This window comes from Xenopus laevis, chromosome 4S (genome assembly GCF_017654675.1).
Source record: "Xenopus laevis strain J_2021 chromosome 4S, Xenopus_laevis_v10.1, whole genome shotgun sequence".
Lineage (NCBI taxonomy): Eukaryota > Metazoa > Chordata > Amphibia > Anura > Pipidae > Xenopus > Xenopus laevis.
The window spans coordinates 61,749,706-61,810,653 of NC_054378.1; the positions used below are offsets into that span (position 1 = coordinate 61,749,706).

A 60,948-nucleotide genomic window follows, 5' to 3' on the forward strand; every position below is an offset into this window, starting at 1 on the left:
TAATGACTTAGGGGAGGGTATTGTAAGTAATGTATCAGTGCAGATGACACAAAACTATGCAGTCCAATTAAATCCATCAAGGAAACATGCAGAGGTTCCATCTAAATATTCAGAAAGTTATATTACAGCCTTGAAGTTGTGGAATTCCCTCCCTTAATCAGTTGTACTGGCTGATAGATTAGCTTTAAGAATAGGTTGGATGGCTTTTTAGGAAGTGAGGGAATACAGGGTTATAGAAGATAGCTCATAGAACAAGTTGATCCAGGGACTGGTTTGATTGCATCCAGGAGTCAGGAAGGACATTTTACTCCCTCTGAGGCAAATTGGACAGGCTTCTGAAGGTTTTTTTTGTCTTCCTCTGGATCAACTACTTTGTATGTAAAGCATGCTGATAATAACTTATATTGTCATTCTCCAGAACATGTACTTGAATGTGATCCCTTAAGAAGTCTTAAAATAACTTGCCCACAAAATATGGCAGACACACAGGCTTCATACTGAAATCACATTTTTTTAAATTACTAGAATTATATCAGTTTAACTTCAGTCTGTTGGTACCATATCTGATGAAATCTGAAAAAATCTGAAAAAGGGGCCTGGCTACAGCTTAACTAAGTTCTCTAAGTAGCCTAGGGTTTATTACACCAAAGCCCTTGTTCACCTTAATTTTACTGAAACATTAAGGATCATATTCTCAGCAATGGACAACTTGCTTGAGCTGAGTCATGAGCAACTTTATTGCATTACGGTGGCCACAAGCAGATTTAAGATGCTGATTTGGGTCCTTGAGACCGATTCTGCAGTTTATCTGCCTGTGTATGGGGCTTTCCAAAGGGACTCCCCAAAAATCGTCCAGACATCGATAGGGCAGGTTTTATTTTACCTGTGATGCTAGCCGAACTAGCTGATGCGGTCCTTGTCCCATCCGTGCACATTCCTATCATTGTAATCTGATTGTTACCTTGGGCTGATGCTCCTTCAGCAGAAAACTGCACTACCTTGGGGTGATCCTCTTCTTTCGCTTCTTCTTTCTTTGCTACGTTTAGGCTGATGTATGCACAGTAGAAAGAAAAAAAAAAACATTGCAAAGAAAGAAGAAGCAGGAAGAGGATTGATTTGTGGTGCATGCTGAGAATAACTCTGGCCCAGTGCAGTTTTCTGCTTATAGGGGCACCACAATAGCTCTTTATATTTCTAAATCTCTGATAAAGATTCATATGATGTTGGCATTTTACCTTTAATGCTGAAACAAAGTAAAGCCATATGTTACATGATTAGATTTAGAGTCTATTTGCTTTGACTTGTGCCATGGGATGTAAATAGGCTACCATTATTTATATAGCAAAAGCAGTTCTTTTCAGAGATGATACATCATTCACCTTGGTCATGAATAGCTTTCAGATTATATCCTTATGAAAGTTGCTTAGTGATTAATGATATCCTTAAACTTAACATTATTCACTATATATTTTACAATATGGGGTACATTATTGTAAGAAAATGCAACAATAGTTGCGAGTCCCTCCAAAAACAGTCGTAGTAAATAAATAGTGCCAATACACTCACGATACTTGTATAACTTGTGTGCTTCAGGCTCTGCGTGTCTCCTGATCACGTGACTCAACAGGATGCATTCAATAGTAGGAGGGCTCCTGAAACATCTGGTTATATTCCGCACATTAAATCCTTGGAGGTACTTTAAGTACACCACCCGCATTGGCATCGCGTCTTCATTATTTTTGTCCTCCAAAAACAGTCAAGATTGTTAATAATACAAAAATATAGGACATATAAAAAACAGCCTAACGCGTCTCGTGCCTGTTGGGGCCTATGAGTAAGTGGCCCAACAGGCACAAAACACGTTAGGCCATTTTTTACCATGTCCTAATAAATATTTTTGTATTTTTAACAATCTTGAATGTTTTTGGAGGGACTCTTTTCTTGGATATGCACCTGTGGACTGGGGTGAACCGTGAGTATATCCCTCTCACGGAAACAATTTTTGCTTGTTAGCATAACTTATTGCAACCTTTTTGACTGTGGTAGGACATACACTTTTTGCACCTGTTCTCTTTTTTGTACATTATTGTATCCTACTGTAAAATATATGGATATTATTAGTCACCATGGAGGTTCATGACTATATAAAAGAATAAGGCTGAGGGCTTTTATACAGTTCATGGATCAACTTAGGTCCCTATTGTTAACTATAAGAATATATACAGTAATAGGTTACCAGTGAGTTCCATATAAAGGCACCAGACCAAAGGCCTCATTGAGTCATGTGACAGAAATTGCATTACTAAGCATTGATAATAACTGATAACATCATGAGGATATCATTTACAGGATTATTTGGCAGTGCACAATCCCATACAAGAAGAAATATATTTTATAGGACCACTGGAATAGTTTTCAGGTTGTAATATCATTAAGTGGCACTGCCAGATTGTTTGTTGCAGATGCAATTTAATTAATTATATAGATGGCAGTTTTCCCTTTTAAAATCCTTGTGAAAATCCCTTCTTCGATATTTTAGTAATACTGGATATTTACTAAAGTTATTTTAATAAAATTTGAAATGTTTTTAAAGTGAAGTGTGCTACGTGTACAGTGTTGCCAGCCAGGGATCTTTTAATTTAATGGTATATTTTCTGCTCTGCACCCATAAAGCAGATACTTTTCTCACTACATCAGCAAATCGACAACCTTAGAATATGATCTCTTGTAGTTGAAGTAGTTCTCTTTTTCTAAAATATGCTTCTCTTCTGCACTTTGTTGAATGCCTCCAGCACTTTTATTTATGCAGTCAGCAGTACTGCACTACCTGAGAGAAAAGCTTTTTATTTCAGAGCAGGCTAGATGACCTATTTTCCCTTATCATGGCATTTTTATAAAACGCATGGTATTCTGAATAAAGCTCTTCTCAAATTCAGGAAATTCTGCAACTTAACCAAGGTTGTGAATAACTGTTCTGGATAAGCAATATGCTGTAGGTAAAAGACCTGAATATTTTTCTCCCAATTTATACTCTGCTATTGGTATGTAGGAGTTAAGCTCAGTTGTGCCTTTGAAACAACAGGAACAACAAAGACCATCCATACAAATGGCCTGTAGATGTCACTGGGGGTCATTTATAAACTTTGCGCAGGGCAGATTGGTTCGCAAAGTGAATATATTTGCCCTGCGCATGGTTATATTTATAAAGCTGAATAAGAGTGTTTCAAAATGCGAATGAACTTTTTAAATGTCACAATTCTGCGACTCAATTACGCCAGAACTTTAGTGGCGGATAAAATATTCGCAGAACAGTTTCGCAAACTGTGAATTTAAGTTACTGTCAACGCTTTTTTCGCGCACAACTACCTCGCACATTGGGTCTCTTGCAAACTCCCGTCTCATTTACGCACCATTTGCAAAAATTTATTCACACTGCGAATTTGCAAAAACCGGAAAGATGGGCAGAGCAGTGCAATATATTAGCGTTCAGGAAAAAACATGCACAATACAACCATTTGCGAAAAGTATGCGCTGCGCGAACTTTATAAATGGTCCCCACTGTGCTTATACTGTGCATACTTTCTATACAGTTTGTGGTGTTAGAGTTGCTTACTGTTGTGTAATGGCCTGAAATTGCATTTGTTTCTCATACAACATCAGTAATAACATTTCCGTCTACAGTCTACAGCAGAGAAGGTAATCCAAAGGAGTTAATATCAGACAACGGACCCCAGTTTGTCTCATTTGAGTTTGAATCCTTTCTGAGAGAGAGGAATATTGTGCATAGGAAATCTTCTGTGTATTATCCACAAACAAATGGAGAACTCGAGCGATTCAGCAGAAGTCTGAAAGAAGCACTATAGACAGCAAATCCAGATTCAGAAAACTACCGGTACCTGCATGGACCAAGGACTTTGTAATGTGAAGAATGTATAATATTGTTTTAAAATGCATACTGTTTAATTTTTGCTGTTTATTATAGTTGTCCAAATGCTTTCCTTGTGCTGAAGATTTATACTGTGCATACTTTCTATACAGCTTGTGGTGTTAGAGTTGCTTACTGTTGTGTAATGGCTGCATGAACCTGCTAATAAAGCACTGTTATACTCTACTCATCCTCGGCTACCCAAAACATAACAAAAACAGTAACTCATTTCAAGTAACTTTATTTTCAGCACAGATGATGTCAGACGAATACTTCCTGATGATCAGAACTGTAGCGGGACATTCCAAATTTGCCAAAGACCAAAAAGAGAAGAAGTATACCAGAAAGTTGCCTTGGAGCGAATCAGAGGCATGTCTAGGTATAATAGGGTGTGGCTGGGACAGATCATAGACATGGCTTAAACGGACCCTCTTTTTCAAATGCAAATGATGCTAAACATGCAAATGCTTATACATGTGAATACACCAGATCATACATGTCTGTCACTATATGAATATGGATACTGTTGATGGACAATTAAATGTATAGGTAGGGATATATGGACTCTAATTATTCAGACGATTAAGAGGGATGCTTTGGGCAGATGTGGCAGAGATAAATAGGTAATTTTCAATCTGGCAAAACTTGCAGAGTGCAGCATTCCCTGGGATGCAAGTGCTTGGTAAGTGAGCACGAAGGGGCATGCTCTTGTGCCACTTAGTGCTCTCACACTTGCACCCTGACATTAAATAAATTACCCTTGTGATCTACATGCTTTGATTTTTCCAGTGTTTCTCATACAGCGCTATGTCAGCAAGATGTCCTTGCTTAGAACCTCTTAGTCAAGCTCTGGAGACAGAGGGAGGACCCTGCTATTGAGAAAGAGGTAAAGCTTTGCTGGAATTGTTTCTTTAATCAACTGTGATGATTTAAGTTAAGTGTTTCCACTTGATGCCAATTTCTATATATTCCTATATCTTTTTAAAAGTAGCCCGAACAGAATATATTTGAAATAGTGTATGTATATTTTTATTTATAAAATACATATCAAAACAATACATCAGTAGAACAAACAGGTTCAATGCAATAATAAATACAAAGTACAGTTACATTCATGATGAAGTTCTGAGTATAACAAAGACCAGTAAAAGGAGGTCCCTCCGTTGTAGAATGTACAATATAAGTGGGTGATTAACTTCTTGACACAAATGGGAGGATATTAAGTGTACAGTCATTGACAGTGCATAATAAGAGTCAGATTTTGAGTTCTATTTCTGAGTTTATTTTTCAATAAACTGAGAGAAGATTTTCTCTTAAACAATTTAGGAATTGCAATCCAAATTACTCAGAACAGGAAGTCTGTAGTGGAAGGAGATTGTGGGTTAGTGGGCCAGTTAGTAGCAAATTGCAGTAGTCTAGGCAGGATAGGATGAGGGCATGGATAAGTGTCCTATATAAAATATATATACATATATTTATTGGTTTAAGAATAACAATCTAAATGGTAGAATAAATTATTTGCAACGTACATTATTTGCAATTTAGCAATAAAACAGTATAATAAAATAATTAGAGAATCCCTTAAAGGCAGGCAGAAGGGGCACTGGAAGGAGGGGATAGTTTGTGTTAGTACATATGGTGATCTGTTGTGGAAACAGTGTTTTTTAAAAAATCATCAAAGTCCTGAAGAAAGTGTCAGAAATTGAGTGATTCTTTTAGTGAGGGAGGTAAAAAGGTATTGAATACAGAAAATAGGAGCCATGGGTTGTATTTGGGTAGGGCAGATTTGCCATGGCATGGACAGGAGAGATTTATAATGAATAAAGTCTGCTTGTGTACAGGGTCGGACTGGCACATCTGGGGCCCGCCGTGTTCCGAAACCTTGGGGGCCTGTGCGCAAATGCACGAAATCCGGCACGTGCCATGTATGTGCAAATCCCGTCACGCAGTGCACATGTGTGAAATCCAGAAGGCATTGCGCATGTGCGAAATCTGGCCGTATGTTTTTCTGTAAGTTCCACCTGATTGGATAACGGGTCTGGGCTGGCAGGGGCCCATGAGGGGAGGGCCCACCAGGTTTTTTCCCGGGGTCTGCCGGCCCAGTCGGACCCTGCTTGTGTACAAGATTTTCTCCACACAGAGGCAGAGGTTTTGAACACAATTATGTTAAGCCTTTAAGGGTGCAAATGGAAGTGGAGAGAATTCGGTTATGTGGTTATATTCACTGACAAATATTGTCATTATTATCATGTATTTATTAAACACCAACATATTTCACAGCTTTGTACAATAAATGGGTTTATACATTAGACATACAAGTAAAAAAAATAACCAAGAGTTAAAGAGGGCCCTGGCCAATCTAAAAGTGCATTCTAAAAAAATAGGATCAAGTGAGTCCCTAAGGGAGGAGGGACTGGACCTGAGAGAGTGAGCTAAGGCTGGGAGGTCAATGACAGTAGTGGCAGATTGTAAAACAGAAAATGCAAATAACGGACATATGTACAGAGAGAGGGGGTGGAAGGTCTGATGGCCATGCACCTCAAAAGAATTGACTGAGAAAAGAATTGCTGGAGGGATAGGAATACTTTTGAACCAGCAGTGAGAAGTAGGGAGAATTCTTACTCCACCCCCACATCTAGTGGTTCAGAGTGCAGCCTTAAAGGAAAACTAAAGTTTAACTAAAGAAGTAGCTTGAAATGTTGTACATTATGTTTTGGGCTTCCGTACCAGCCCAAAGAAACTACAGCCCTTTAGCCTACAAATATTCCCCCAGTAGCTCACCATCTTCTTTTCTGCTGATTCACTGTACATGCTCTGTGCTGCTGTCCTTACTGAGCTTAGGGACCGATACAAAATACAGAGTACACACAGAATATAAATGTCACAATAAAGGGCTGATTAGTAATTAATACAGATAATAAATACATAGCAGCGCAGAAACCAGTGCAACTACAGTAGCTTCAGAAATTAATAACATCAGCTTATATTACAGGTCAGCCTCATTTTCCGCTTGATAATTTGTGACAACCGCCTAAGCTTAGCTTCTTATAAGTTGCTCAGAGCCCACTGAGTATGTGAGTATCACAGACACTTTTCAAGATGGCGACCCCCCGGTGATAAGTTTGAAGTCCTGAGTCCTGGTACAATACGTTCATCAAATAAAATATAGCATTTTAAGTCATATTCATTTTTAGGGTTTAGTTCTCCTTTAATGGAAGGGTCATTCTGGGAAAGCCAAGTTTCTATTAGTGCAATTATTTTGAGAATAACTATAAGGGTTTTTAGCATAACAGGTCATGGATTAAAGTTAATTTGTTAAAGAACAGATGTTAAGAAGGCTGCAAGATATTGAATTGAAAAAAATTGAATAAGGTTAGAAACAGCAGAGGGCTGAAAGGTTCTGAGCAAAGGGAAATAATAATGAGGAGGAAGACAAGCTTGTATGGAGTAAGGCCTGAGGTTTGAGGGGACATCCCCTACACTGAGTGACTGCAAATCTTGCATTGGCAGTAGTTGGAGTACAAAGGAAGGAGAGATGATGACTTATAGAATATAATAATGGCAGTTTATGGTAGGGTTATTTTCATGAGCAGTATATATTTTAAGATGTTAAAGTCTATTTATTCTGGTAGCAGGCCTTCTGTGGCTCTCTTTGTAGTTCTCGCTCTTGAACACATCTAGATTACTTTTAAATTAATAATTAACAATGCATCACTGCAAATGCTTACCCCCCAAGCACATGTTCTCCCCCTAAAAATATCTAAATATAAACACTGTTTTCCTGATTTAGCTCTAGGAGTATCCAGGGTATGAAATAAACATTCACCCTAAATATGCTCTTCAAGCTGGGAACCATCTTCTGGCATGGGTCAATCCTCCCCCCTTTGTATGACACTGTAATAAACATACGTTTCTGTATTCATACTGGAGGGAAGGTTTTAAAACTTTCTCAAATTTTCTCAAAAGATTTCATACCTCTGATCTTCACAGATTACTAGCGTCTGTCATATGGAGCTCAGAATTTAGCTCTCATCCTTTATATAAAGTAATTAGAATTTTCAGTAAAAAAATCATACATGCCCTTGTGGAAGTATGTAATAAAATTACTGCTGTGCTTAGTTCTTTTTAAAAATCCTTTCCAACCCCCTGGGCAGGAGACTTTAAAGAATCCAGGGACTGATGCTAAATTAGAATAGTAACTGATAGAGGTTTTAAATGCAAGAGCTGCACAATTTTGGGAGGAAACTTTGAAACAGCAACAAGAAATCCTCTGCCAAATGATTTTCATTATGACACACTGAACTTTATGATGTCTTTCTGTTGGTAAAGTATCACTTGGCTGTTGCTCTTATTACTATCCTTTTTTTCTGGTATGTTAAATAAAAATTGCATCATAAGTACTTGCTACTAGAATCTACACCCAGAAGAATCTATAGAGAACTATATCCTACAAAAAACATACAAATCAAAATCTTTGTTAAATCCATGGCTTGCTAGATCAGAGACCGTAATGATTTTCTTGAACATTTGAATGATTTACAGGTGGAGGACTAGGATGCTGGCCACATTTGATGTATCTTCTTTATATAAATCCATACCCCACGAGGATGGAATGGAGGCATGTGGCCGGTTATTAAGAAAAAGTGGTTTGTACACTGACTCTCAGATTATTTTCTTTGTAGGTATACTTGATCTTATTTTGCATAACAACTATTTTTGTTTCAAGGATACTTTTTACTTGCAGCTTCGTGGAACAGTGGTGGGCTCTTCGTTTGCAAACTACTTTATTTGGTGGCAGGAGGAGGAGCTAATAGGTTGTCTGGTATCATGCCAGAACCAATGTTTGGTCTGGTGGTGTTACATAGACAAAATTTTCACCATATGAAGGGATGGCAGTGTTCCTATCGTGGTTCCATTAAGAGATATGTTAGATACACCCTAGTATTTCATATACTTTGACTATAGAGAGGATTTTGTTAACTTTATTAGATGTTACATAGTTTAATCGGGTTGAAAAAACCAAGTTCAATCCCTCCAAATGAAAACCCAGCATCCATACACACACTCCTCCATACCCTCACATACATTATATATACACATATCTATACTAACTATAGAATTTAGTATCACAATAGCCTTTGATATTATGTTTGTCAAAGAAATCATCCAAACCACTCTTAAAAGCATTAACAGAATCAGCCATCACAACATCCCCCGTCAGTGCATTCCACAACCTCACTTTAAAGAACCCCCTACGTTGCTTCAAATGAAAGTACTTTTCTGCTAGTCTGAAGTGGTGACCTCTGGTACAATGATCCTCTTTATGGGTAAAAAGGTCCCCATTTGTCTAAAATGTCCTCTAATGTACTTGTAAAGTGTAATCATGTCCCCTCACAAGCGCCTTTTTTCCAGAGAAAGCAACCCCAACCTCGACAGTCTACCCTCATAAATTAAATCTTCCAACCCTCTAACCAGTTTAGTTGCATGTCTCTGCACTCTCGCCAGCTCATTTATATCCCTCTTAAGGACTGGAGCTCAAAATGTTAAAGTAATAAAAGACATAAGGGGTATACAAACTGAATTGTTTACTAAGCCTACTGATAGGAAGCAATTATTGGCTTATAACAGTTTTCATCCCACACATACCAGGGACTCTATCCCGATTAGTCAATTTGCTAGAGTGGGTAGGGTGGTAAGTAACCCAATCAAACAATATGAACAGATCAATGAGCTGTATTGGTCAAGGGGTTATCCTAGGCAAGTGTTGGACAGAGTGCTGTCACATGCCCAAATGACTACACAGAGGAGATGGGGCAAAGGTGCCCGTATTCCGTATGTGACACAATATAGTGCGGGTAGCCATCAGATGGCTACAGTGCTATGACAGCAGTGGGGATTACTTGAATCAGCTTATCCAAAGATAGGTGAGTTCAGACAGTGCACTCATATTATATAGGAGGGAGGGAATGTTAGGTAGTCAATTAGTGAGAACAGACAGTTGAAGTATACCAAGTAGGCAAAAGACACTATGGGGTGGTAAACCAAAGGAAATGTACTTTTGCGTCTCATTTAATCAATGTTGCAGTGTAAAGAAGAGGACACATTTGTGCAATCACAGACTAGACACGTTTTCTGAGGTTTGTGGTATATGTGATTATATATCCCTGTAGGCTTCTCTATGTGGGTGAGACCACTTTTCTGATTAGAACACATATATCACGTATATCACATGGTTACTTTTTACCTTGTTAACATGGTAAAAACTATTTTTTCCATTTTAGCCTACAATACACAAAATACTCAGCAGATGAAATGTTAAAATCTCACTGGTGTTGTAGGAAATGTGCATCCATCTTATTTCATGAACCAATTTGTGCCAATATAGACTTTAGGTCTAAGCTACAAATTGTTGAAATGCAGCAGCCTGGGACTAATTTGCACATTGCTAATACCATGCAATAATTGCTGAAATCTCTCAGTGAAAGGCAGCTAATTGAAAAAGTAATCTTCAGGAACATAATTGATAACAAGGTCACCCAGATGTAAATCCCACTACAACCACTATAAAAGACACTGTATTTGTAGTATATTTCATTTACAAAGCCTTCTTATAAAATATATCTATGCCATGAACAATATAAGTTAGTGGCTTTCTATTGAGCCAATTCTTTATATTTACTTTTAAGACTTGTGATGTATTAGGTATTTATGTTTGATAAGTAAAGCTTCTTCTGGTGTTAAATCAACTACATTTAGCATTTCCACTTAAATGCCTATCATAGCACCAGGAGAAATAGCGTTCTGCACCATGGGATCTGATTCATGGTTCATTGTTGCCATCATGAGGCTGCAAATAATAACGTGTATGCTTGTTTCCTCTCTTGACTGACATACTAAAGAAGTAAGCTGCTGCATATTAAAATCTACTGCATACTAAGCACTCCCATCTGATAAAATATATGTAAAGTAAAAGATACATCACAGTTACTATACATTAAATAAAATGGGCTTGTCTTATCTTATATGATTTTTAAAATACTGTATATGTATGTATGAACAACTTACAGGGGTATGGGATCCATTATCCAGAAACCTGTTATCTAGAAATCTCCAAATTACAGGAAGACCATCTCCAACAGACTCCATTTTGCCAAATAATCAAAATTTTTAAAGATGATTTCCTTTTTCTGTCTAATAAAAAAAAAAAACAGTACCTTGTACTTGATCCACACAGATATAGTTAGGGGCAAATAAGTGGCTAACTCTGGTGAAAATTCAGCGCTTTTCCGATTTACTAACGGGCGCTGGCATAATTACACTAGCGAAGGAGATAGACTCTGGCGCAACTTCTCACTCTAACTTTGCACTGTCTCTTTAAGAAGAAACTTCGACCCCCTAGTTCGCCATCTAAAACCTACCGAACTCAATGTTAGCCAATGGGGAAGGTCCCCATTGGCTTGCCTAAGTTTTTTTGGTCGAAGGATAATCCTTCGATCATTGGATTAAAATCCTTGGAATTGTTCGATCAAACGATTATTCCTTCGATCGAACGATCAAACTATTTGCGGTAAAATCCTTCGACTTCGATATTCGAAGTCAAAGGATTTTAATTCCCAGTCGAATATCGAGGGTTATTAACCCTCGATATTCGACCCTTGGTGAATCGGCCCCTAAGTGTGCACCACATTTTATTACAGTGTATAAACATTTCTTAGTCAGGCGAACTAGAAAATGAAAAGCACTTGGCACAGCAAATCTGCCCCAAGTACTCTCGCATTAGCTGAAGGAGTGGACACTGTACAGAAGGATGGAACAGCTGGAGCACCAAAACTTGCCAATCACTGCGCTGCACACATACTCCCGATTCCTCCCCATCAGGGCCAGAACTAGGGGTAGGCAGAGTAAGCGTTGCCTAGGGTGCAATCATGGGGGGGCGCACTTTTAAGGCGGAATTTTCTTTCTAAACCATGGTTTGCTTGGCCTTTAATAGTGTTTACGTTTTATAAACTGCTTGTTCCAACCCCCTCTTGTCCCCGAGGCATTGACTACGGAGTCTGCAGAGTTTGGACGCGTACAGTTTGGTCACATCCCCAGGGGCGATCCTGGCCCCTGGCAGCCATCTTGGCAGCTGTTGGCACAGGTACATATTTGGGGGCAAAATTGTGAATTGTTTTGGCTGCTGCTGGCACAGGAACAGATTTGGGGCAATAAGGTGGATCGGCTGCTGCTGGCTCAGGTACACAGATGCTTGGGGCAATATGATGAATTTATGGCTCTTGCTGGCACAGATACAAATTAGGGGCATAACGATGGATTTCTTTTGGCTGCAGCTGGCAAAGGTACAGATTGGGGGTAACATTATGATGGATGTACCTTGGCCCGGCCCTGCCCCCCATACATTAGGAACAAAGCATTTCAAACCAAACTCCCTTACGCACACCAGCGCTGTTCTGTTTAGTGAAAGTACAGAAAACCCCAGGGAAACTCACAGACTGTCGCGATCACACCGAGCCAGTAGCAGAGTGGGATGTGCAGGGGTGCTTCACCAATGAGGCAAACTGAGAATTTCGCCTCAGGCAGCAGCGCCCCACTAGGTACTAGGGGCAGCAAAAATGCTGCTCCTGGTACTTTAAGACCTGAATTTCGAGTTTTCAATACGGAAATTCAGCTCTTCTAATGCAGAGATCGCAATTATGCTCTCTGCACGAGCGTCCTGGCCCTCTCTGCCACCCCTCATGGACCCCCTCTGGCACAAAAAGGTGAGCACACAGGGGGGAGGGGGCAGGGGGGGCCACAGAAACTGCAAGCTGCCTCACACGGCAGAGGGGCCAGGATGTGACCAAACTGTACGCGTCCAAACTCTGCAGACTCTGTAATGATACAGTGGGGATTAACAGTGCCCTGCCTTTTTGCGCTTTACAGTGTGGGGATCGCTTCTTTGCTAGGCAAGACTGCAGGATTTACCTTTAGGATGCAGGCCATCTCCTTGTACTATACTTCCGACCACGCAGACTGAGCCCCTTCTCCTCAGCAAGTTATGGACTCCGATAAATGTATTGAGACTAGGGCACGAGTGAATGTTCAGATCCGTGCCCAGGTGACGCTCTCATTTCACTGTGTCCAGCCTAGGACTTCCGCCCTCCATCGGTCTGTACCACTGGCAGAGAACCAATCAGCGCCGCCCCCTGTCAAATGGTGCTGTCATTAAGAGTTCGGTATAGGGGTCAGAACATCTTTCTCGTTTTGTTTGTTTGGGGAGAGGGGATCCTTCTGGCATGCAACACGTAATTACCAGCTGCTGCTCCTTGAAGGTGACACATTGCTTAGCTATAGATGACAGGAATTTAAATGGGAAAAACATTAAACACCACTCTGACTACAGCTGTCTGAATCAAGTATGTGTAATCTTTTATGTTATAGTTTGTATTCATTTAACTCACATACAAATTTGAATGAATTTGTTGTTTTCTTATAGAAATAGTTCTGTGTTTCTTCTTTATCCCATTCTACTCACTGTTTCCATAGATTTAAAGGACACATTTTGTGTAAAAAATTAGAATGTACCAGTGCGTTATACTCATTTAGATATAGAAGAATTGTGCTTAAAAAAAGGAGTGTTCAGGCTTATTGATTGAATATTTCTGCAAATACCCTAATAATCCCTCCCTTCTCTTCCGCTTCCTGTCCCTGAATTGTCAGGCTGTGCAGGAGAGCCGGGGACTGTCAGTTTACTGCACGGCATAACAGAAACCAATCAGTAGCTAACAGGACCAGATAGGGAACTGAAGTCTGTCTGTGCTTGGGTGACTGCAGGGTTGTGATTGGCTGTCCACCTCCTACTGTGCTTCTGGCAGGGAATATTATTACACGCCCACTCGTCATTTGAAACACAGACAGGGACCAGTGAACATCTATAGGGAGCTCCAATAAAGGGGCTATTTTTAAAGATAATATTAATTTTTAAAATCATGTAAATGCAACACCATACAGTATATTACTTAAAATTACTTACAAAATTAGGGGTTTTTCATTTATCCTATATGTCTCCTTCAAAATTGTATCATTCTTTAGAACTTTCCTCTTCTGCCTGGTTCTCTTCTTTATTCCATTGTCTTCTGCTCTCTAGTTTTATTGTCATTTGTACAGTGTACACAGAACAATGAAATTCTTATTTGAATGCCTTCTTCACAGACTAGACAATTAACACTAATGGGGTTATTTACTAAACTCCAAATGTAGAAAATTTGAAAAATCTGTGTTTTTTTGTATAGAATTGAAATTTAAAAAAAAACCCAGTAATTCTTTGGAATTTATTATACCCCGAGGATGGAAAATGTCTGAATTCAGAAATCCAGCATCTCAGACCTGCCAAGGTTGCATATAAGTCAATGGGAGAAGTCCCAAAGATTTTTTGATCTGTGATGGGTTTTGTGCAATAATCCGAAGTTTTCGGGTTTTGGGGCAAAAATCTGAGCTTCCGGGGGGAAATTCAGAAAAATTCTTAAAATTCAGATTTTTTCGCACAAACAAAATTTTTGGCAAAGTGTATTGATAAATACGGAGAAAAAAACAGTACGAATTTGATCAGAATTTTGGAGTTTTTTTCAGATAATATTGAGATGAATTCAGACTTAAATGGGCCTCCAGGAAAAATCGTGTTTTTTTAAAATTCCAATTTTGTATTAAAAAAAACATGAATTTTTCGGATTTTCTGCATTTGGAGTTTAGTAAATAAACCCCTATGTGTAACATTGCAAAAATTAAAGAAAGCTACAATGAAGTTCTGTATACTCTAGCTATATAAAGTATGATAAAGTTACAAAAGGTCTATCTTCTTCTAAATAAAGTATTTTTTAAACTGCTCCTTCTCCATTATCTTCTAGTTTGATTGTCTTCCTCTCTCCTTATTCTCGTTTTATCTTCCTGTACTCTTCACCAGTCAGCCTGACATTCCCATTAGGACTGGCATTTAGGACCTTGTCTGAACTGTGTGTTGCAAAACCTTGAAAATACTAAATACAGGGATCTATAATACAGTGTGATTCCAAATATCAGAAGGGTGAATGCAATAGCTTCCATAAAGGCCTAAGGGGCAAATTTACTAAAGGGCGAAGTGACTAACGCGAGTGAAAATTCGCCAGCGTGATGTCATTTCGGTACCGCTCCGGCCATGAGGCAAGGTGAGAATCTTGCCTCAGGCGGCACGGAGCTGCCAGTTACCAAGGGCGGCAAAAAGTGGCCCTTGGTAACTTTAAGAGATGAATTCGTTTAAAACGGAAATTCGTCTCTTCTAGTGCAGCGAGCGCAATATCGATCACTGCACTAGCGTTGCGGCCCCTCCTCCACCAGCTCCGACACAGGAAGTTAGAAGAGCGGAGCAGGAGGAGGGGCGGCATTGGGGCTGCTGCCTCATGCGGCAGCAGCCCCTGAGACGTGCCTGGATTTACTTATGGTGTAACTTCGCTAGCGAAGGACATAGACTCTAGCGGTACTTCGCTCTCTAACGCCTGGCAAATTTGCGCTCTGGGGAATGGACGTAACTACACAAATTCACTAAGATGTGGATTTTAATGAACATTTCCACTTTCGGCAGACTTGCCTTCGCCACCTTAGACCAGGCGAAGTGCAATAGATTAGATCGGAGTTCCTAAAAAGATAGTTGCTAAGTCCCAAAAAAACACTAGCGTCTTTTCCTTTTTCAGGGTGATAGGCTGAAAAAAAGCGTAAATGTTTTTTTGGGTAACCGGCTACATTTCCTAACATATGGCACATAAACTATACACTGGGCTCATGTGTAGGGCAATATAACAACTTTATTTTATTTTATTAAGGTTTCCCGGGCTTGTGTAGTGTAATGTATTTGCTGCAACATATACGTCCATTGAACTTTAACTTCCCGTCGTATACAAATCAGGCAACGCTAGCGCAACTTCTCCAGCGCTCGGCGCAGTAACGCTAGTGCAACTTCGCCAGCAGTCGGCACCCTGGATGCAACTTTGGATTTTAGTGATGTTAAATCCCCACCTCTTAGAGCAGGGGCACACGGGCAGATTCGGGGAGATTTAGTCGCCTGGCGACTACTCGCCTCTTCTGCGGGGCGACAATCTCCCCCAACTGCCTTCCCCCTGTCTTCCACCTGGTAAAATGAAAAATCGCCTGCGCCAATGCACTCGTGGCACTTCGAATGCAGGTAAAATCTCCATTTGTTTGGTTTACAAACTCCCAGATCAAACCCGGCCAGGTTCACCTCCAACAGCCATCATTGGACAGGCAGAGTATTGTGTTTGGACGGCTGGATGCACTGGTACTGCTAGTGTTTTGTGACGCCTGTGAAAATAAAAAATTGTGAGAAATGTAACATATCAATCACAATGAATATAATTTGTTTTTACTTTTTATGGAAAGCTGTAGCCAAACAGTTTGAAGATTACTGGAATTTTCCAAAACTGTGTTGGAGCAATTGATGGAAAGCATGTGAGGGTCCAGCGTCCCTCCAGTTCCGGCTGCTATTATTTTAACTACAATGGGTATTTCAGCATTGTACTTTTGGCAATAGTTAATGCCAAAAACGAATATGGGGGAAAAATAGAAGAGTGTCAGATGGTGGAGCCATGGAAAAACTTTTTTTTATCAGCAGCTCAAAAATTTCCAATTACACCTACCATCAAATGCTGACTCTGTTTTTGTGGCCTTTATGTTTTTTTAAAGCCTTTCCTACAAAATTCCTAAAAAATTGGTCAACTGAAAGAAGAATCTTAATTTATCGACTTTCCCGAGCTAGAAGCTAATCTATTTCACAATTGCCATTCCGCTATAAATCTATCCCCAATAAAAATTTATATTGTTGTTTTGGCCTGCTATGTGCTACATAACTTTCTATGCCGCACAAGCAGTGCTTCTTACATGCCAGGAAATATGGTGGACAGAGAGGACATCGAACAAAACACTGTTGTATTAGCTGAATGGTGAAGTGAGCCAAATGGACTATTGGAACTGCAAGCTGCTACATCATAGAATGCTACTATTGAGGCCAAATTAAGCAGAGAGAAATATGTGGGTTACTTCAATGGCACTGGCGCAGCTAAGGTTTAAAAATGCTATCAGCTATGGTTTTAAATTCAGTCAGCTATGGTTTTAAAATGCTTCAACAGTAAATGTGCACCTAAATTGTGGCAGCATTCAGTAATAAACACATTTTTAACATTTGAAATGAAGTAAAAATAATCTTGAAAGTGGGGATGCCAAAACATTGTGGACCATGCCAAGGTGCGGAAAATAGCATAGGAGTCAGTAGATGCAAATCAGTTGTATGTGTAAATCCATCTCATAATGAAAATAAATCCATCTCATAATGAAAATAACAATTCTTCAGTGCAGTTGTTAATTTGTTGACCACCCACTCCTCCTAGGCATTCTCCTCCTAGACATTAAACAGTTAACCACCCACTCCTCCTAGACATTTTATACTCAGTTGGCATTTGTGACACTGCTCTTTCATGGTTTACATCTTATCTGTCTGACCCTTCCTTTAAAGTTGCCTTCTCTGACTCTACTTCTACTATGTTCCCTCCCTCTGTCGGAGTTCCTTAAGGCTCTGTTCTAGGCCCTCTGCTGTTCTTGCTCTAAACTTCTTTTCTAGGAAAACTTATTCAGTCCTTTGGACTTCAGTATCATCTTTATGCTGATGACATCCAATTCTACTTGTCTACTGCTGACTTCTCTCCTTCTGTCCTTTCCCAAGTTACAGACTGTCTCTCTGCTGTCTCCTTCTGAATGTCACAACCTGAAACTGAATCTTTCAAAAACAGAACTCATTATGTTTCCCAATACGACCATATCTCAGTTCAGCACTTATTAAGTTCATCTTCTGCCTTGATTACTGCAAACTACTCTTCGCAGGTATTCCAACAAGTCACCTTTCACAACTCCAATCTGTTCTAAATGCGGCTGCTATACTTATTCATCTATCTCACCGCTCAACATCAGCTGCTCCCATATGCATATCTTTTCACTGGCTCCCAATCTACTCTAAATTCAAACTACTCACACTTACATTTAAGGCCCTTAACTGTGAAGCCCCTCCCTATATTTCATCTCTAATCTCCAAATACACTCCTTCACGTAACCTTCACTCTGCTTCTGACCTTCGCCTAGCTTCTCCTCTCATCACCTGCCCACTCTCGTCTACAAGACTTCTCTCGGGCTTCCGATTTTCTCTGGAACTCTCTGCCTCAAACTATCAAACTTTCTCCTTCTTTCCAAACTTTCAAATGCTCCTTAAAGACCCACCTGTTTAAAGAAGCTTATTCAGTGCACCTTAATTAATCAATCATTGCTGTATCATAAATCAAAAAATGATTTCTAAAATCCTAATCTTTTGATCAGCCTGCTTCTGCTACATTGTTTTAAAGTTCAGAACCACCAGGTCAGAGAATAGAATGTGATTGACATATACTGCTTTCAATAAAATTTATATTAAGAAATAACTAGAAACATATTCAATGGCTTTAATGTTTTATTATTTTTATCTAATGAAAGAAAGTACAATTGTATTTTGGGGTTTAAAGCCCCTGACAGAAATAACAGGCATGTATATTGAAATGAATACATTACATTTTATCTGTGGTAGTGGTTCTGTCATGGATAAGTAAATCAGGATTCATTGTAGGAACCCAAGTCCATAAGACACTGCATATTATACAAAACAATAGAATGCTAGTGTCTCAATAACAAATTAGTGTCAACAATGATTTCTTGCTAAGCAGAAATATTCAACTAAACTGAAACAGATAACAGTGCAGTGCCTAATATTCCCTTCATGTGTATGTGCAAAAAAATCTGTTTCTCGTGCACCTGAAACAGATTTAGAGAGTGTATGGAGTAGTTTGTGTCCAAGAATTGACTTATGCATGACACTTTAATGGACCCAGTGTGCATTGCCTTCACCTCCTAGTTAATAATTTATTTTTGTGGGCACACGATAAAGCATAGAAAGATGATTGGTGGTACCATGGCTGTCCTAAATAAATACTCTTAGCCACATTCTCCAAAGTGAATCTGAACATAAAGGTAAACTTTCTTTCAGGGCCAAAATATCTCTGATTTATTTTAATTCATTAAGATTAAGATCCCCTTCACACAGCCATCAAACAGCTGGACTGAAGGCAGCCCATCATTAAGTGAATGAGCAGATATTAGAAAGAAAAGCATAATCTGAGCATAGATTGCATTGTATATAAGCAGCTGTTACTTAAAGCATTGACTTAATCATTATTAGGAAGTTACATTACAGAAGAGAAAAAAGCAGTTATTTTACATTGCAGCCGCCTCTGTCTCTCTTTCTCAAGTATGCTTCTGTCAAACGGCATACAGCAAGATGAAATTAATTCATCCAAAATCTTTTTTCGCTCTCTCTTGGATAGGTTTACATGAATATTAACTCTATGTGCATCATGGCTATGCTTCCCTTTTTCATTGGAAGACCACTCACCATTAATTTCTTTCCAATATTTGGATTTGGGAAAAACACGTGGAGCCCATTTGACTTCACTTTTCAAGCCAAGCGCATTTAGCTGAGCATGCAGACTGGGGTCGTTATCAGTATTACCATGAGCATATGAATCTTTATGTTTTGACTGTAACCCATTCATCTGTGTTCCTTCTTGCTCTTTGGTCACTTGAAGATGATACATGTTGCATGCAGTATATTTGTCAAGTGAATTATTTCTGAACTCTTTCTGTGCAGTAGAGTCTTTCCTTCCTGTGGGGTCCAAATTAAAAAATCCAGGTATAAGGTTCACTTGCTTTCCTTGAGTCTTACAGACGTCGAAGTCCAGTTTGTTTACAGACAGACCCAAGGCAACAGTAGGAGACTGATTGTTTTGCCCTCTAGCCATGCCGGGAATATTGTTATTTTCTATTTCCATGACATTTGCTTTGCTGGAATGCTGTTTCCTCTTGTTATCTGTGACTTTCCCATTGTTTTCCAAGCTGCTATAACACATATTATCAAGTTGCAAAACACAGTCAGTATGGTGTTTCCTCTCAATAAGATTGTTCTGATCACTTGAGTCACCAATGGTTTGATTAGTATAGTCAATCATGGTATTTATTGTTGTTCTGCTTTTAATTGGCTGTTTAACAGTCCTGTGTTCTTGTGTGTTAATGTGAATAGATACATCAGCTTTAAGACCAAATGTGTCCAAATCTTTAAACTTGTTTTGTTCTATCTGCCTTCTAAAGTGAGGCATGTGAGACGTGTTTGACTGAAGAACCATGGAATGTGTCTGCAATGCTTCTTTACAGTAGCCAGAGTTCAACTTTATATTGATTAAATCATGTTCTGCTTCCCTGATGCTTTTGTTGAGCATACTGAGTGAGCTAAAGTGTTTTTTTGCAATGCCTCCTTTATACAGCTCACATTTGATTTTCTCACGGCTGTTTTGCAACTGAGCTGTCTGCAAATTGTTACCAAGTAAAGAGAAATAAATTTTCTATGTGCTGTCTTTTTTACCTTAGTTACTTGCAAGTTTCTTGAATCCAAGCTTCAGGCATTCACACATGACAGCAATAAAGGTGTCCCTTTGTCCAGTGTCAAAAACAAAATAAAATCCTACAAGTTATAAACTCCATCAGGTCTCCTATGTGGCTGCTTCAAATATGTCTCTTCTTTAGTACACAACCTTTCCACTGTTTCCACCAACACAGAGCTTTAACCTTTTCTCTAAGATAGCTTCTCACTTTGTAATTAGGTTAACATGGCTGCAGGCAAGTGGTTTTCTTCTCATCTGAGCCATCATAATTAAGGAGAGTGGATGTCAGCTTGCTTTTCATTTGTGCACCAAACAAAACATTTCTATTTCATGATGTTACTTGACACTCACTGAGTACAAAGCAGTAACAGCACCAACAATTGTGTTATTAATACATTGGTAACCCCACTAGCACATTAAAGACAAGTTTATTTAGCCGGTGCATATGTCCCTAGGGTTTTAGCAAAGAATAAATAAGAACTCATGTTTCCAGGGTTGTTGCATAACTAGCAATTTATAGTTGGGTGTGTGGGCATTTTAATATTCTCTATTTACTGACGTGTAGATTCTCCCTACTGGCAGCATAGTGTTCTTTGATACAGTAATACTGCTATCCACATGAGATGCAACAAAAGGGCAAAATAATGTTTAAGTATTATTATTTACAGGACAGGAGGGGCATTACATACAGTGTGTAACCCCTTTCTCTCCTCACTGCTCAGTGACCAGTATGCATACAACATATTACACCATAATTACAAATAATTAGGCTAAACTCTTATTTGCTATCAGATTCCAATGCCTATTAATTAGGTAACAATGCACCCTATAGTTACCCTAATTAAAGGTATCACATTTTAAATGCACTGTCTTGAATTCTTCTTCATTATTAACACTTCCAATTATCTTGCAGACCCTAAACTCTTGCTTCTTAGCACTAGAAAGACAGAAATGAAATGGGGGAATAAAACAAAACATTTTATAAAATTTGTGAAGAGTGAATCTATGGAGCAGATTTACAGCCTCACTCACATGAGACTCATAAATGAACTTTAAGATCAAATCATTTGAATAATGAAAAGCAATACACATGAAATATGCAGTGTGGATAAGTCATAGTTAAGACACACATCAAGTTCGACCTTAATCTATAAATAAAACCTGCTAGAAACTGCTAGTTGCATAAAAAATATTGATACACAAGTATGGTATCCATTAGATAGAAACCAGTAATCCAGAAAATTCCAAATTACAGAAAGGGCATATACAAATAATTAGTGATTATTTGACCCATTTCACTTTGCCATAAATTTGCGTATAGGTGACAAAATGCATTGAATTCTATGGGCATCAAATTTTTTTTGCCTCGTGATGCAGTGTGTCAAATTAATTTTTTAATACATTTTTTAAATAAATATTTTTTTTCAACCATTGGAGTTTATGGGCATAGTAATTGCTGCAAACCACGGCGAAAAATTTTGCTCATCACTACAATAATAATAATCCAAATTTTTAATTGTTATTACCTTTTTCTCTGTATTAATAAAACAGTACCTTGTACTTGGTCCAAACTAAGGTATAAGTTATACTTATTAATCCTTATTGGTAGCAAAACCAGCCTATTGGGTTTATTTAATAATAGTATGAAGATTCTAATTACGGAAAGATCTGTTATATGGAAAAACTCCAGGTCCCAAGCATTCTGGATAACAGGTCCCATACCTGTAGTAGATAAGTATGATGTCTACTTAGACTCAATGGTATAGTGTATATTCTGTAAGTCTATACTTTTGAGCCCTTCTTTACACAAACAGGAATTCAGTCGTTGAACTAGTGTGGCTAATTATACTACACATTAGGACCAGGCTATTATTGTGTCAGATTTTCAATTTCTGTGTTTCAAGACTTTTGTTTCTAGCCTCAAAGAAGAGAAACATTGTCATAAGAAGTAATAATATATCCAGGCTGCACATATGGACGGAGCACACCAACTAAAGCTGGCAATTGCCTTTATCACATTATTGCAGAAGTTGAAACCACATTTAAATACCATACAGATCATGTGATACTAACATATGATCCATTTAACCCTATCCCAACCGCATGATCAATATAAGTCGCATGCGGCTTTACACATCAGTGTTATAATATGTGTGCATTGGCACAAAGGTGTAAAATTGCTATTAAGAGAATAAAGCTTTCTTGTACATTTTGATCTCGAGAAATTTTTCTGTTCACAGGAAAAATTACATTGATAAATGGGTCCCAGGAATTAGAGAAGCAGAACAGAAAGTGAGGTCATTAAATAACCAGGCACACACACTTAGACAAATACACACACCATTAAACATGCTGAACAACTACACCAGTGTAATCAATAAAAACATTTTTTTTCTTTCCTATCTGAAACCCACTACTAGCTAGTGCCCAGCTCATACATTTTTTTAAATAATTATTGGGTAAAACCCCTCATTGTCTTCTACCTTGAGAACTATTTTAGCAAAAATCATCCAAATAAAATTAAATACAAATAACCCATATTAAAGAGAAGCCCGTACAAAATTATGATTTATACCATACCAATATAAGCTCTTCATCAAGTTCTTCCTATACCTACTGTATGCCGATTTAATTGCAAAATGGAGCCATCTAGTGGCTGTAATGGTGTTATACAGTACCTTGTTAGCCATAGTTCAGAAAAATAAAAATAAAATTTTTCGTGTGCAGGCCCTAAATCAGCCTTAACCAGAAGGCAGTCTAACATTTTGTTGTTCTTAATTGAAATTACATAAATTGTTTTTTTTATTGTTATTTAAACTTAACAATCCCATAAACTAGAATTCAAAATGGGCCGCTGTGCATTTAATCTTACTGCTCAAAGTGCTACAAGAACTAACATTGATTTTGTCATCTGCCCATTGTTACACCGATTTATTTATTTTCTATTTATCTTGTAAATTATTTTACTTAGAGAGGGAAAAATATATTTATAAGCACATAATCTAGAGTTACATGGAGGTATATTCACTAGATTGCAAAAGTTTAAATTTTAATTCTGTATTCTGTATCTGCAATTTACAAAGACTTCAGGACAACAATTTTTGTCAAATTAACTTTGCAATATATGTATGTATGTATAATTTTATTTGTAAAGTGCTGGTAAGGAGCCGCAGCGCTGTACAATGAATAAAAGTACTATATAAATAAAAGTACATTATATTGAAGTACAAACAGAGAGGACAACAAACACAATAAATATACACAGTACACAGAGCTCATATAAAGACATAGAGCTCAAGTGGTATGTGTGAGAGACACAATGGGAAGGAGGTCCCTGCCCTGTAGAGCTTACAGTCTAATGGGTGGTTGGCTAACCTAGAGGCAGAAATTGGAGGTGAAAAAGTGCATTATCAAATAGGTACCAGGACTAAACAAATGTTTTAGTGCTCCAAAAGGTTGACTTTGAGAGAGCACACCGGAGGGATTCAGGGATGGAATTCCAGAGGTAAGGAGTAGCAAGATAGAAAGGTTTGAGGCAAAAGATGGCAGAGGATGTGGATGGTGTGAAAAGAAGGTGTCTCTGAGAGGAGAATACTACCAGGAAAATACAGTGAGACTAGAGAAGAAATGTAGTGAGGAGCATAGGAGTGAAGGGCTTTGAATGTTAGCAGAATGATTTTATATGCTTAACAGGCAGCCATGTAAGGTTTTTAGTTGGGGTTGAACAGGTTCCTTTTTTAGGAGAGTGAGCATGAGGATCCTGGTAGTGGAGTTTAAGATTAATTAGAGGGGAGAGATATGGGGGTCAGGAGGACCGTTTAGTAGGAGATTGCAATAGTCTAAATGGGATAGGATAAGGGCATGGATTCATTTTTGGCTGTTAGTTCTAAAAGAAAGGGGCTTATCTTGGCTATATTGTGGAGGAAGAAGCAACAGGTTTTGGCAGTAGTATTGATATGGTTAGAGAAGGAGAGAGACTGGTCAAAGATGGCCCGAAGCAGTGTGCTTAATGGGGTTAATTGTCATGTCATCAATAGTAATGGTGAAAAGAAAAGATGGGCTAGGTTTGGGTGGAAAGACCATGAGCTCAGTTTTGGCCAAGTTGAGCTTTAGGTGGCATTGGTTCATCTAGGAAGTGATCACTAGTTGGCAGTATGTGATCTGGGTCTGAACGTCAGCGGTTAGTGAAGGGGGATGTCTAATATATCTAGGTGTCATCAGTATACAGGAGATATCTAAGGCCAAATGAAGATATAAGGTCTCCTATAGAGAGAGTGTACAAAGACCAAGTACAGAACCCTGAGGCACCCCCACACTAAGATCAACCAGGGGAGAGGATTTGTAGCAAATATAACAGAGAAGGAGAGGTCAGAAAGGTAGGTAGAAAACCAGGATACAGCTCGATCTCCAATACCAATTGAGTGGAGCCTTATGCACTTTAAAACTAGATAGAACCAATGACCATTACAAAGCTTCAATACTGCACCAATTTATCAAAAAATCCATGATGATTTTTCATTAAAATTTATTTTGCCAGATCCAGGATGGTGTACTACCATTATAAAGACACAGCAGCCACATTACTAATATCCTACATATTTCATTAGTTTATAGGGTGAATTTACTTGTGTTATTTACCATTACAATTGCATACAGTAATTGTAATGCTTTTACTGGCTGATACATTTTAGTCATTTGAACAATACACTGCTGAAATGACATGATGTTTTTTCACCAGCTATATTGCAGCACACTATGCCCACAATAATACAATTACAATGTTTAGTAACTAAGTAGAGTCTGAGACAGTACTCCTAATGAACTGAACTTTGGCAGAAACGTTTGTCTAACTGCCAACATCTTAGTAAATATGCCCCTTTGTATCAGTTAAGTTTCTGTTTATATTTTACCAGTTTGATTTTTTTGCAGTCATGAGCTGTGCTCACTGCTTTAGTAAAGGCCACTTTTCAGTTATGTCATTGTCATGTGTCCATGGAGGATTTTTCTGAAGTTCCATTGTCATGGACAGTAATTCTATAGAGCATGCACACTGAGTACCAGTGGCTTATTCTCTCTGATATTCTTATTTTACAACATTCAGAAGGGGATTCTTATATTTTAAATGGTATATTTATTGATGACACCACTCCCATACACTGGATTTGAGTGATTAACTTATAAAAGTTACAATGGGGGTAATGTAATGAACATCTAAAGTTTGCAACTTGTCTTGTAGTCCATAGCAATGTTCATCTTTACATTTTGGTGCAAGCATGCAGCAGGGAAGGGGGGCTGTGGTGAAGGAGGTGGAAGCTAGAGCTTTCTTTGGTGAGGAGGGAAGGCTCAGGGATGTAACTACAGAGGAAGCAAATCATGCACCTAGGGTTGCCACCTGTCCGGTTTTGACCCGGACATAGGGTTGCCACTTGCCTGATAAAAATGATGATTGATCATAATGTTATTAATAGGGAAAAAAGATAAATATATAGGAAGGCCGGTATTTTTTTCTAGAAATGGTGGCAACCCTACCCAGACAACCCATTTTTTTGAAGGGCTGCCCGGGTCAAAACTGCCTGCCCGGGTTTCCAAATAAGGAAAACCTTAATCCTAAAATTGACGTGGTGCTCGACATTGGCATGTCATAGCCCCACCCCTGACACAGTGACACGCCCCTCACATCATTGACCAGCCCAGATTACATCACGGTCCGCCGCCATACGACGGCCCTGCCCTAGTGGCAACCCTACTTGCAACTGCAGGGGGCAGGCTTGTAGGGGCCCCATGAGGCCCTAGTTAATGAGCAATTTCAACATATATTTGTAAAAAAATGATAACCTCTGGATATGTTGGGAGCCCTAAAATTAATTTGTTGTGGGGGCCCAGTAACATCTAGTTACACCACTGGGAAGGCCCCGTGCACTCTGGCAATGTCACTGTTGTTATCTGTGGAAAAACTCTGAAGTTTTTATTTTATTTTAAATTAGCCCATAATGAGTTTGCCTAAAAAGCTGTAAGAATTCTGCACTTATTGGATAAATGGCAATAGCAACACTATTATGTTTGTGCGCCTACACCCCACCTGCTGATCTCAATGGCACATTTAGCTTCAAATGCCAATTTGAAAAGAATTTTTAACTGCGGTTATAAGTTTTGCAGCATGCTCGGAGTTGTAGTTACGAAACATCCTCATTCGCTCATTTAATAGAATTGGGCAACTTTGCAATTCGTAGTAACTCATGACAACCATAATGTTTATTTCACTGTTACACGTGCAGGTGCCTCAAAACTAATCGCTGAGTGGTTGCTATGCGTTACTGCCCTGAGGACTTGCTCCTATATATGCGCTTAAGCAAGAGCGTGTCACAGCAGGAACAGTCATTTTCACACATGCATTGCACTTGCTAATAAAACATACATTTCTTTCCAGGGCTACGTTTATAAGCACGTCACCATGCCAAACGTATTACTACACTATTATGCAGGCAAAGACTCGGCCAGCTAAATGTTCTCTATGCAGGCACTGCTCTAGGCAGCAAAATGAAGCACTCTACCAATCCGCTGGCCCGTAGTCTAGTGACGTCAGCGTACAGGTGGTTCCGCCCTGCCCTGACATGGTGAGGTTTTTATAGAAATCATTTTCTCCTAAAGAAAACAATCATTAGAAGCATAGACGTTCGTTGTGACTATGGAATGTTTGTGTTGCATTTTCTCCCTTTTAGCTGCACGCCTGTGTGGCCTCCTGCGTGTTCTTCTGTTGCGTTCCTCTCTATCAGCCCTTGCCATTGTTCCTGTTGCCTTTCTAATGAGCGCAGTTATTAATTATAATAGTCATTCGCTTTAACTGTATTCTTGTTAAATTCAGGAACCTCTATTCATGAATGGTACTTTCCATAGCTCTCCGACGTGTTGCATTGTGGGCTCTTGCCACTCGCCCCTGCACTGTGTGACGCTTTTTAATTGTCAAATTAGGAGAAAGATACCGTCAAGCAGTCACCAAAGTCTATGAACATTAATGAATCCATGGGCAGCACTTGATTAGGGAGCAAGCTTTATTTCTGTTTAATGGAACTCACTCACCTAAGTACATAGATAACTACATGGTGTGTGCATTTATTTTATCATCAATTGCAATAAAAAAGGAGGCTTGTGTTTGGGAAGAAACCCCAGCAGATCTGGCCTGTAGAACCAGGTACAATATGGAATCAGCTCCTGCATTTAAATGTACTCAAACTCGCATCTCAAATGTATCTCAGTATTTAAATGTGATGGCTCACCTTTAAGTTAACTTTTAGGGGCACGTTTACTAAGGGTCGAAGTGAATTTTCGAATTTAAAAACGTTGAATTTTGAACTCATTTTTGGGTACTTTGACCATCGAATAGGCCTAAATTTAACTTTGATTCAAAGTAAAAAAAGTTTGACACTTCGAAAATCGAAGTACTGTCTCTTTAAAAAAGTTCGACTTCGCCACCTTAAACCTTGCAGAATTGCTATGTTAGCCTATGGGGACCTCCTAGAACCTATAGCTAACATTTGGCTGCGATTTTAGAAGTCAGAATAAAATCGATCGATTAAATCGTTCGATTCAAGGGTTTCATCGTACAATCAAACAATTTTACTTCGACTGAATATGGCCAAATTCGATAAAAAAAAACCTTCAACTTCGAAATATCGAAGTAATGCCATTCGATGGTTGAATTTCAACGTTTTTTACACTTCGAAATTCGACCCTTGATAACTCTGCCCCCCGTGTGTTATAGAATGACCAATTCTAAGCATCTTTTTATTTGTCCCTAATTTTTACTTTTTAAATTACCATTTTCAAATGGGGGTCACTGACCCCACCTAAAAAACAAATGCTCTTTAAGGCTACAATGGTATTGTTATTTCTACTTTTTATTACTCATGTTTCTATTAAGGCTGCTTATTCAAATGAATGCATGGTTGCTAGGGTAATTTGGACCATAGCTACCAGACTGCTGCAATTGCAAACTGGAGAGCTGCTAAATAACTCAAAAAACCATAAAAAATAAAAAACCAATTGCAATTTCTCAGAATATAATTCGCTACATCATACTAAAAGTTAACTCTGAGGTGAACAACCCCTTAATGTTAATATATGTCATAATATACACTTTCTTTTAGAAACAATTTTTGCTCATTTCGTGCTTTACTTGCACCTATTGTTATTTTTGGGCTAGCCTGACAGTGTTTTGTAAATCCCATTAATATGCAAATCACTGTGTACTTGTATCCAGTAGAGATGACAATAAAACTTGACTTGATTTGAAGTTACATATACAGTTGAATGCAAAAAGCTTCAATGGAGTTTGGCAGGCAGTTTGGAGGCTACTGACTTCAGCGTTGTAAAAAATTTTAGCACCCCTCTGCCAAATTACATAATCAGTTAATTTTGGAAGTGAGCAGTAGTAAACAACTACTGCAGGAATGATCGCGTTTACATGACATGATATTTGCAAATGCACAGTTACATTTGGGGGCATATTTATCAAGAATCTAATTTGTAAGTTGTGTGAGGGTTTTTCTACCTCGGATAAACTCGGATTTCGAATGTTTGCGTGTTTATGGAAAAATCCGAATGTCAAAACCTTGCATGAAAAACGACCGGGGAAAAAACTCTTAACGATCGCGTTCATGTCCCAAAAAACCTGAACAAATCGAATTTATATTCCAAAAACTTGAAATGATCGAGTTTTCGGATAAAAAACGAATTTTTACATTCAAATTTCGAAAAAAAATAATTCTTATTAACTCACAGACATTCCAGTTTTCAAAAATATAACTCAAATGTGTGAGTTTGGGTGCAAAAAAATTTGAATCGAGGAAAATATCACATTCGATTTTTGATAAATCTGCCCCTTAATTGCAGAAACATTTAAACAGAGGAACAAAGAAAATAGTAATTGTCACATGTGCAAAAGGTTAGACCCTTCCACTTGTCCAGTGGTAAATATTGTTTTTGTATAGTCCCTGACCCTAATGACCTTAATAGTTATTAGGAGTTGTCACCTGTTGACAGTTGCAGAGCATAATGATGTATTGGATGTCCCAAACATTGTGCTGTTACTCAACAACCATAGGGCCCTCAACACAGCTTTGAAGCTAATTGATGCCTACAAAGAAAGGGAAGCTATTAAAAGATTGCAAACTGCTTCCAGCTCGCAATTTTTACTGTCTGCAATGTCATTAAAAAATGCCAGTGAAGTGGAACTGGGAAGTTCACAGAGAGAACTGCTCGAATGCTGGCCCAAAATGCAAATGTAAACCCTCATATTACTACAAAGGACCAGCAGGAGGATTTAGACTGACATGGGAGTGGTGTTGGACCATTCATGTTCAATTGTGCAGTTTTCTTATCGTCCTCCAGGCAGCACAAACACTTGGGAAATACTCCGATCCAATTCCTGGTAGGACAGAAAAAGGCACAGCCAATAAAAACATGCCTATAAGAGCCCCCCCTCCTGACTCCCAGCAGTGTTTTTTTCTGTCCTGTTCCAGTAGGAAGATCAACTGGACCGGTGGTCCGAAGATCCAGACTAGGATTAGGTCTGAGGGCCGTATGAGAAACCACCCGAGGGTGGGTCTCTCAGGGGGATTGGACGGGTCCCTTAGGCATACCTGACATAGTGAACGCAGCCCGTGTATCCCCTGTGTGGATAGAGTTGGCTCGCCTGTATCCGAAGGCTTGTCAGGTCCGCAGTTTCCTCACAAGCGTGCGGCGCTTCGTGGGTTGACGCGCATTGATGACGTCACCAGCAGCCGCTCGTAGACAGCAGCGCTCGTGGCAAATTCGGAGCCTGTGGAAAACCGGCTTGGCGAGTAAAGGAGCCCTTATAGGGTGTTTTTTTTTTTTTTTTTTTGGGGAATTAGCAATTAACAGCTATTTATACCCTAATGAGGAGCCTCTTCTGGCTGCCGTCTCCATTGATCCTGCATTCGGAGCTACCAGGCTGCAGGTTCTGATAAGGCTGCATAAGGTACTTGTTAGTAGCCTAGTCCAGCCAGGTCATGTAAAAATGCTTAAATATTGACAAATACTAAATTGTCATTATTATCCTTTATTCTAGATGTCTGACACACCTAGATTGGGGAAGAGGAGGAGAAAAGCAAAGCACAATGTGTGTGCTCAATGTAATCAGCCATTGCCAGAAAGTTGTAAGCACTCTAAATGTGAGACATGTTTAAACCCAGCTGCAAAGGATACTATTTCAAAACAGAAGTTTGTTGCGTGGTTTAAAAGTTTTCTTTCTGAAACAATGACTGAAATAAAATCCTCAACACCTACAACTTCTGTGGAGGCTCCTGAAGTCTGTCAGTCCTCTGATTCTGAGGTGGAATCTAGTAAAGTAGATGATTCAGATTCGTCCTCATCCTCATCTAAAACAGATAAAAAAGATGACCTTTTTCTTTTTCAGTTGAAAAGATCTCAAAACTGATAAAGGAAGTTAGGAAGGTAGTGGGTCAAAAAGAGACATCGACTCAATTAAGAAGCTGTTAGAGCAAGAATGGCAGTGTCCGGGGAAAAAAACTGATGTGCCCAAAAGATTTAAATTGATGTTCCCCTTTGACACAGAGGATATCGGGACTTGGGGAAACCCCCCTAAAGTAGATATTCCTGTCGCTAGATTAGCAAAAAGAACAACAATCCCTGTAGAAGAATCAGGGATAAAAGACCAGATGGATCGAAGGGCTGAATGTTCTCTTCGAAGAGCTTATGTGACTGGTTCCAGTACATGTAAACCAGCTATTGCAGCCGTTTCCGTGTCAAGGTCTTTAAAATACTGGCTTAATTCTCTAGAAGAAGAGATCGATGCGGGGACTTCAAGAGATGATATTCTTGATATGTTATATCCTATTAAGATGGCGTCTGACTTCTTGTGTGATATGGCAGTAGATGTGTTAAAACTGGGGGCAAGAACCATGGCTATGGCTACAGCTGGTAGAAGAGCCCTTTGGCTGAAAGCTTGGGCAGCGGATTCAGCTTCAAAAAACAGGCTTATATCCATGCCATTTGAGCCAGGTAGACTCTTTGGGAGTTCCTTGGATAAATTGTTGGAGAATTTAGTGGCAGGAAAAGGAAAAAACCTACCACAAGATAGACCTCAAAACCAAAGGAATAATTTTTTTCGTTCCTCTTCAAGAAGATCTCCTACTAGATCATCTTCTTTCAGAAGACCCTTCAGAGATGGAGACAGAGGAAGAAATTCTGGGTTCAGAAACAGATACTTTAAACCCAGAAGTGTACCAAAAGATTCCTTTCAGAAGAAAGATGATAATCAAAGGAAGGGGACAAACTTCTGACGCCAGAGGTCAAGAAGAAGTAGGCGGAAGACTGACCTATTTTCTTACGACATGGGAAAAGACCACATCGGACATGTGGGTTCGCTCAATAATAAGAAAAGGATATTACATAGCTTTCCAATCACCTCCAAAACCAAAATTTTGTGTCAATCACATAAAAAGAAATGTCACAAAACAAGAAGCGATAGAAAAAGCGATAACAGATTTCATTTCAATGAAGGTGTTGGAACCAGTGCCTCCTTCGGAGTTTCGAGAGGGCATTTACTCTCATGTATTTCTAGTACCAAAGCCAGGGGGAAAATTCAGACTAGTAATAGATCTGAAGTACCTAAATCAATTTATCAAGAAGGAAAAATTCAGGATGGAGACTATCAAGTCAGCGATCAATGTTCTTCAAGAAGAAGATGTCATGATCTCAATCGATCTAAAAGATGCGTATCTCCACATTCCGATTCATCCGTCCAGCAGGAAATTTCTTCGGATTGCAGTATATCTAAAGTCAGCACTACATCATCTGCAGTTCAAAGTACTTCCATTTGGGATTACTTCGGCCCCGAGGGTATTCACAAAGGTGGTGGTGGTACTGGCCGCAGCCCTCAGAAAACAAGGGATATATGTAATCCCTTATTTGGACGACTGGCTAGTAAAAGCAGCTTCCGAAAAGGAACTTCTTCTGCATCGAGATCTAACTTTAACAATGCTAAAAGAACATGGTTGGATTTTAAACATCGAAAAATCAAATTTGCAACCAAGTACCTTAACAAAGTTCTTAGGTTTTTTGATAGACACCATAGAAATGAAACTGTTTCTTCCTGCAGACAAAGTGAATTCCCTGTATGCGTCGATTCAGGAACTCAGACGTTCTCATATAGTCTCCTTCCGAAAAGCGATGAGAGTTCTGGGTCTGATGACAGCTGCCATAGTTGCAATTCCCTGGGCGAAAGCACATATTCGCCCCCTTCAACAAGAAATTCTTCGGAAATGGGATCACTCGATAGTTTCCCTGGACAAGAACTTCAAGGTCTCTGTCGACCTGAAGAAGGAACTGCTTTGGTGGTGCGACAGAAAGAGACTGTCCCAAGGGAAATCCTTCAGGAATCCGAAGTATCTGTCATTGACAACGGATGCATCAGCCTCAGGATGGGGTGCTCATTTAGAAGAGAAGATGATACAGAAGAGATGGTCACCATGGGAAAAGACCCGTTCGTCAAATTTCAGGGAGCTGAGGGCTGTCAAGTTAGCATTAGGGAAATTCAAAAAACAGATCAAGGACAAGCATGTCCTAATTCACTCAGACAATCAAGTGACTGTGTCATATATCAACAGACAAGGGGGGACCAGGATTCCCTTATTAATGAAAGAATGCCGGAAGATCATGAGCTGGGCAGAATGGAATCTACAATCCATCAAAGCGGTACATATAAAAGGAGTGGACAACTTGTTAGCGGATTCACTCAGCAGAGTAACCATGAGACAAGGAGAATGGGAGCTGAACAACAAAGTTTTTCAGCAGTTAGTGGAGAAATGGGGGTTGCCTCAAATAGACCTGATGGCATCGAGAAGGAACAGAAAACTTCATCAGTTTTGTTCATTAACAAAGGCGGACAACCCAACTTGTGTGGATGCAATGTCGATACCATGGTAGTTCAATCTAGCTTACATTTTTCCACCGCTACCTATGATACAGAGAGTCCTGCAGAAGATCAGACAAGATCAAGCATCAGTGATCATGATCGCTCCTTTTTGGCCCAGGAGGATTTGGTTTTCAGAGCTAATGTTCCTATCCAAGGGGGAATTCTGGAAAATTCCATGGAAGGAGGATCTTCTTTTTCAGAACAGAATAAAGCATCCGGATCCAGCCAGATGGAATTTAGCGGCATGGAGATTGAGAGGGAATTATTGAGTGATAAAGGTCTTTCCCAAGAGGTCGTAGATACCTTAATCCTTTCTAGAAAACCCTCTACAACAAGAGTCTATAGAAGGGTTTGGAAAGTATTTTCCTCATGGTGCTCAAAAAATAGTTTGGCAGCAAAAAGTTGTCCTATATCTGGAATTTTGCAGTTCCTTCAAGATGGTTTTTCAAAAGGGCTAAAACCCAATACATTAAAAGTACAAGTTTCAGCGCTTTCATATTTTTTGTCAAAAAATGTGGCGATAGATCCACTAGTCAAACGTTTTTTGAAGGCAGTCTCAAAGATTAGGCCAAGAATTCGCTCAGTGGTGCCCCCATGGGATCTGAATTTAGTTTTGTCTTTATTATCTGAAAGTCCATTTGAACCATTACAATCTGCATCGTTAAAACATCTGTCATGGAAAACGGCTTTTCTGGTGGCTATTACATCAGCAAGGAGGATAGGCGAGCTACAAGCATTAGCGGCAGATCCCCCATATACTACCTTTTTTCAAGACAAAGTAGTTCTAAGGACTCTACCATACTTTACTCCTAAAGTTGGTTCTTCAGCAAACATAAATGCTCAAATAATTTTGCCTGCCTTTGATCATCAGAAGGAAGATTCAAAACAGAAGAAGCTGGGTACTCTAGATGTACACAGATGTCTGTCAGAATATATCGACAAAACAAAACCATTCAGATCTTCAGACCATTTATTTGTGCTATTCTCACAAAAAAGAAAAGGAGAAAAAGCTGCAAAGTCCACCATTGCTTCATGGGTAAAGAATACGATATCTTTTGCATACTGTACAGCGGGAAAAGAGCCTCCTTCTCAGCTAAAGGCCCATTCTACGAGGGCTGTTTCCACGTCTTGGGCTGAGAAATCATCTGTAGATATAAATGAGATCTGCAGAGCAGCATCTTGGAGCAATGTCCATACGTTTGTCAAACATTATCGGTTAGACATCGCAGCCTCTCAGGATACAGCCTTTGGCAGCAGAGTGTTGGAAGCGGCTCTTCAGTTATAGTTTAATGTCCCTCCCATAGAAGCTTGCTAAATCCCAAGTGTTTGTGCTGCCTGGAGGACGATAAGAAAACTGAAAATTTGTCTTACCTGAAATTTTCTTTTTCTTGAGTCCGTAAGGCAGCACAATAATCCCTCCCTATTAAAGAGAAATATTGCATTAAACTGATTGTGTAGTTTTTTATTACTTCCATGTAGCTTGATAATTAACACTGCTGGGAGTCAGGAGGGGGGGGCTCTTATAGGCATGTTTTTATTGGCTGTGCCTTTTTCTGTCCGACCAGGAATTGGATCGGAGTATTTCCCAAGTGTTTGTGCTGCCTTACGGACTCAAGAAAAAGAAAATTTCAGGTAAGACAAATTTTCAGTATTTGTTGCACATATATAATTTGTATGGAAGAGAGGAAGACTCACAACCTTCTCAACACGAGTTATGTAAAACGGCGTATGGAGGGGCCAGAGGCCTTTTGGAAACAAGTGCTATAATCTAATGAAGTAAACATTTAACTTATTGACATAACATTTTTATTTAAATAAAAAGGAATACAATTTCATGACAAAAACACCTTTCCAACTGTTAAACATGGGGTTTGTGGTTCTGTGGCAGCCAATGATACTGGAAACACAGATATGTAGAGGAAAGAATACAAGTAAATAAAACAAGGGCATGAGTTGTAATAAAACACTGAAATCCTGAACACGATCATGCAACATAGAGGAGCACAGATGAGAAAACACAGACTGTTTCTTACATTTTCCCATTGCTTTCAGTTACCTCTCAGTAGCCTTTGCCTTGCTTATTAGTTTTCATGTATTTTTCTATTTTTTATATGTATTTCTTCCGTTACAGTTTCTTTATTAAAACAATTACTCTAAAGACAAATGAACATGCAGGTACTGCATTTTGTCTAAACTATTGTTTCGTTATGTCGTGATTATTTTGACTTTTGTCACAGTGTATCTTTAAATACCATAACAAATACCTCTACTTACTTTAGATATGTAAACAATGCTTCTATGTTTTATTTTTTAAAGGGAACACCACAGAAGGATGTTACTATCAAATCGGATGCACCAAAAACGGTTCTTGTTGAAAAGCACGCACAGTACATTGAGTCTTATGGAGCTAAAAAGGATGATTATGTATGTATCACATTCCCATACAAAATAAAAATGTGAGGTGTCCAATGACTATTCTTTTTTTCTCTTGTTCTGTTCATTGTTACAACAGCTGTGTCTCTTTTATAGACTCTTATATAATATTTTACCTACAGGTTTTTATGAGAAACGGCTGCATCTTTAAATGCACTATGCTTAAATATTGCCCTTGCTTTTCTCAGCAATGAAAGCTTTATTATAAACTGCAGAGATTGTTGATCAGGAGCATGTCCGCTGACAGCCAATACTAGCCTGCATCCTATTTACATGCTTCTTGCCATCTTCTTAGATAGGATGTGATGCTACCATCTATGGAGTAAAAAAATGATGATACACCTAGTGCAGATTTGTGGGTACTTGTATATTTGAGCTATTCTGAACTCTCCTGTTAGCTGTAGGCTTTCACTGTATATTTTAGTGTAGTCCATGTTTATGGTAATAGGTTCAATAGGTGCTTTGTAAACCCATTTTTGCTCATTCTGCTATTCCTCCTCTTGTATCAATCCAAGGACACAATAATTAATACATGCTATGGATATTTTGTATTGTTTTGGCAGATTTTCATTTCTATAATAAGGTGCATAGGAAACGGGTGGAATTTTGTGTTTCAGGTTGGCTACTGGTAAGTGATTGTAGTGAAGTAAATTTGGAAAGAAATAGGGAGAATGGCATAGATCCTGCACAGCTCAGTGGACCCTTGAGGGAACAAAAAACTAAAACTAAAATCTAAAAAAGACTAAAATCTGTGCACTAGGAAGTCTGAAATACACACATTTTTTATGAACAAAATAATAGTACAAAATGTAATCTCTTCTATATTTTGGGGTTTCCATATTCAGCATGAATTTCTCATTTCAGGAATACTGTATGTCAGAGTATTTACGGATGAGTGGCATCTACTGGGGCCTGACTGTTATGGACCTCATGGGAGAGCTGCAGCGCATGAACAAAGAAGAGATACTAGCATTTATAAAATCATGCCAACATGATTGTGGTGGATTTAGTGCTAGTATTGGTCATGATCCCCATCTTTTGTATACCTTAAGTGCTGTGCAGGTACGTTGCCTTTTCTTCTTAAATGTTACCTTCCATTTAGCATTTGGATGGGTCGCTCTGACACCTGGTATTTATATTAAAGGGGCTGTTCACCTTCCAAACACTTTTTCTAGTTGAGTTGTTTTCAGATTGTTTCCATAAACAAAGACTTTTATTCAATTGCTTTCCATCTGTTATTTTTTACCGGTTTCCCAAAATGTAAGTTTAAAGTTTAATTTTCCTGTCTGTAGTGTTTCAGTCTGGCAGTTCAGTGATTTAGGAGCATTCTGAACTGTTATACTTTGCTACATAGTTGATACTAGCTGCTACATTTCTGAGCAGTATCTGGAATATTAGCAACTATTGTATCAATATTAGCAACTATTGTATCAATTTTAACTGCTGCATTTAATGAAACTTAGGGATTCTGCTCAGTAGGGACAAAAATAACAAATGTATCAATTTAGAACAGTTTAAAAAGTCGATGATTCTCCCTTCCCAGAGCTGCTTTAGAAGGAAAAAAATGAACTTTACACTTCAATATTAGAAAAACAGTCCCACATAGAAAATAAAAAGTAATTGGAAAAAGTTTTTATTTATTGAGAATTATCTAAATCAACTGAAGGGAAAAAAGTGTTTGAAGGTGAACAACCCCTTTAATGGTTTGGGCTGCAATGCTCTGTGTTTGAAGATGGAGTGCAATTGAAAAGCCATATTTTTTGGCCCAAGCATGGAGAAAAGAACAGCAGTGCTTTTTCCTGTATAAGCATCACAGACATGGACATGCATTTACACCCTTTACATTGATGAATTCACCCCAGGCTGCAGTAGACCCAAAAGCAGATCTACCAATGCAGTACTGACAAATATATGATTTAGTTGTTTGAAAAAAAATGTGTTATGTTGTGAAAGCACATTAATGAACTATATAAATCTTAAAAGCTATATGAATAAAACCTATGCGTGAAAATAATGTAGTAAGCATCCGATACATTTTAGTGGATTTTTTTTATAAATGCAGTGATTCCCTTTTAAGGGTGTTTTTTCAGGCCTTGTTTTAACTGCCTGTTCTGATTCCCTTATTTCTACCCTCAGATCCTCACATTGTATGATAGCCTTTCTGCAGTTGACAGCAATAAAATAGTTGATTATGTGCAAAGCCTTCAAAAAGAAGATGGATCGTTTGCTGGAGACAAATGGGGTAAAATATTTTCTTTTACTTGCTAAAGCAATTTCATCTTTAAAAAAAGCTCAACAAACCAATACACTAAAAATACTACATCTCAGTTTTTGGGATTGTGTACCAGCTCAAGGCCCTCACAGTTTATATTGACCAGTAAAGATCTGTGATTCAAAAGATGGTAGGTCCCTAATTACTTTTCTGGTGAAGAGCATATGTATACAAAGCCACAAAATAACATAACTAATTCGTGCAGATTGTTCATTTTCTATGCCAGAGCTGGCTTTAACTTTAAGCTGCCCAGAGTACACTAAAAGTGCGTAGTGCAATTAGAGCTCAAATGGTAGAATGACCGCCTAGCAAGACCAGAAGATGGTGAGCTGCTGTGGATAACGTTAAAGGAGAAGGAAAGCTACCAAAGTAGTTTATTGCCAATAGATTAGCCACAATAGTGCAAGCTATAACACTATATTCTGCAGAATGCTTTATCATATCTGTGTAAACCGCTCTTGAAGCTCTCTCTGTTTGTTTAGGATAGCAGCTGCCATAGCTTGGTGTGATATCACTTCCTGCCTGAGTCTCTCCCTGCTCACTCATAGCTCTGGGCTCAGATAACAGCAGGGGGGAGGGAGAGAGGAGCAAACTGAGCATGCTCAAGCCCTAGCCCTGGAGGTTTATGCTGAAAACAGGAAGTCTGATACAGAAGTCCATGTGTACACAATAGAGGGAAAGTAATGCAGTGTTTTTTTTTGACAGAGGACTCAGAGCAACATTACTTTGAGGTTTACTGGTGTATTTATATGGACCTTTCTGATAAAGCTTATTTAGTTTTAGCCTTTCCTTCTCCTTTAAGACGTGAATTATTACTGTTATAGGGCTTGTGTAGTAAATTCAGTATAAAAATACAGCATTTCTAATCATAATCTTTTATAAACCTTGGTTTTTCTTTACATGTCAGTTTTTCAATCCCAAATTAGAATAACAAACAATTAAGATACAGTTAAAATTATATTTCAGTAACCAGATAATCTTTCCATGCCCAGTACATTGACTCTTTAACATTCTGAAAATTAATATTGATCTTCTCTTGTTGCAGGAGAAATTGATACACGATTCTCTTTCTGTGCTGTTGCAACACTTGCCCTTTTGGTAAGTTAGATGTGCATTTCTTATAAATGAGATTTGCAGAATGCCACAATATGTTCCTTTGTTAGAAAGCCTTAATGTTTGCTGACCAGCGACGTAGTCGTCACATTGTGAGATGCATGAAAATGCACGATGTCACAGTTGGGGAGGGCTATTATTTATTTATTTTTTTTTAGAAAAAACTCCATTCCTTGCTACTTGTGTATATAAAGGCTTGATGAAGATAGGTAGCCCTGTGCTCATGCTGTGGTTCATTTCTGCCTATTTAAAATCAATGTATAATCTATGTCTTTTCAGTGTTCAAGTGATATATCTAATTATCTTCCAACAAGATGGTATTACAAGAAAGCACAACTCATTGCACCATTTCTTATTATTTAAAGAAATACTGACATTTTCCTATAAAAATCCATAGAAATGTGTCAGTTACTGGAATCTAGGCATCAACATCAATATTTCTGAACATTTTAATGTACACGAGAATTTCCTGTGAATTGGCAAGCAGATATATATATTGAGGTAGTCATTGCAAATCACTCCACACTCACAGTTGGATCATATAGCATGACTGAAATGTTTTCCATTTTAGTCACAGAAGGCAAAGTGAAATATCAGACATGGGAAAGGGTTAATAAAAAACGCTACATGTGCCTAAAATATTATTTATTTATTATAGTAGCTGGAAATGGTGTGTGTTTTTTGGGCTAGGTTTTAATTGTGGATCCGGGTAATATACTAACAAAAAATTGCAGTAGTGATTTACTTTGGCTCTAATAAAGGTTGTAAATTTTTCTTGCAGGGCAGGCTGGATGCTGTTAACATAGAAAAAGCCATAGAATTTGTTTTATCTTGTATGAACTTTGATGGCGGTTTTGGTTGCAGGCCAGGTTCGGAATCCCATGCAGGGCAGGTAAGAAGTCTTTCTGTATACAGAATAACATGTCATTTGTATTTGCAGACTAGAAACCAAAGAACGTGCCCTAGAAAGCAGACTCTTACAAATGTGCAAAGCAATAATTTGTCTCTAAGGTAGATTTAATATAAGCTTACATGGATGGTCAACATTATTAAGGTTTTTTTTAATATAGACAAATTTGCCCATTTAAACAATATATTTAGAGGCCCATTTATAAAAGGTCAAATTTCGAATTCGAGTTTTTTAAAATTCGAATGGCTAATATTCGATCGAATAGTTCCGACCTGAAAATTCGTATTGTATTTGTCGAAAATTCGAATTGTATTTGATTCGTACGAATCAAATTTTCTCCTGAAAAAGAAAACGCGAATGTCAGGAAGGCTATTAACATCTTCAAATGGCTCACATTCAAATGTACATTTGAATAGGGGGATTAAAATTCGAATGTGTGCATTTTTTAAGTATCTGCAAAGGTAGCGCTGACTGTGTAAGGTCCAGGCCACATCAGAATGATGAGACAGACAGAGCAGAGGAAGCGCAGATACTGATTGCTATACTGCATTCAATTGAATGTCCATGCAGTGGATCTGATCGGCTGAAGTGATTCAGCCAATCGGATTAATGAGTAGCAGGAAAGAATGGACATGCACATTATAAAGCAATACCTGTGCCATCCTGCATTGTGACTACGTTGAAGGTCCTCTGACTGACAGGGTGAGGAGACCTAAGACTTTATTCAGAACTACCTTTACAGGTAGATATTTTGAAAATGATAATTAGTTTTTTTATTAAATTAAACCAAATTGTAAATATTGTTTAAATGGCTAAACACAAACATTCTCTCTAAACCCATTATCTGGTTTGCATGAAAACCTCTTTGAAACAATTAAAAACAACATTGCAAACACAAAATAACCACAAGAAAACCAATTATACTGCTGAATCAATTGTGGACAACAGTTATAAGAATGGGTACAGGATATTCTTCCATCTCTGTTTATGAGAAGGATAAGCAGGTGTTTATTGCAATGTGCAATCTGCTTTTCTTGTTGTAATTATACTGCTGGCTACAAATAGTATTGCTTAAGTAATGCATCTGCTTTATCATGCATATTGCTGTATTTATTTAATCACTTTCCCTATGTACCTACAAGAAGCTTGGGGCATCTTTGTAATCAACATTTCACTGCAGTCTCTTTAAGTTTTCAGTGTGTTGATGTAGGTATGGGACCTGTTATCCAGAATGCTCTGGAACTGGGGTTTTCTGGATAATAGATCTTTCTGTAATTTGGAACTTCATTCCTTAAGTCTACTAGAAAATAATTTAAACATTAAATAAACCCAATAGGCTGGTTTTGCCTCCAATAAGTATTATATCAAGTACAAGGTACTGTTCTATTATTACAGAGAAAAAGGAAATATTTTTTTTAAAATTTGTATTATTTGGATAAAATTGAGTCTATGGAAGATTCTAAGCTTTCTGGACAACGGGTTTCCTGATAATGGATCCCATACCTGTACTGGATCATTTGCAAATATTGTAGGTCGAGAGCCTGTTTTCACCTATTGCTTTTAATTATAAGGTAAAAGAGGCAACTAAGTGCAAATGAGTAAAAATATGTTCTGATTTTGGTACTGTACCACATTTTACAATAGAATACTTGTAAGGTTTTCATTTTAAGTCAGAATCTAAATGGCCCCTTTTTTTGTTCCTTCTTCAGTCTTTTATAATATAGTTTATGCAATAAAGTGTGTTTTTTACCTTAATTAACAAACGCTTTATAATAAATTGCCACTTTCTGTTTTTAATTTTAGATCTATTGTTGCACGGGCTTCTTGGCCATAACAGACCAGTTGCACCAAGTAAATGCAGACTTGCTAGGCTGGTGGCTTTGTGAGCGACAACTGCCATCTGGTGGGCTCAACGGGCGACCTGAAAAGGTCTGTAAAATAATGAAGATTAATCCTAATTGTTTCCTTTACAAGCATTTGCATTTATTTCAGTGTTTGTCAGAATTTTTTCATAATTCTTCATAGCAGATGAGGTTGAAAAAGACACATTTCAACTTTTCACCTGCCTTCTAGTTGTTCTAGAACAGTGGTTTCCATGGTACACAAGAAAGTACTAGATAATCTTGGGACTATAACTGAATAGCTGATGCAGCACTGTTTCTTATGATCAGGTGGGGCCTGACAAAAGGTTGGCTATCGAAGGGGGGGGGCTCAAACTCAAAAACTGATATACAGGAATGTAGCCCTATCTGAAGTAATCTCCAGTTTACCTTAGAGAAGGCTCTTTTCTGACTCTAAACAGATTGTATGCTTTTGTCAGCAAGGCTCTCCAGTCCTAGTTATATTTGTAACCTTTGTTTGTTACATTATTGTAATACTTCTTTTTGTTATACATTATTGTAAAGCTCTGTGTAACTTGCTGCCACTGTAAATCATTATGATGATAAAAGGGGCATTGAAGGAATTGTTCAGTGTAAAATTAAAAACTGGGCAAAATAAAAACTTTTTTCAATATAGTTAGTTAGGAAAAAATGTGATGTATAAAGTCACCGACTAACTCAGAGTTAGAGAGCTGAAACGCAGGAAGTAGTGTTCTATTCTGTTATGTGACACATCCAGTCACTCCAGCCTTTATACATTACATTTTTGGCTAACTAACTATATTAGAAATATTTTTTATTTTGCACAGCCTATTTATTTACCCAGTTTTTATTTTTACACTGAACTGTTTCTTTAAGATCAGTTAATACTTGCCTCATCTTTTCTCACTTCTAAAAAGGCATCTAACCCCCTCTCGATGTGATCTAATGTATCTGCCAGTTGAACTGCTTTAGGGAGAGAATAGCTCGAACTATTGCCCTTTGAAATATTAATGAATTAATATTATTAAGATATCTGCTTTCTAGGCATGTTTGTGTTCTTACCATACCGGATTTATATTTTTTCAGCTACCAGATGTATGCTATTCCTGGTGGGTGTTGGCTTCCTTAAAAATTATTGGAAGACTCCATTGGATTGATAGAGAGAAGCTGCGCTTATTTGTGTTGGCTTGCCAAGATGAAGAGACCGGAGGTTTTGCTGATAGGCCAGGAGACATGGTATGTTATTTAGTGTCTTTTTTTCACTTTTTTTCTCTTAGAACTTCACTTTTCAGTAAGGCAAGTTGCCCAGATTTATAACTGCAGAAGACTATTGCTAATTATAACTGAAATATTCTTATTCACAGTTAGAATCTGTTACATCATGTAGAGAAAACAAGTGGCTGATTGGTCTGGCATTAGTTACGATATGAAATGATGTTAGGGCTGGAGAGAGCAAATTATTAGAAACAAACCGGACATTTCGGGGGTTATTCACTAAACTCTGGTAAGGCTTTTTGGGGCAAAACTTGAATTTTCTGTTTTTTTTTTAGCAACTATTAAAGCCCAATGCTGCAAAAAGTCTGAATCTGAAAATCTCAGACCTGCTGAGGTTGTATGTAAGTCAATGGGAGAGGTCCCTATCCTATTTGAAAGTTTCTGTGGTCTGTGCTGGAATTTGCTCAAAAATCCTACTTTTTCGGAAAAAACGTACAATGTGGGGGAAAAACTCATATGATTCAGGTTTTTGCTCGATTTTATCAAGTTTTCCCCCCGATTCACTTTTTAATAAATAAGGTCAAATCGTTAATTCTAGTTTGGTCTGACGTTATATTTATAAATAAAAAATCTGAAAAATTCAGTTTTTGATAAATAACCCCCTTCAAGTAACATTTTTTAAAATAAGTGTTTCAGACCAGTGAAAAAGGCCAACCTAGTCATAAAGAATTAAAAGCAACAAGTAACCAGTGAGGTGATGGCAGCTGATTCTTTTTCCTGCTATCAAACTCCATGCTTTACTTTCCCCTTTCAGAGGTTACTTTATTTGCCGACCTTCAGATCTCTGTACCCACTGCAACAGCTTTGCCTTCATCTTGTAACGTTATAAACCTCTTTTATGCCCTAATGTTATGTTCTACCAAAGTAATACAGGTGAGGTAGATAATACACTACAGATGACAGATGGGAGGAAGTATTATTTGTGTTTCAGATCAACATTATGAACAACTGCAGTGAACACACGTGTAACATACATATACTTGTGTACATTATGTTGCATATTGGAATGCTTCAGTTCAGATGATGTTTTGTTTGCTTTCAGGTGGATCCATTCCATACACTGTTTGGTATTGCTGGGTTATCTCTGCTGGGAGAAGAAAGAATCAAGCCTGTTAATCCAGTGTTTTGTATGCCTGAAGAGATCCTTCAGAGAATAAATATTCAGCCGGAACTTGTGAGCTAGGGAATTGGAGTTGGCCTGGAGACACTGGACTGTCCATTAGAGCTGCCTACATTCATTTTGTTCCCTTTATTTAGGGCCACATCCTAGAATGTGACAGTGTGCACACATTTTGTCTCAGGTAAGGCTCTCAGAAGTGATACAGAGATGCGCGATTTACTTAAATGATGGGAAATGTTCGTAGTTGTAACCACCACAGCTTGTGACCCTTGTGTGTGGCTTAGAAATGTGCATATCTTGAGAACAGCAACAGAGACAAAAACAAAATCAGATGACATTGCCTTTAAGAGTAATGTCACCTAAAACTGTTTGATCACTGCTACATGTACTAGTGATGAAAGGCCTTATACTTACCACTGCTTGCTTTCATTTCATCTCCAGGGGATATTCTTAACCTGTCATTAACATCAGGAAGTAGTGGCCCTGTGTGATATTACCCCAAATTGCAAAGATTTTAGAGATATTAACTATCTGTACTTGTATAGCTTATTTATTTAAAACAATATGTTTTCAAAATAAAGTCATGTAAGAAAACTGTTTTTCCAAACGTTTAATGCAGAGCAAATGGGAATAAAAAGAAAGGCTCAGGTTTAATTTGCAAAGAAAAAAAAAATATTCATTATGTTTTATGGTATAATCTGCAAGGAGAACGCATTAAATACATTTTCTTCCTTAAATGAGGTATTGCAGCATCCCCACTGAGCAGCTCTAGGACACCCCCAACTCTATTCATCACCCTGTACATATGTATAGATTCAGTCTTAGTGGGAACACTTACCTGCTGACATAGTCTCTTTGTGCTGCACGTGTACTGTGATCCCAAGCAGTTACCATAGTTCATGCAATATACTTGAATCACGGTGCACCCCAGAGAACATCACTTACGTAAAAATCTCAATTTATCTTCAAAAATTAAAAACCTCCGCAAACAGAATAAAGAGGCCATCCGCTTAACGAATTTCGTGGTGTCTCGCCAATCATCACTTTATGACTGTTGGGTCTGTTGGTTTTCTATTACTCTACTACACCTACTAGTACATTAAACTGCAATATACAGTTGTGTTCAGCATAATAGCAGTCTGACATTACTTATCTGATCAATCACTGTTTTTGGTAGAAATTCTATTTCTACATGGCAAATAATTCACTAGTAGGTGTAGTGGAGTAATAGTAAACCAACAGACCCAGCAGTCATTGCATGAATGCTGCTGATTCTGTGTAATTGAATCATTAATTTAGGCTTGTTCCAAATATTAGCAGTGTTCAAAATAATAGCTTGTTCCAAATAATATCAGTGTGGAGTTTAGTGAGCTCATTCATTCTGTGAAAAAAACAGGTGTCAATTATTTAAGATTGGAAATGTTTTGCATGCTAGTAATAGCGCAGTGACTTTATGGAGTGGCCAGCCCAATCCTCAAACCTTAATCCAATAGAAAACATGTGGAATGACATCAAAAATGCAGTTTCTGAGGCAAAACCAAGAAATGCAGAATTTTGGAATGCAACAGGTGTCAGAAGTTGGGGGACTCCATGAAACACAGGTGCAGCAGTTCTCAGAAACATTGGTTATACAACTAAATATTAGTTCAGTGTTTCAAATGAATGCAACATCTTGAAACATTTTTCAGTTTATACAGTGAATGTTTATAAAGAAAAATAGACACTGCTAACAATATTTTTTTTCACTTTCTGTAAAGGAATAACAAAGTTGTATATGTTCAAATTATTTTTCCAGGTGAATTTTACCGACTGCATTCTGCAATGTGTAACAGAGTTCACAAGCTGCAATTATTCATTGCAAAACATGACATCTGAATGGCCTCAGGATACACTGTCACTTTGGCTTAATTAGTATTTGTTTGAACTGAACTGGGATGTAGCTCAGTGGAACTATACTGTCTGGACTTCCAATAGGCATGGGGCTGGAGCCACCACTTTGCAGAAAGCTATATCAGTTGCCAAAGAATCAACTACATCTGACAGGAACTGTTAATACAGGGGCATGACCAAATCATATGAAAAACATGAGCTAATTCTAGGGGGCTGTGACATTTGGTGTAGCCTGACAGGAGTAATGCAAAGGTAGTGGAAAGCCTTGTACAGTTATGCGTTTTGTAATCTGGAAACCCATTATCCAGAAATCTCCAAATTAAGGAATGGCCATCTTTCATAGACTCCATTTTATCCAAAATTTTTGAAAATGTCCTTTTTCTCCATAATAATAACAGTACCTTGTACTTGTTCCAAACTAAGATATAATGAAGCCTTATTGGAAGCAAAACCAGTCTATTGGGGTTATTTAATGTTTACATGATTTTCAAGTAGGTTACCAAGATCCATATTACAGAAAGATCAGTTATCCAGAAACCCCCAGGTCCCGAGCATTCTCGATAACAGGTCCCAACCTGTATTAGACTGGATGTAATGGAGATGAGAGTACAATATATATTGTTAGTGACTTACTCCCAGTCATCTTTGGTGAGATCAGGTATTTTAACAAACCATCATTCTATAGGGGAATTGAACAGCCTGGGAACCCTCAGTAACAAGTTATTGGGCAGTGGGTGGAGCAGAGTGAATGGCGTGTCTGAGCTGTGGGAAACTGAAAAAGGGAAAGGCAGACATCTGTTGGGAGTGCTCGACAGAAAAAGAAAAATGTTTAGTGGGGGGGGATGTAGCAGACAATATACTTTTATTTGAGAGATTTTTTTCTCCCTCATATTAAGGGATGATGGGCCCTGTAGCACAGACTTTTATTCTGTGTAAAAACAAAATTCAAAAATATTTGTTCAGGTTTATAAACCTTTTTGTACATAAGCCCAACTAAATGGGGGTAGATTTTCCCCATTATTTAAACAAATTGAGAAATGTTGCTTAAAACCCCACAGCTTTTATTACTGACTGCCAGGGGTTCTACCACATCTGAGGTGTAATGGATGACTTCTGAGGTTGTTATACACAGCACTGTCTGTAAGGCCTAGAATGGAGCTTTATAAATGCACCACTTTTTAGGCGTAACAATTTTGTACAGCTTAAACTATTCTCATCCCTACATGTTCCCCGTGTTAAATGTTTAAAAGAAATAACATCCACAGCTTATACATATATATAATTTTATTTGCAAAAATGTACATTCTGTGAGGGAAAAGTAAAGATATAATTGTAAATGTTAGAACTACAAATTGCAAGTTTTTTATTTTAATGAAATGTCCAAGCTCTTTAGAGAGAAATAAGATTAGAGAGATTTTCTATCTTCAGAACTGTGCGCTTCCTGAAAAAATATATATAAAGTTACTTTAATAATCCTTTGTCTTTGGTTTAAAGTATATTTTGATTATTTCCTATTACCCCCATGAGGTACCCAGAATGCCTCTTTTTGTTAGCCTGTGGAACTAGGCAAGCAGCGAGTAAGAGCCAAGGATGCTTGATTCTGAATTCATTGATCATTAACTGCTCAGCACATAAACTGTTCCCAGCTCACATGCTGCCAGCATCAAAAGGAGACAGTTCAATGATTATTACTGATGTCAGTAGAAAATATTTTATTAAGGCTTGCATTAGGCTTAAACTAAACACTGAATGTGTTTCAAAGCAGGACGGAACATATTCACAGCTCTTATAAATGTTTAATTCTAATACTTGGAAGGATTTCTTCATTCTTTGTACTTCCCAATGTGCTCCCGGGAAATGATCAGTCTTTGTATTTGTGCTGTGCCCTCATAGATCTAGAAAAAAAAATTAAGCTTTTTACATTACACATTATAGATAAAAATCATCTAGTACCTGGAGTTAGAACAGTATGTAAAGTTATAGACTGCCACCTATTTAGGAATACTAAATCTCAACAACATATTAGCCTAGACACATTACATCATAATTTGTGGATTTGTGTAAAGGTGGCCATAGACGTAGAGATCCACTCGTTTGGCGATGTCGCCAATTGAGAGGATCTCTCCCAGATATGCCTACTTTGAAGTGGGTCAATTTTAACCATATCTAAACTAAAATAACTCACCACTTAGCACTTCAACTTACAATGTATAAAACGAGTATAAAACTGACTGCATCATTTATACAGAGGCTGAAATTCTCTCCACAACAATGTCATTATATAAAAAAAGCACTGAACTATATTGACATCTTATTTATTCAAAATAGTTATTGTTTGTTTATACATTGCAAAATATACGTTAACTGATCTGGTTCATTAAAGGAGAAGGAAAGCTACAGAAGCAGTTTATTGCCAATAGATTAATTACAATAGTGCAAGCTATACCACTATATTTATTATGCAGAATGCTTTACCATATCTGAGTAAACAGCTCTAGAAGTTCTCTGTTTGTTTAGGATATCAGCTGCCATATTCGATTGGTGTGACATCACTTCCTGCCTGAGTCTCTCCCTGTTCACTCGTAGCTCTGGGCTCAGATTTCAGCAGTGTAGCAAACTGAGCATGCTCAAACCCAAGCCCTGTAGGTTTAAGCTGAATGGAGGAAGTCTTACACAGAAGCCCATGTGTACACAATAGAAGAAATGAAATGCTGTGTTTCTTTTGACAGAGGACTCAGAGCAGCATTACTTTGAGGGATTACTGGTGTATTTATATAGAACTTTCTAATAAAGCTTACTTAATTTTAGCCTTTCCTTCTCCTTTAAGAATTTCATGATGTACTCCTAAAGGGATTGTGTTTTTACATGTAAACTACTTCCCTGAGAGTAAAACTTCAGAGTGGTTGCCCTTTTATTATACAGCAAAGGGAATTGCCAGACAGAAGTTGGAGACGTTGAACATAGGCATCCTATTTACCAGATTACAAAGTCAAGTTACCGGTTTGTTTAGTACCTGATAAATTTTTGCATCTCTCATTAGCTTTTCTACAGGATAGTCACTGTTAAAGCCATTTCCACCGAATACTTGGACTGCATCAGATGCCACCTGATTGGCAATGTCTCCAGCGTATGCTTTGGCAATAGAAGCATAGTAGGTGTTTCTTCTCCCACAATCAATTTCCCAGGCTGCCCTCTGGTATGCCAGTCTGGCCAGTTCTACTTTCATTGCCATTTCTGCCAGCAAGAATGAAACAGCTTGATGCTGAAATACATATAAAGAGGATTTCCAGTCAAAGTTTAGAGGTAATTTATACTTAAATCAGTACTTTATTCCAACTGAATATGTCAAGTGTAGATTAGATGTAAATACAAGTGTTTGTACAGGCACATTCTTCTCTCAAGTCTGAACTCAAACATCCATCAAGACCAGAGTTGGTGTGACCAGCTAAACAAGACTGAATCAATGGATGTACAGTGGCATTAAAATTAAACGAGTTATAACTGGGTCATGAAAGTAAAGTCAACAAGTTTGCACATGTACTAGTAACCCACAGGAGATGTTTCCAATGGGTGACCAGTATATGGTACTTGCTGATTAAATTAGAACTATGGGTTTTAACATTATCACAACATTACATATCCAATAGTCTGCGGTTGAAACAAGCCCCTAAAAGTAAAAAAAAAAAAATACCTTATAACATTTTGTTAAGAACATCATTGGCTAAATCCAAAACACACAATGTAGCAAAACTGACAGTTTGGCCTGCAGTTGTGAAACACTCTAAAGGGTAAGAAATAAAAAATGTGTTCTTTGCAGTGCAATGCCTCATAAGTGCCTCTGTAGCCAGCATCAGTCTTTAATTTAGCAATAAACCAGTTAGTTCCTATGGGAGTCTGAAAAATGTCTGCTTACCTCAGCAATTAATTTTCCAAATGTCTTTCTTTCCACTGCATACTTGGTGGCTTCATCCAGAGCCCTCTGTGCCAGTCCCACAGCTCCTGCAGCTACCTATTATAATATGTTTAAAAATAAATGGTTTAGGAGAATAGTTGTAAACAATTAAAGGAAAACTATTCCCCCCGAACAATGTAGGTCTCTATAAAAAGATATTGCATAAAACAGCTCATATGTAAAACCCTGCTTCATGTAAATAAACCATTTTCATAATAATATACTTTTTTAGCATTATGTGCCATTGGGTAATCATAAATAGAAAATTGCCATTTTAAGAAGAAAAAAAAAAGGGGGCTGCCCCCTGGGATCCTAGGATTCACAGTGCACACAAACAAACCATACATGTTAGGTCACATGAGCCAATTAACAAAGAGTTCTGCCTTTGCTTCAACACTTCTTCCTGTTACAGTTAGAGCTGCAGTATTTCTGGTCAGGTGATCTCTGAGGCAGAACACAGACCATCACAAAATGGTGGTTCAAGACAAGAGATGTAAGAAAGGAATATATATATATATATATATATATATATATTCCAGTTTGGTAAGATTCTTTAATATGCCACTTAATTTGATATAAACTGCTGCTTTAGTATTTATTTTGAGGGTATAGCTTTCATTAAAAAAAACATCAACAGAACAATAGGGATCTTACCGGGGGTCTAGTTTTGTCGAAAGCACCCATAGCAATCTTAAAACCGGCTCCTTCTCCAATCAAGACATTTTCAGCTGGGACTCTTACATCCTCAAACACAATCCCTCTTGTATCTGAGCAGCGCTGCCCCATGTTCATCTCCTGAATTGCAACACAACAATGTTAGTGCTCTGCAGAAACTTAAAATGTATATTTCCCAATGAAAGTCACTTAACTGCAGCAGATTTATGACACATTACGTAATCCATTGAAATATTTATCCTGACAGTTTTAAAAACTCATAAGACATTTTCATCCCCCTTGGAAGTTTTTGTGTTTTATTGCCATGCAATAACAGTGCTTTTAATTCAGTTTTTTATAGCACCGATCAACAGAAATGCACTCATGTCAAAGTGAAAAACAATTTCTACACAGGGATTTCATTTAATACCATGAAAAACCAAAATAGCTGATTGTGTGAGTATACAGTACTTAGTAGGTGCATTATTTGTCAGCACTCGAGTCTGTGTTCATAGGTCTCTAAAGGTTTGAATACCTGAACCTAGTAAATCTACCCCCATTTCTATTTGAAAAATGCTCAGCCTCTGCCAAGTTGCATGGGAATAATGGATGAACAGCCTTTTTCTAGTCCAGCAAAAATTTTGTTTTACAGGATTGATTTCTCGACTCTGCCATTCCAGGTCATTAATATTGTTGTTTTTATCAATTTGTGTTAATTTGTGTATTGCTGCTGAATGACAAATCTATTTCCAAACTTCAAGTTTATTTCAGTCAAATCTTGGAGAAAACTGTATGCAGTCTGCATTTTGAAAATTCCACCCTCTAAAGCCTTCCAGGGGGCCTAATACAATGAAGCTTCCCCACAGCATAATGCTGCTAGTGTCTTCATGATGATGATGATGCAGTGTATGAATGACACCAAACAGCATTTAGTCTAATGAAAGATAAATCTCAATTTTGATCTTGTCAAACCACAGAACCTCCTTCCAGTTGACTTGAGTCTCCTATGTGCCTTATGGCAAAATCACATGACAGGGACAGCTGGGAAATTGACAAAATGTCTAGCCCCATGTCAGATTTCAAAATTGAATATTAAAAAATCTGTTTGCTCTTTTGAGAAATGGATTTCAGTGCAGAAGTCTGCTGGAGTAGCACTATTAACTAGTGCGTTTTGAAAAAAACATGTTTTCCAATGATAGGATCCCTTTAAGGAAACATCAGACTGGGACCTTTCTGGTGTTTTGACCTCCAACATTTTCATTCATCAAAACATACAAGTTAAATTTTAGACAGCTAAGAAAAGTTTACACCCAAAGGTAAATTATGCACAACAAGCAGATTTTAAAGAGTACCTATTAAAAAAAAGAATTTATCACCTTTCTGCCAATCTGTATTCCAGGACTATTGGCATCCACAATAAATCCAGTGAAAGCTTTACCAGCAGAAACTTTGGGGTCGGGATTGGTTCGGGCAAGAAGAAAATACCTATAGAACAGGAAAGATACCAATCATTAAAGGGATACTGTCATAGGAAAAAAATATTTTTTCAAAACGCATCAGTTAATAGTGCTGATATATTATATTTAATTTTGAGATCTAACATGGGACTAGACATATTGTCAGTTTTCCAGCTGTCCACAGTCATGTGACTTGTGCCTTGATAAACTGCAGTCACTCTTTACTGCTGCACTGCAAGTTGGAGTGATATCACCCCCTCCCTTTCCTCCCAGCAGCCTAACAGAACAATTGGAAGGTAACCAGATAGCCGATAACAGCTGCCTGGTAGATCTAAGAACAGCACTCAATAGAAAAAGCCAGGTCCCACTGCGACACATTCAGTTACATTGAGTAGGATAAACAGCAGCCTGCCAGAAAGCAGTTCCATCCTAAAGTGCTGGCTCTTTCTGAAAGCACATGACCAGGTAAAATGACCTAAGATGGCTGCCTACACGCCAATATTACAACTAAAAAAAATACATTTGCTGGTTTTTACAGTGTAAAGTGAATTATATGCAGTGTAAACAGTGTAATTTACAAATAAAACCCGACATCATAAAAATCATGACAGAATCCCTTTAAACAGAAATTATTCTGCAGCCCCTTTTTGCATTGATTGTAGATCTTAAATAACAATTATACCAGTTGGCTTTTCCACCATTTGTAATCCACATTTTCTGTCCATTTATTATATACTCATTGCCCTTCTTCTCAGCTCTTGTCTTCAGACCTGCCACATCAGAACCTGCTCCTGGCTCAGTCACACAGTATGCCTAAATAGAAAGTAAGGTAAGAGTTAACCAGTGATTTAGAAGGAAATGAGATACAGCAGACATATTTCTAATGGACGATTGCTTTTATTTAAAGCAAACAGACAACATTCCAAAATTAGAGTGGGTTTATATTCCACATGGTATAACAGTTCCTTATTTACTTAGTGGTCAAATGTTATGAATGCGATCTGATAATTTGTGTGAAAATGTTGGACAGGCAGATATAATCTTTGGGAAGCAGTTTAACTTTTTAGCATTAGCAGCAATTTATTATAGAGGCCTTTTGTCTTTATTTCTAAATAAAGTCAGCTGAAACCCTGGATTCTGGCTAAATATGGTCTTGGTATGTGGGTTTTGTGCAAATTAAATATATTTACTAAAATTATACCACCTTCCTCTGATACCATTGAAGTCCAGTCATAAACCGAAACATTGGCAGGCAGTGCTTTAATGTTATGGTTCCCTATCACAGTATATAAGTAGCAAAAGAATGACTTACACACATTAACGGTTCTTCTGTCATTCTTCCTAAATACTTCTTTTGCTGAGCTTCATTCCCTGCTATAATGACCGGCATTTGCTGAAAAATGGAGACTTTTTAGTTGTGCATTTGTCACATACAAGATACAAGATATAAGGGCAAGAGAAAAATATTAGCAATAATAATAACAATAAAGTACATACATTTCTTAACACAGCATTGTATATAAAATCATTGAGCAATGGAAAAGTTGTATAAATTAACATATATTTTACTAATGTGTTCAGAGTCTACCACATCCAGACGTAAAACTAGGAAAACAACATGAAGAGCCATGTAAGTTGTATGTACTTACTCCCAGAGAATTGGCTTCTATGGCTGTTTGGACTCCCGTGCACCCATACGCTATTTCTTCTGTAATTAGACAAGTATCAAAGATCCCAAGGGCCAGGCCACCTGTGATATAATTAAAGCTGTCAATATTTTAATAACACCTCATTCATTCACCTATTCCAACATCAAGGAGTGGTGCTGGCACCTTATAATGTGGCTTGGGTGTATAAATTCTATTACTGACATTACCCTCTATGCTTACCATATTGTTCAGGGATGTGCCCATTCATGAGACCAAGCTCCCATGCCCTTTTAATGAGCGGTACAGGATACTGAAATGGAAAATGCAATGGAATTCACTATAGGACATTAGTTAATTGCCAATAAAAAAAAGGGCAAGCAGATTATTAATTACCTCCCCAGTCTTATCATAGTGTGCAGCTACTGGCATGACTTCTTCTCTTGCAAATTTCCGTGCTGTGGCTTGAAACTCTTTCTGCTGTTCACTAAGTTCTGTTACAAGAAAAAGAGATGGATACAATAGATTTAATTAGATTTACACCGAGAAGCATTGTAAGAGTTGGTTTATTATCAAAGTACTAGTTTATTATTATTAAAATTCATTTTTGGTGTTACTGTTCCTTTAATGCTGAAAAAGCTATAGCCACATGTTGCTGCTTTAAATGACAAATAAAGGCACACATTATCAGTTCAGCAAGGGCAATGTGATTAACCCATTTAGAACTCTCTGTGCATGGTTTTATCAGAACCTATAATGTTTCCTCAGTAGTTCTGAATAGTTTTACCTTGGCTGACGCCACTGCATTTGCTTTTCTGCCCAAGCTTTGCTGCCCTGGGAATGACTCTGCACTGTTAGATGGGAAACATTTTAGGGACATTTTCAGACCTATTCATTTATGTGAGCGGGAAGCAGGGAGGGGGGACATTCTTGCTTACTAGGTAGGGGCTGTTTATAATTCAGGGGTTGAGTTCTCCTTTAAGAAAGCAGCTTTAACACAATAAAACTATATTCTACAATAAGTCTTCTAGGAGAAGTAAAAAAACCCCTACCTACATAGACCCCTCTCCCTCCCCCAGCCTAGCTACTACCCCTTTACTTACCCCTCGGTGCAGATTCAGGGATCAGGGATCAGAGTTCATGGCAGCCATCTTCCAGGTCTACTGTAATCTTTGTGTCTTCTTCCGGCGCTTCAGCAATTTCGGCACATGCGCAGTTGTTGCGAACCGGGAAATTGCTCCAACTGCGCATGTGCCGATATGCCGCTCGCATTCACAGATTACCGAAGACCCGGAAGATGGATGCCGTGAACTCCTATCCCTGAATCTGAACCAAGGGGTAAGTAAAGACTTAGGGGCATTTACCCGGGGTAGCTGCTAGGCTGGGGGGAGGAGGGGGTCTATGTAGGGTAGGGGGGTAAGTGTTTTTTTAACTTTAGGGTTGAATTCTCATTTAAAGACCAGTATACTCCATTTTTCAACATTAGTGCAATGAAATTGACTTATGATGAACATGCTTTTTGCCTATTCTTTTAATTAGGAAATATAGATGGTTTTTGTTCATTCAGGGCAAAAACGTGCAAGTGAAACTAAAGCCACATTCTACTTCCTGATCCCAAAGAGCAAAGTTAAGAAAGTCCACTGAGAAGCCTCTGTATAATTAGATGCCCTTTTCTAAAAACACAACAGGCTGTATATAGCCTGTTAAGCCAGATTTAGGATTTTATTAAAATGTTAATAAAATACATCACACATATGTTTATATGTTTACATTTGGGTTTAGATGGCTCCATTTCTACTACAACCCTCTTATTTGGTGTAAAATATGTCAGGCTTTGATCTCCTAAAGTGCTTACCAAAGTTAAATCCAGGAGAGCCTGGGCTGGAGGATGCAGCAGCATGAGGAGCAGTAGATTGAGATCTCCATCCATACCTTGTGATGTGTTGAAGCACCTAGGAAGAATCACATTGCTTTAATAAAGTGTATAACCAACATAAACAAAATAAATAAAAACTTCCCTCTCAATTTGACATTAAAAGTGTAATGGATTAAAAGCAGGGGCAGGAACACTCCAGATCTTGCAGGTGTACAACACCACAGGTCCCTAAATGTGGCCATAGATGCACTGATATTACTGCATGAAAGATCTTTCACATGATAATCTCAGTGTGCGTGGTGGGAGACAAGGCAAACATATCGGTAAAAAGCCTCGGATTTCGATCGTCTTGTCAATTGGGCAGGACTGAAAATTTGAAGGTGCCTGAACATCGTAACGTTAATGCTGAATCAGATACAGCTAAAGAATTCTTTTTGTTTTTACCTGCATATCTGACGATTCAAGTGGACGAAAGATCTTTCGTACGACCAATGATCGTGGGAAAGATCGAAATTGTAACATGCACGCCCACCTTAAATCTGCTGAACTGCTAGAGAAATGCCACCTTCAAAATATAAAGTAACCCAACACAAAAAAAATTGAATCTATTGAGACTCACCCATGAATCCAAAATCAAATATCATAGGATGCGGTCCAAAGAGTTGGGAGTGCTTTTAACCATGCAGGACTCCATACAGGAGAACTAAATCCCCCCTACCAAAATCCCCCCCTAAACTTGCAGGCATTGCCCTCCTCCCTCCCCGCAATGTGCTTTAGTGTAAAAAAGATCCTTTAAAAATTCTAACCCTTAAAGGGGTTGTTCACCTTCCAAACACTATTGCAGTTGAGTTGTTTTCAGATTGTTAAAAATAAAGACTTTGTTAAACACTTTCCATGTTTTATTTTTTACCGTTTTTCCAAAATCTGAGTTGAATGTTCCCGTCTCTGGTGTTTGGCAGCTCAGTAATTCAGATGCAGGTTCTGAACTGTTTCAATTTTGCGACATTGAGTTGATACATTTCCCAGCAGCATCTCTGGAGTATTAGCAACTATTGTATCAATTCTAACAGCTGCCTTGAGGGCAGAGACACATGCTGCAATTCAGGGAGATTAGTCTGAGCGCTTCCTTTTTCCGAAGTCGCCTGAATTTCCTCGTGAGGCAACTTCGGAAAACGAAGCCATTCCGCCTGGCGATTTACATTCTAGCCGGCGGGAAAGCAGGGGAGGCAGTTCGGGGAGATGATTCACACCGAACTGTCGCCGGGCAACTAATCTCCCTGAATCTGACCTTGTCTCTCTGCCCTGAATGAAACTCAGGGATTCTGCTCAGCAGGGACAAAGATAAGAAATGCACCAACTAAATGTATATTTAGAACAGTTTACAGGGTCAGTGACCCCCTCCTAGAGCTGCTTTAGAAGGTGAAAAATTACACTTTAGGGTCTGGCCACACGGGCAGATTGGGGGAGATTCGTTGCCAGGTGACAAATCTCCTCTTCTTCATGGCGACTATTCTCCCTGATCTGCCTGCCCCTGGCTAAAATGAAAGTCGCCTGGGGGCAGGCACTTGTTTTCTGAAATCGCACGTAATTGCCTCACGAGGAAACTTCGGAAAACAAAGCGATCTGAGTGTCTGTGAGGAAGAGGAGATTTGTCGCCTGGCGACTAATCTCCCGAATCTGCCCGTGTGCCCAGACACTTACACTTCCATATTAGAAAAACAGTCACACATAGAAAATAGAAAGAAACTGGAAAAAATTCTGGTGAACTGTCAAACCAACTGAACTGAAAAAAAGTGTTGGAATGTGAACATCCCCTTTAAATGCAGCGGAGCTCCCGGTCGCCATCTTCCAGCTCTTCGTATAGTCTTCGGGTCTCAATGCCGATTTGCGCTTGCGCAGTTGAAGCAGATTCTTGACATTACCCAACTGTACATCTTCCACCAGGCTTTGTGACGGTGAAGAGACCCAAAGACAATACAGAAAGCCAGAAGATGGCGACTGGGAGCACCGCTGCACTTCTTTTCATTTAAGGGACAGATTTGTAATGTTTTTTGGTTTTTTTTAACACTACAGCACATTGTGGGGAGGGAGACTGGGGCAATGCCTGGAAATTTAGGGGGGCTTTTGTTCTCCTTTAAACTGCAGCACCATTCAGAATGAAAAAGTGGAGCACGTCGTCTCAGAAAATAGAAACACATTTTTTTAAAACAAGAAGGCGTGCTCCACATTTTCCTTTGTACATTTCGAATCTTCTAAATCTACCCTAAAGCAAGAGGAATGTGAAAATATGAGATCACTACTCCTCCCTGTAATATTGCTGTTGTTTTCATTCTTCTTTAGTAGTTAGAAAAGAAAGAAGGGAATAAGGATTGGAGGGGGGTGGAGAGTTTGATAAAAGTTTTTTTTTCTCAAGGAATGAAATCTGTGCTGCCTAATTCATGTTTCATTTCGTGAAAACGTTTCTAATGGATTCGAACTCTACTCTCCTCTCAGCCGCGACTCACGTGACTGTGACCTTGGACGCACGGCCTGCACTGCCAGACGGACGCAGTTGTTTTGTAGCAGACGCAGTAGTAGTAAAAGTAGTAGTAGTAGAATAAACAGAAGTAGCCGCCGGTAAGTTTAGCGCTGGGATAACACGGACGCTACCCAAGGAAATGATTAGCGTGTGGCACTAACTCGGCTCACTTCAACTCCGGCTCATATGAATAAAAGGAAAGGCACAACTGCTAGTAGTTTGTAACAATTCCCCGCTTACCCTGTGCACTTTTAGAGCCGACATGTTGTTGCCCTCTGATAATTCTCAAAAGCAGCTCCAGTCCCTGTTGTCGCTATTATTTCTACGTCACGTTTTTCCTTCGTAGAGATGAACTTTCTGCCTTGGGCGCTGCTAGTGCTGAGCTCTGCCGCCCCCTGCTGGATGTGAGAGGTAACACAGGAGACGGTGCAGGAGATGTTTATTGGCGCTGAATACAATCTACATTGCATAATATGCTGTGAAACATACCTGCCAACATTTAGGAAATAAAAAAAAGGGACAAAAAAGTTGCAGTGCAGCAATTTTTTTGACCACACCCATTTTTGAGGCCGCACCCTGTAATTACCATGTTCATTTTCCAAAATTTGGCAGGTTATAAAAGTGTGAACATTTTTTTGTTAGTACAGAGTCTGACTTCTCCCAAGAGACCTGTTTATCTTATATTGTTACAATTACTTATTTGCTTATCTTCAAATTGTAACAAAAGTATCTTATCTGCAGCTGTGGCAGTTCTGGGCTCTCTGCCAAAAGCCAATTAAGTTAGTAACTTTGTTTCTTTTTCTGGCTGTTCATTGCAGAGAAAATCGAGACTTTCCAGTAAAAACGAGGGACTGCGGGTTGAGCTGTCAAAAGAGGGACTGCAGGGTCTGCTTCCTCTGTACTTACGCCCCTGTATATATTAAGGGGCCCATTTACTAAGGGTCAAAGGGATTTTTCGAATTAAAAAACTTCGAATTTCGAAGTAATTTTTGGGTACTTTGACCATCAAATAGGCCAAATTTGACTTTGACTTCGATTCAAATTGAAAATTCAACCATTTGAAAATCGAAGTACTGTCTCTTTAAAAGATTTCAATTTTGACACTTCGCCACCTTAAACCTGCCGAATTGCTATGTTAGCCTATGGGGACTAGAACCCATAGCCAGTATTTGGCTAAGTTTTGAGAAGTCAAAGGATTTTTTTTGTAAAATTCTACGATCGTACGATTAAATCATACGATTCGAAGTACGACTTCGAATGTCGGACTACCCTATTGGATGGTCGAATTTCGATGTTTTTTTCACTTCGAAATTCAACCCTTGATAAATCTGCCCCTTAATCTCAGACTTCTAACTGCACAATTAATTAGCCATGGAGATATATATATATATATATATATATATATATATATATATATATATATATATATATATATATATATATATATATATATATATATATATATATATATATATATATATATAGTGCATTTAGAAGTCCATTTCTAAATGGCCAGCTTACCGCTGATTGTTGCAGTGTGTCAAAATATTTCCTTTTGGGAATCACATGAGAGCTGACATGACCAACTAAGCCCAACCAGAGCCTATTATTCAATTAGTTACATAATTTGTGGACAGGTTATCTGGCATACCATATGCACAACACCTATGGTTAAGTGCCTTTTTGTGCATTAAAAGCATAATACTGTAGAGATGATGGTATAAGTTTTATGTGTCCTTTTTGCATCTTTCGAGTGCCTGACACCTATTTTTGCTTTGTTTTGGTCTTTCCACTTCTCTGAGCTGAGGGTCCGGGACTGGTGCACCTGGACTATTTTTGTGAATTAGTGATTGTTATAATTTGATTTGTTTTTTGGTGCCTTTCTTCTTTCTTAAAGGAAAACTATATCTCCAGCAGGGCCGCCATCATGGGGGTACAGTGGTGACTGTGATCCCATTCGGGAGATTGCTGTTTTTTTTTACTTGCAGGGGGCCCTGGCACCAATAGTTTTTTTACTTGCAAGGGGCCCTGGCACCAATAGTTTTTCTTTACTTGCAGGGGGCCCTGGAGAATTTCTCACCTTATTCCCTGGTCTTGTGCTCCTCTAGGGCTGGGAAATGGAGGTCAGCAGCATTAATCACTGAGGCATGCCCCCAGTGAGCTTTATTCAAGTCACTGTTACAGTTAATACATTAGCAACTGACATTCCTCTGCTGCTGCAGATAAATGTATGAGCTTATGTAACAGTTTACAGAGGCTGCACCTGGATTACTGAGTGGCTACTGGGAAAAGCAGTTTAAAAAGTCATTTTTGCCAATGTGCTATCTAAAAAAAGTCAGTGGCTGCCAGCCATACATGAGCATACTGGCTGAATGTCTCTGATTTTAGCAGTACAAATGAATGGTCCAATAGATACTGTCTAGTAACTAGTGGAAACCAAGAGAGCTGCAAAGCAGGAAGTAGTGTTCTGGCTATTAGGGATGTAGCGAACGTCGGAAAAAAAGTTCGCGAACATATTCGCGAACTTGCGCAAAAATGCGAGCGGTTCGCGAACGGTT

General features: G+C 38.4%; 2 protein-coding genes across 2 annotated transcripts; one reads left to right on the plus strand and one right to left on the minus strand.

Moving 5' to 3' along the window:
- Positions 1–27,045: 27,045 nt before the first annotated feature.
- On the plus strand, positions 27,046–44,986 carry rabggtb.S (Rab geranylgeranyltransferase subunit beta S homeolog; the record flags this gene model as incomplete). The annotated part of the gene is given in 9 exon segments (NM_001095822.1): positions 27,046–27,071; positions 35,729–35,836; positions 36,710–36,907; positions 37,982–38,087; positions 39,163–39,215; positions 40,012–40,122; positions 41,944–42,069; positions 43,089–43,238; positions 44,320–44,986. Coding segments are annotated over 9 exon segments (996 nt in total). The 3' UTR covers positions 44,461–44,986.
- Positions 44,987–47,555: 2,569 nt separating this feature from the next.
- acadm.S (acyl-CoA dehydrogenase medium chain S homeolog) lies at positions 47,556–58,689 on the minus strand. Its single transcript, NM_001094193.1, is given in 12 exon segments — positions 47,556–48,182; positions 49,301–49,549; positions 50,201–50,296; positions 50,894–51,034; positions 52,270–52,378; positions 53,033–53,163; positions 53,663–53,743; positions 54,000–54,100; positions 54,240–54,309; positions 54,393–54,490; positions 55,852–55,948; positions 58,631–58,689. Coding segments are annotated over 12 exon segments (1,269 nt in total). The 5' UTR covers positions 58,655–58,689; the 3' UTR covers positions 47,556–48,110.
- Positions 58,690–60,948: the final 2,259 nt, after the last annotated feature.